The sequence below is a fragment of the Phasianus colchicus genome, chromosome 7, assembly GCF_987193195.1.
Source record: "Phasianus colchicus chromosome 7, bPhaCol1.hap1.1, whole genome shotgun sequence".
In the NCBI taxonomy this organism is placed as follows: Eukaryota; Metazoa; Chordata; class Aves; order Galliformes; family Phasianidae; genus Phasianus; species Phasianus colchicus.
In genome coordinates, this window is record NC_143442.1 from 13,117,823 (window position 1) to 13,189,911 (window position 72,089).

At 39.2% G+C, this 72,089-nt stretch overlaps 1 protein-coding gene and 1 long non-coding RNA gene across 3 annotated transcripts; one reads left to right on the forward strand and one right to left on the reverse strand.

The window, feature by feature from the left end:
* The first annotated feature begins 852 nt into the window (after positions 1-852).
* GYPC (glycophorin C (Gerbich blood group)) lies at positions 853-31,851 on the forward strand. The gene is made up of 3 exons (XM_031590592.2): positions 853-1,060; positions 24,158-24,208; positions 26,591-31,851. Exons 1-3 carry the CDS (start codon positions 1,027-1,029, stop codon positions 26,785-26,787), a joined length of 282 nt encoding a protein of 93 aa, XP_031446452.1. The 5' UTR covers positions 853-1,026; the 3' UTR covers positions 26,788-31,851.
* On the reverse strand, positions 7,596-60,550 carry LOC149917225 (uncharacterized). Of its 2 annotated transcripts, none has more exons than XR_016468186.1 (3): positions 16,892-19,476; positions 11,648-12,525; positions 7,596-9,462 (listed from the first exon to the last, which is right to left on the reverse strand). It is a non-coding gene; the product is annotated as an uncharacterized LOC149917225 (long non-coding RNA). The 2 variants fall into 2 exon arrangements; XR_016468185.1 differs by lacking the exon at positions 7,596-9,462 and adding an exon at positions 60,467-60,550 and having other exon boundaries at positions 11,186-12,525; positions 16,892-16,950.
* Positions 60,551-72,089: the final 11,539 nt, after the last annotated feature.

Here is a 72,089-nt window from a genome sequence, read left to right on the forward strand (position 1 = left end):
ACTTACAATAACTGCAGTATGCAGTAATAGAAAATGTGCGTATACAGGGGATGCACCATAGCACAGAAATAGCTACTGGTACCAATATAAACAGGGGAGCTGGTAGTCTACTCCAAGCTGAAAAACTTGCTGCAGAGTAGGAATAATCAACCCATGCAGACCAATGAAAATATTCTATTTATAAAGAATACTTATCTGTGGATTAAAATACAAATATTGGGACTAGAAGGAAAAAAACATCATCTTTTTTCTGCAGATGACAAACTGAGGCAGAGATGAAGTGCTTTGCCCAAGATGCCACAAGAATCCTGTGTTAGAGCCAGGACTGGAGTTACCCATGTGTCAGCCTGTGTCTTAGTCACACGTTATTGGTGCTGGTGGTTGTGCTCATCCCTGGGGGGCTCTTCATGTTCACCTACGAGTCCACACAGGTCAGAATCTGAATGCAGTTCAGATTCACGCTCTACGCAGATGCAACCCCTCTGACCCAGTAAATGCCATTCTCAACTTTCACCCATTAAAAGGACAGGATCAGACTGTGAGTGTATAGATGCTGCTGGGCAATAAAAATTGGAAGCTCTGATCTTGATCTCACCCAGTGATGGGCATTTTTGGAGGGAACTCACACAGCAGTGAGTTTTGCACTTAAGTAAGGGCTTGGTAGGTGAATCTAATAGGTGCGTCTGAATTTGGCTGAGAATGTAAAGAGCATTTTGTTTCCACTGGTTGCTGGCTTGTAAAAGCAAAGGGATGGAATACATCCAACTTGCAAAACTTGAATACAGTTACTGCTATCTGCAAATGTGTGCCCCTCCCCGCTCATGTGAGCTACACAGGCAAAAGAGAATGACACATGTGCTGTTTCCTTTTCCAGTTGTAAAGGGGTCAGGAGCCAGGAAAGGAGAGCCTGAACAAGAGCCGCATTTTCCTGGGCTCTTCCAGCTGTTCTGCTCAATCCCGCCGTCGGTTCTGAGCAGGGAAGGGAGGCTGTCAACACAAATAAGGCATTTTTCAAAGGCGTAAATTATGAGTTACCAAAACAATACGACATCTCAACCACGTGAGTACCCTTATCCCCCCTCCTTGCAGTAAGAGTGGGTTTACCAATCTGACGCTTAAGGAAAGGATTGTCAAATGTGTTTCATGTGAAAGGGAAAAAGAAAAAAAAAAAAAGAATGCCTGAGACTCATCCTGAAGGAGAAAAGTTGCGATGAAACTGTTTTCCTTTTTAATTCTTTGTGTGTGCGTGCATGCATGTGTGTGAAGAACTGAAACGGCTCTGCAGACTCCAGCTCCTGAATAGAACCAAGCAAATTCAGTAATGTTTCCGTCTAAACCCTGGTTTAAGAAAATGTAAATGTTTTTCCCTCCCTACCCCACCTCCAGGAATGAAAATTGAGCATTTCGAAAGCTTCCTGATGCTTTTCTAAGCTATTAATGGTGCTGCCCAACTTCTGCTTAGAGTCCCAGGCTGTCTGCGTGTAACATGAGACGCAAAGCCACAAACGGACTGTCTATATTTAAAATGTGTTTCTGCTCTGGAAATGTAGAAACGTGGGCTTAAGGACAAGCAAGTTCGCTTCTTAGCAAGGAAGGGTACAGGAGGGCAAGTTCTCTGCTGGCATAACTCCGCATATTTTAGTGAACTTGGAAAGAGAGTTTGGCCTGAACAGTCAAGTGAACACAGATGCTTAACGGCAGCATGCCTGCATTCCTTTTGGGTTAGCATAAAAAAAGAAAGCGGAAGAGAAGGGGATGGATTCTGGTCTGATAAACTGAGGAAAGTTTTCAGCGCTGAAACAGCAGGACACGAACCTCTCCTTCATGATTTTGGTATAATCTTTCCTGTTTTAATTCGAGGCAGTAATTTTGTAATATTTTTAATAAATAAACTGCCAATAGCAGAATTGTTTATCGTTCCATGGTATCAGTAATGAAGACAAAATGTACAGACAGGATTGCTGGGAGCTGCTGGAAATTCAGGCTGTGCTGTCAGAATATTTGGTCTGTATGGAGGCTAATGGCAGTGGTGCTTTCTAAGCTTTGAATGGGACAGGCTGATCCAGCAGAAACAGCACAGCAAGCAGTAGCTCTGGAATCCCAGGCAGCAATTTCTGTTTACCCTTTATTCCTTTCTGCAAGTTCCAACCAACTCTAAAGATTAGATGATAGGTTTATCTTATACATTATTCTATATTATTCAGCACTTTAGGAGATAATGACTTGTTTACTATTGTTTCTGTTACCGTTTGTTTTCTATTATAGACAGGAAAGAAACAGACAGGCTAATTCAAGATTCTGAAACTTTGAGTTTACAAAAGTTTGAATAAATGATTTCCATTGATGCTCTCAGTACATGTGCAGGAGGGTGGTAGTGACTCAGTGAGCTTCATTTTGCTCCTTGTGCAGTATCACCAAGGGCCCAGACCCAAATTTCCAACTCTAGTGACAGACTTGTCCAGCTGGCAAGCCAAGGACCAGTTCAAAACACCAAATAAGTGGTTTCCAATCCAGCTAGAATAAAAATTCAGCCTAAAAAAAACAAACAAACAAACAAAAAAACCTCTCTATTCTTTACTTGCCCTCGTAATTTCTCTTAGTGATTCAGACAGAATGTATCTTATTTCACTTTGTGTCCCTCTGATTATTGTTTTTGGTGTTTTGTTTTGTTTTGTTTATCTGTTTATTTTTTAATTACATGGATCAAATGACAAAGAAAGAATAAAATTAAAGAGAAATCTGTAACATACTCTGGTACAGTAAAACCAGGGCATTGTTTGTATAATGGTTGAAGTTTTGGGGGTCAGGTCTGGGGATGAAGGTCTTATTTGTTAGTAAAATTCCAGTATTTTTTGTAAGTTACAAGACATCAAAAGGCTGGTGTACTACCTGGAGCAGTACAGTATGGATGGCAGATGTTTACCAGAAAGGCAGAGTATTTGGGAAAATACATTTTCTTCAGAACTATAGTGAAAATCTTTGAAATGGGTGTGAAAATTATAAAGAATCACCCAAACCTTTGATTAGACTGAATGTATTAATTATTACTGACTATATTAATTATTCCTAGGTACCTGCAGATGAGACTGCAGAGCAGCTGCCTACTAATGTAAATTAAGCAGGGTTAAGTTACCTAATTGCTTGTGTTCTTTGCTTATCTCCTTGTGTTCACTTGCAGCTGATAAGGGATTTTTATTAATTCTATAAGTACAGTATGATCCTACCAATCCAAGTGGGAGCAGACTGCTGTTTCAGATTTAAACTGTTCACCTCTGCAAAGTCAGCAAATGTATTCTGCTTCTTGATGAGAGTGCCATACCTTATAATGTCAGGGAGCCATGCCTGGCTCCGATATCCCATCACTCTCAGTGTGGTCTCTGTATACTCAATGGAGAGTTGGGTGAGCCAGTTCAATCTGCTGATGTTAGGCAGTGTGTAAAATATTTACTCCATCATTCTTCTGTAATGGACATTTGCATGTGGCTAGAATCCAGGAATACCTAAGGAAAGAAGTCTGATAACAAAGCCAAAAATGGAGCTGGGACCTCAAATTCATTGGCTTGGATTCAATACAATATTGTGTTGTGAATGTATTTACATTTTCTTTCTTCTTTTTCATGTCATTATTGTTGTTATTTTTATTTAGACTAGCCTCACTAAAGTATATCACCATCTAGTGACATATTTGCTTCTTTCAAAACGTGCTGTAAAAAAGTAACTGCCTGACTTATTACAAAATTGGAAGAATTCCACAAGTTGGGCAATCTCTACTCTAACTGCAGCTTTTGCCTTCTTCCTGTTGGACTGCAGTGACTCAGTTCTGAGGCAGTGAGCAACGTGAGGTGAAGTATTCACATAAGCCAGCATCACTGAGTGGAAAGTGCAGTCTGGAGAGGCAGTGAGCTATACAAAGACATTGCTGGGGTTCAAAGGTGTCCATCCCCACAGAGAAGGTGATCAGAGAAGGCAAGACTGAATCTCAAGGGCTGTAAAGTGGTCCTTTGAATGTTCCTGGAGCAATACCGGTACTTTCACGCGTGGCATGTAGAAAGTTCAAATGGTCTTTTAGCCTTTTAATTACATTGTTCACTGCTTTAGAGGCAGATTTGATTTCATCAGCCTCAATCACTTGCCTGTGGCAGTAACTAACAAACAAAAAATAGGGGCTACTGATTACAAAAACACTGGTCTTCACTGGTCAATCTGTGAGTATTTATAAGTGAGGAAACCTGTAGATTATAATAACCTCCCATTTTTAGCACAGAAGGCTCAAAATGTGTTCCACAAAGCATTTATGTAAATTGAACGCCTCTGTCTGTATGTCTTCCACCTCTGTGCATACAAATTGGAAAATTTGGCTATATACTCCAGGGCTTCTCCTCAACATCTCAATGCCTGAGATGGGGATGTGAAAGTCTGCAAATTGGAAGGCTCAGAACACACCTGAAATTTCAGTAATTAACAGCAGAGGTGCTGGCGAATTGCTAAACTGGGTCAGAGGACAGATGTCCATTGAGATAGGAGCTTGCTTTTATAAAATATGGACTTAGCAATTCTGAGATCTGCTTCTCGCAAAACAAAAATTAAAAATGGAGAAATTTTCCAACCAACACTTTACACAATAGGTGTTAAAGATTCAGCTTTGGCTGTTTGTGTTTAAGCCTATTACTAACACAGAATTGTGCCGTGTCTGCATCTCATTGCTGATACTGCTGCACCTTTCTTTCGAGGCTCTCGTGGAACATACACTGTACCCATCACTGTTCAAATGACTGAGTCCAATCAGCAGAGCCTTTTGTAAAACAGGCTTTGGGGACTGCATTCTCTAATGAAAGTCTGTTTGTGTGTCTGCTCTGCAGAGTGCCTGTCTCTATTGTTGAGGAGGGATTAGTATTCCTATAGCATAGAGAAATTCAAGCCAACAGAGAGATCTGATTGTGCGAGGTGCTGTGCAGACACCCTTTCCCCAAAAAGCTGGTAGACTACATAGAGATTTTACAGGTAGTAGAAAAATGACTGCTTTCCGTGGCTAGTCTTGGGTATGGAAAGTCACTGAAAACAGGTAGGAGACAGAAAAAAGAACAGATTCCAACAGATCCAGTGAGCAACAGCTCTCTGCTTCCTACTCTACAATTCTGTAGTACATGGTTGGAAAAAAGATGCAGCTTAGAAGTCATTTAGCAATTGGCACAATTATTTTGTGGCAACCTTATCCATGGCAGTGGGGTTGGAACTGGATGATCTAAAAGGTCCCTTCCAACCTAAACTGTTTTAGGAATCTATAGTTCTACAAAATACAGTGCTTGCCAGAAGGGGGATGTTTGTTGTTTTGTTGTGATGGGTTTTTCAGTTTGATTTGTTTTGTGGGGGAGGAATTTGTTGTTGTTTTTTTTGTTTTGTTCGGTTTTTTTTTTTTGCTTCACATCTGAGTTGTAATAAGAAATGCATGAAAAATTGGGGTCAACACAATACTGCAGTGACAAAGGTACCTGAACACCATAGCTGAGCAGGTACTTGGGCAGCACACAGACCATGCTTTAAACTTATTTCTGAAAGACTTCAGTTCCTAGGTCAAATGAATTTGACAGTTACCCCAGTAATGAGTTCCTGAGAAATCCACCGGCTGCAAAGCATTCTATAAAACTGCTCTGTGAAAGAATAAGAGTGGCATTTGGATAAATCAGTCTGGGTTTGCCAGCAAGTTATGAGCACAAATAGAGAAAAGGACTGTTTTCTCTGCATAATTTATTTCTAACACGTAACTATATCAAGCAACAATCATGCAGCATGATAACAGGCATGTAGCTCATAATTTGTAGCTGAAATCAGATCCATGCTCCTCAATTTCTCCAAGGGTCAGCATGATCTAATTCACACCAGACTCTTCTCTCTCTAATGTTAGCAAAGAAGTCAAATGCACTGTCTTTGTTCTGCTGATCTCTCAGTGCAGATGTACCTTGCACGTATAGTTTCACCAATGAGACATCTGGCTAAGTGATTTCTCTCTTAATTAATCTTCTCATCTGCAAAGAAGACTGCTTTTTCATATCTGCTTCTCTTCTGACATATGTTTCACTGCAGGATTCTTCCTGATGAAGCAGAAAACTTTACTGAAAATCTCAATGGGTTAAACTTGTTCTGCTGTATTTGTTCTTATGCACCTTCCCTTTCCTTCTCTTTTTCCATCCTTGAAAAAAATTCAGTTATTTCATGAGGGTCTACCTCTTTCTTCTTCAGATAAGCCCTGAAATGGAGTTAAGCTTTTTATCAGTAAGTTGCAGGGGGGCTTTTGAACACACCCTGTGACAGCTTCATGTTATCGAGTGATAAATTCCTATTTTCCTGGGGACTGCATGTTTAAAATATCTACTTTGAGGAGGCAGTCCACATGTGTAAAAAGCTTATAGCTCAGCATAATCAAACATCAAGCCTTTATGTATGTGCAGGTGTTTAGACTTGGAAAGACACACTGTTTCAGCAACAGCAAATCTGCAAAGTGGATCTGAATTCTTTTTATACACATATATATCATACACACAGTGTATGCATATATGAAGTTTACATCTGTGTGCAGACTTAGACTTACTTATGTACAGACACCCCTCTCCAGTATTTATGCACTTTTTCGCTAACCAGACTTACGGGTATGGAGAGGTTTATTTCCCTGACTGCATCTCCATTCACAGACCAACACCCACAAGCTTATCTTTTCCTTTTTATATGAAAGACACCTCCAAAAGCAGCAGAAAAATGACCAGATTTTTGAAGGCTTGGCAGAGGCATAAACTCAACAATGAGGAAGAAAGCAAGAAAGAGGTTTAGGCTATATATAAAAAGTTGGAAAATATTTTTTAAAATCCTTTTTCTATGATACAGTAAAGCATCAGTGAAGCAGCCTTATTCAAACTCTCTCTTGTAAACACCAGATTCAGCTCTCTTTCTGCTGACTATTTATACAGCCTGTCAGCTCACAAAGGTGTTGACACGGAATCACTCCATATTTTGAATTTAGGCATCACAGCATTTGCTTGGACACTTGCAAGACTCATGTCTCCATAAGCAAAAATCTAGAGGAAATCAATTAAATTGTATTCTGTATTTCTGTGTCTACCTCAAAATATTATGGGACAAATGAATTTATACCAGAACAGATATCACAAATTTTGTTTCAGATTGACTTCATCCTCTGTGTAGTAAATATTTATTCTCTCTATAAAACAACAACTAAAAAAACCTTGTTTTCTTTGAAAAAACATCTGTTAACCTGAAAACAAGGTGCTTCTCACCTCTTAATTGGATATTTCAATCACTTAATAAAGGATGAAAAAAACAGGTGCTGATGGCCAGCTTTAATTAAACCAGATAATTGATAGGTTAAGCAAATAATTCAGAAATCACTTAACCCCAGTTATTAAAGAGCTTCGTGTATGAAAAGCAAGAAAAGAGAGAAAAGTATTTCTAGTGGATTTAGGAGAACTAGTGTGAAAATGTCATCCTTGAATTCAGAATATTTGGGCAACTTTTCAAAAATTCTCAATTAACTTCAAAATTATACTATTTTTATTTTTCATTTCTATATTCTGAGATCTATGTGGATATATTGCTGAATTCAATTTTGAAGGTTTACTTAATGCATATTAGAGCTAGAAATTTACCAGTTTATTACAAAATCACATTTTCAGTTGAGACTATTATTTCCTGAAACTTTAAAGAAGTCCTTATATAAACAGAATTTGTAATCTAGCAGAGATGTCCTTCTAACTATACGACAGTTCATTCCAGTGTCATGAGCACAGTCCTTCTGATGAACAGTACAGGGAGCAGAAAATTAAGATTCTTAGTGCATCTTTATGCAAGGATGCTCACAGAGAGTGGACTAGTCTCTGCTTGTTATCTTTCTCTCACAGCTGCCCTCTCAGGTTGTCTAGTTCAGATATCCTCTTCCACTCCTACCCCTTCTTCCCCACCTTCATGCTGGTCCCTTTCTCAGCCTACAGGTAAGGGCTCATATCTCAGCAAAGGAGAGACAGTTCAGTTACTAAACATAATTTCCTTGCTTCTTTCAAGGATGTTCCACAGTCCCAGCAGTGGGAAGGAAGAAAGCACAGGCAAGGAAGACATAAATCTTCCTTTGTTAGGCAATGGGCTGAGGCAGTGTTTCCTTTGGGAGTTGTCCCCTCTTCCACCACCATCCTTTTCTCCATCGGTTTCTCTTTGCTCTCCCATCTCCACAACTTGCTATGAAAGAATATCTCCCAGCCTCCAGATCTTTCCTGTCATAGGAATTTTCATTTAGAACCTGGGACTTGTTTTTTACATCCTGGATCCCACGATTGGAAGAGTTTATTATTGTCTGTCTCCCTTCAATGTCCATAATAACATCAGCAGACTTCAATTCTGGGAGTCTCTGTTCCACAAAGATCCAGTTTTCCCTCACTGAACACAGTGGGATTTATTTCTATTTTAAGCAAGGCTGTACTATCAGTAACTAATAGCAATTAAGCCCTTGGTGGAAACAGGGGGATGTGCACAGGATTAGTCTGCAGAAAAACCTGCATAAAGCATTGAGCAGAGCAGACCAGGAAACAAAACTGCCATTCAGTGCCATGATTCTGTTCCTGCTTTCTCTTTGCTTTACAAAAAGAGGAGCTCACAGTTTTCTTGTTCTTTTTCAAAATCTTTTCAAAAGTTTCAATTTTTTTTTTTTTTTAAATGAAGGATGCTTTGCATTCTTGGCCATGTTTCCTGTCATTCATACCACTCCTGCAGTAGTCATGGAGAAGAGTGGAGTGAATATCTTCTACTAACATCAGCATGCCAACACCAGCAAGTCCAGATAGAACAGTACAAAGACAGGGAGAAAAAGGATGAGTAAGTTGCTCTTTTGCAGGTTTTGATCTCCTAACGGAAAGGGACCAACTGTTGATTGCCTTTGATGTTTTTCCCATTCCCAGTGAGAGGTGACTTCTCCTCCATGGCTAGAACTCAAGCAGTGGTTATCTTTAGGGCTATAGATTACTTCTTAAACCAACCCAATTCCAAATGGCAGTCATGCATGGTGGCTTCATGTGGTGAAATGGGAGCTTGCAAAGCCCTCAGAAAGTAGCCAGCTTGCTCATAGCCTGACATAGCCAAATCTTTCCTCTATTTCCAGCTCTCTAGTTGATGTCTCCTTCCTAATCATATTAATAGCAGCTCTTACCATCTTTTCCCTCACATCTTTCCCATTCTTTCTTGATAAAATACATCATTTTTTATTTTGCTTTGTTTAGCCTGTAAATAATAATTCATCTCTTATTCTATCTACTTTGTAAACAAAAATCACCAAAGAATTGCTTGCCGTGTCAGTGCCCTCAACAAGGGGAGCTGAACACATCCATCTTCCATGGGAAGATGGGATTAATCTTCATGGATGGGTCTTCCCTCATTATGTTGCTCATTCTGGACAGAGATGGAGGCCTCCTGAAACACGAAGATAAAATGCAAAAGAAAAAACAACCTTAGAAATCACATCAACTAGTGAAGCATATCAAGTTGGAAGGACTTTAGGGTTTTCTCCTTGAAAATAATTTGCCCCTAAATATATTCATTTCTATTCTATGAGATAGTCTCTAGACAGTGGAGACCAAACCAAACTGGAAATCCTGCAGAGTTCTTAAGTGCATTACAGGTAGCATGTTTCAAAGCCTTCTGCCTGAACATTTAAGCACCATAGAAGAAGAGAAGTAGCAGGTGGTAATATATGTAAACATGACTGCTCTAATCTTTATACTTTCCAACTTGTCAAAGCTAACTTTCCAGCACAATATATGACAAAGTGCAAAAATAAGGGATGCTGTATGCACATGCATACACACATGGGAGAGCATAAAATCCAGGGTCACCAGCCAGCTCTAGATTTTCTTTCAGACACATTTCTGATCTTGTAAATCATTCACAGAAATAAGGACATGGATTTATGAGACTTATGCAGAACCTGGCAAATCTGTTCTTGGAGGGAGAACTGCTTCTGAGGCTGGTGTAATTCTCTGCAGCCTTACTTTTTGGCAAGTAAGTTTCACCCAGGTAAAAGATACAAAATTAGCGACATAGTTTAGTAGGCAATATTGGTGGGTAGGTGGACAATAGGACTAGATGATCTTAGAGGCCTTTTCCAACCTTAATGATTCTGTGATCATACAAAAATGCCATCCATTACAGCTAGTGAACATGCTTCAAATGCAGTTTCATCTACTATCATTACAAATTTCAGTGAAGGCAAAATGATTTATCAGTGGTAAGTCAGAGTTCCTGTGGGAAGCAGAAGTGTAGGCATGTAGTAGTGGGGAGCAAATAAAAATAGACAGATTCTGTATGATCCCACCAAAGAATATTTCCTGTTGATCTAAGTTCTTTGCACATAAAGAAAAGATGTATATGGCTCCTAAGTTCATTCTTCCTCTAGGACCTTTTTTACCAAAGAGGAGTAAACCAACACTCCCACTTTTGGCAGGTAGGAACGCAACCAGGCAGATAAATGCTTTTGCATTTTTCTGAACTTTGCTTTTGCTCCTTAGTAAAAGATTTCCCCTTCTGGAAGCCATTAAAATTCGTGAATCTCAGACAAAGACTTTTCTTCCTCCTCCCACATTCTGTGCAAGATGCTTAATGTCTGCATCCTGGGGACATAACCGTGAACTGGAAGCAGAGCATGAGCCAAGCCCTTCTCTTGCATTACTGCTGCTCTTTGCCTTCACTTGGGATGAATGAATCCTTTCATCTCATCTGCATTTGACTTGTGTCAGAAGGTTCATGGAGCAACAGTGGGGTGACAGAGATGGTGAAACAGTTTTAAAAGTATCATTTCCTAATAAGTCAGGCTTTAAGCGCTGACGGAGAAAGCAGGAGCAGGCACAGGTGCAACAGTTTGACACAATTTTAAGATGAAATGCAGCATAAAACAGTGGACTTTACCCCCTTCACGGCTTGCACTTCCTTTAAGGAAAAGGTCATGTCTCTGCTCCCAGCTGTTCCGAGCCCTCCCCAGGCAGGAAGAATATCCTGTGTCCTGTGTTCTCCAGGGGCCAGCAGTAGAGCAGAGGGAGGAGCATGGCTTCCACTTTCCTGCTCCCACTGTTCTGTTCTTAAGTGATGTGATCCTGAAGCACTGGGAAGACCTCCCTCCCTTCCAAACATGATGCAGCTCACATAGGACCCCAGCAGCTGGTGAAAGTGGCCAGAGGGGGAAATACAAGCTATTCCCTTTGGAGGCCTCAGTGCCTATTTTTGTCAGGTATGAAATTGCAGTCACTGGGGGAGGGGAAGTAAATGTCCTGTGATTAAAGATTGCGTCTATCATTTCTTCCCGAGAGAGGGGTGTATTTTCCTCACTGGATGAGAAATTGGAAAATCGAATAAGTGTTGTTTTCTACCTAAATGATTTCCTTCAAGATAACAACTGGAAGAAGCTCTCAGACCCTAAGGGATGTAACCTCCTGTTCGTGCACACAGCAAGGTTCAGGGCTTGTGAGTGAGTGGCTGAAGGAAGTCTGCCATGGAGATACGGATACATGCTGATACACGGTCCAGCTTAATAAACAATTGTGCTTGCTACTGTGTGGCATATTGAGGTAGCAGCTTGTTATCTGTGGGTAAAAGCATCTCTTACCCCTAAAAGGATATGTACATCTTCTCCCTCACACTGGACGTAACTCTGGATAGAGGGAAGATGTAGAAAGAAATGCAAAATCAGTGCAAAGATATGGCACCACTACTGTGGGTGAGGGTCATATAATCTCTTCAGACTCCCAGGCACACTCCTCTGTCTTTCCTGTTCCCCATCCTTGTTGGGATATTTCTTATCTACCTTCTAGCTAATAGGACTTGGTAACAATTTTTCACTGACATTGCACGATGAAGCCACATTGTGGTCTTACATCACAATGTTTCCCATGGCTCTCTCCATCTGTCTATCTTAAACACCAGCATTAAGAAAAGGAGAACTTCTTTCCCAAGGACACCATCACCTCTGTTAAAGTATCCAGGAAAAGCGATTGCCAAGATCAGTTTGATCCTGATGGCACTGAGGTTTCTCACCTAATCAGACTTCAAATGCTTTTACAGCTCTGCCCATGAACGTAAGAAGCACAGAGCTGATGGGCCATCTTCCCTGTTAGTCATCTGATGGAAAGTAAAAGCACAGGACAGCCATCTAGGGGGTCTGAAACACAGGAAATTCTTGAATCTGAATTAGTATTTCAGTGTTTATAGAGGTGTCCTGGGTTACAAAAGCCTTTGCACTTACCAGAGTTTTTGGTATGAAATACTTTAACCTCCTGCTCAACGCTTGGCAGAATTGAGCCTCACCTCCCCCTCTTCCCTCTCCTTGAATGCGCTCTTTTACCTTGTAATTGAAGGAATTAAATCCCGGGAGACCAGCGCTGCTGAAGGCACGGCTTGTATCAGGGAAAGAGGTATCACCCCACCTTACCCAAATACCAACGACCAGGAGGGTAATTTGGTGGATGCAGAAACAGTCATTCAGGTCTGAGGATCAAAAGGAGAGGAGAGAATCAAAATTGAAAGGCATTGTAAACCTGGGACTGTTTTATTTACCTCTTTAAGAATTCTGTTCCATCTATACAGAGGAAAGAAAAAAAACACAAAAGGGATGTGGGCTCTTCTCTTTGATTTGTAACGGATACACACTTCTGACTGAGCCTTGCTCTGAAGTACAGCATAGCTCCCCCCAAACATAAACTGCAGCTAACACATATATCTCAGGGTGGAACTTGGCTCTTAAACAGAGTTTAATGGGAGTCTGTTCTGGCTGAACTCTACTGATGACTTCATATTTTCCAGGGCTGCGCTGGTGCTGTTGGCTCATTCTTTTTTTTGTTGTTGTTGTTTTCTCTCTCTTTATGATAATAGGTGTTTCAGTGGAATAAATTGACCTTCTGATATTATTCCAAAGAACACTTCTTTGGAGATGATGAAAAGTAGTTTGGGGATGTTATAAAAGGACATTGATAAATTTTCAAGCACTTTCATTGTTGCTGAGAAGGCAAAGATTTTCAGCATATAGCAGCATCAACTGGTGAATAAATCTGGGAACTGGAAAAACAGAGAGGATGAGCAGATGCTGTATCTGGTGATCTTAATGCTGGAACACCAGTTCTATTGTGTTTCTAATATTCATAACATGGATTTATTTAAAAGATTTCACCAGTGGCCCAATTTTGCAGTTGAAATTTGTGGGAGATCTGCCACTAACTTCAAAGGAACCAAAAGCAGCATCACAGAGCATGCTTTTACAAATCATACCTTGCATGTGTGCAGCTCAGTATTTCTCTTTGTGTATTGGAATGATGCCCTGCTTTGCTACAAATGTAAATGGGACAGGAAGGATTGCTGCTCGTGTTAGCTGCTGATTCAGCTATGGCAGAGCAACATCCCTCCAGGCAGGCAGGCAGGAGCAGAGCCACAGAGTCCTTATTTATACAGTATACAGAGGGCCCTTACTTCTATATGTTCTTACACAGAAAATACCATGCCCTCAACATTTGCCAAGCCACTGTATTTCAAAGGAGTCACTTGTCTGCAAAAAACTGGAGTTTTCTGTTAAGAGCAATCTAATGAAGAATTACCCAGCTTTATCCAGCTCTTTTTCCCCTTGTGCTTCTCTCTTAGGGGAACCTGTTCATTTTGAGTACAGATTAATAATGTACTTCACTTGCTTGAAAGCGCATTCCTGCCTTCCTCTCTGTCTACACAAAACCCCTTCTTTACAGAATAACTGACAGTCAGACCACACACTGACTTTGAATCAGTTTGCCAATAAGTAAATACCCCCTGCCTCTTTCTTTTTGGTGGGCCAGTTTTCTGCTGAATCAGCTTGAATGGAAAAGAGTTAGCAGCAAGAATGCACTTTTCAGCTGCAATATAGCAACCATCTCAAATCATAGCAATTCACCCTCAGCTTTCCTACATGTACATTCCATATATTTAGGAAAGGATCAGTCCAAGGGCTTTGCAGTAAGCCAAAAATAAGGTGATTAGAGAAGTGCCTTTGCAAGCATTTGTTGCTATTGAAAAGTACTAGACCATATTTCTTTGCTTAATGACAGACATTAATCCTCCATTGAAATTGCCCGGGCTGTCCAAGTTGAATTTGGCTTTAAAGATTTAAAATATAGTCCAAACTATAAAAATGTAATATTCTGACCAAACAAGGAGCTGAAAAAAAATCTCAGCACTGTCCCTTTGGCTTTTCCTTTGTTATTTAAACCACTAGAGACATTGCCTATAATCTTTGAATCTGCTGCAAAAAAATGGCAATTTTAATTGATGACCATTATATGAACATCATCCAAGTACTTCCACCCACTGCCACTTCTGTTTTCAGTCCAGTTTCCTAATGAAATGAGCCTTATGAGTTCCTGCTGTCTATCTGTCTGCTTAATCATCTGTTCACCCATCTGTCACTTTTCATCAGGAACTTTTGTATCCACTAACCAGTTTCAACCAGATTCGAAAGAAAAGCAGAAACCTCAGAGATCATTATGGCCTCCAAGTTGTATGAAAGTCAACATTTGTCTACAGAGAGTCAATCAGGGATAAGTAACACAACAATGACTCCTTACTAGAAGATGAACATAAATAGGATTATTTTCTATTTAGGAGTGTACTAATATCCAATTTAAGCAAGACAAGTTTGCTTCAGAAAATAGGTATGCAAGATAGTAGGCCTAATGCAGAAACATATATAATGCAGAGACATATATCAAGAGTTGATTGGAGAGAGATCTAGCACTGATGACCAGCACATGTCAAAAGCTTTATGAAAAACCTCTGATTACCTTTAAGAAAGGCTAAGCCGTTGGTGCAAGTTTTGGAAAGGAATGGCTGAACAATGCTAAAAGTAATTAGCTGGGATTTATTTTCCCTAATTATAGACTCCAGAAACCTAGGCCTCTTATTTAAGCTAGTCTTCTATGTTAGCTTCCTAGTTGATGGGAAGAGAAATTCCCATTCCTCCCCCCAGGGTTTATCACACCTCTGCAAGAGCTGAATTGATTTTCCTGCAAGAAGGGATGTCCTCTGTGCAGCATCTGTGAAGACAGCACAGATCACATAGACTCCCTTCCAGGGATCAAACATCTCACCAAGCCAGTTATTATCTTTCCACCTACATGCTACTGACTGTTCACTGTTCATTAAGAGAGAGGAACATTATTAATGAATTTCTAATGAATCTCACAACAGTGTAAGTTCTTCAATGAAAAATATTCTGTATATGGCTCCAGTTCAGGCTTTTTATGCTCAGCTGTTAAAGTCTTCAATATGCTGTTTGTCAAATAATGCTAGATAACTGTCCAAAAACAATAGACAAGCAAGAATATTTTTTCTATCTTTTTTTTTTTTCAACAATTATTGCACAATCTGTCCAGAATTGCTCAAATGACTGATAGATACTAAAGATGTTTTACTAAAATTGCTCAACTCAATTCAGACAGCTTGGATTGATATATATAAATGCTTTTCAGATAATGAAACAGGCCTTTTCTTTTTAAATGCAGCGGATATGCAAAAGAAATCTGCATATTCATTGCAGAATCCTTGGAAAATGGAAGTGTTTTTGCCGTGAGCTATTATTTGCCTTGCAAGTTTCTTAGGTGTTTCAATATGTCTTATTTTCTTTGTTTAATATGCTCAATATTTAAAGCATTTGAAAACTTGTTTCCACTGCAGATATCTCCATTAATAATACTAACCTCATCAGTGTTCCATGAAAGATCTGTGTCCCTAAAGAGCATATGCTAAACATCCTGACATTTCTACTTGCAGTGCTTTGTAAACAGTGCCTTAGGCTAGCACTGGTGTAGGAATTGGATGTAGCTGAATACAATTCATACCAAATAAGCAAGGGGATGCAGTACAGACTGCTCTTGTTTCCAAGAATTATCATCTGTAGAACCACTTTACAACAAACTATTGGTGGTGAGAATGAGACAAAATGGAAGAAACCTGCCCATGTTGGAAAAATTACTGTACTTTTCTAAGGAAGGTAGCTAGGCTCTAGATTCTTCAAATTGTCAGGATAATATCTTTGTACATAACTGCAGGCTTTCACCAGGTTCCAGATGATTTCTAGGTTGTATGACCTGTAATTTAAGCACAAGGTCAAGCCTTTTCATCTCAAAACTAGAAATAGACACTTAGCATCCTTAATAAAGTAATGGCCACATTTCTTTCCTTTCATGTCTGTGTTTCTTAGAACAAGCTTTCTGCTAGCAGCAGAACCAGGGAAACACTCTTACTTTTGGATTTATGTCCCTGTCCCCAGATCCCACCACTGCATACAGTGGCTCACTTCCACAGCATCTCAGACTGGGAATGGAAAGTACATTGCTGCAGCTCCTGTTTACCTACATGCATGACCATTGGAAGGCATGCAGAGACTGCTCAACCAGTTGCTGCTAAACAGAGCTTAGAATTGCTGAGTCCTCACTGTCTTCCTTTCACTGCTGATCTAACCTGATCTTCTTTTTCTCTCCAGCTTACAGTTTTCACAGAAATTGAGGTAAAGTGTTTGTCTTTGCCCGCCCTTCCTTCTAAAGCTGAATAATGGAACCAAGATTACCAAAGGTTGTAAGGACAGATATACAAGCACAAAGGAGGAACAGCTATATCCCTAGAGAAAGGCAGGGCAAAACGATGCCAAATGTATTTGAAGGAAATATTTTTAAAAACAGTTCTGCTTGTCTTAGTTGAGGGGACTAATTTTGGCTAATGTTTGTCTTCAATCACACCACACCCAGAAAAAGTGTGTGTTTCAGATGTAATTTAAATCTTAAGTAGTTGTTAAGGTTATAAAATCAAGCTCAGCAATGTGAAGAAATACAGAAATTACCTTACACTCTCTGCCGACACCATCAAATGTCCTGAGAATCAAGACAGAGGCTGGTAGACCTGTTAGGTACACATTAAAAAACATCCTGGTAAATAATTACACATAATTTAGCAGTCGAACTCTCTTAATACATCATGTAACCATCTACACAAATGAAGAAACTATAAATTCATCTTCTCCTAAAAGACCTCTTAGCCTCTGACTTTCCACTGAAAGGTTCAAATTTTTGTGCTTACCGTTCTAACATGCAAAGTTTAGGTCTGCAATGTGCTTTTCATGGACTGTTTCTCAGCTGTTACAAGCAAAGTATCTGTTACAGGTTGTCAGACAGATTTTCATATATCCATCCTCAGCTACTTTGATTACCTGTGATCATTTGCAATGGTTAATCGATTCCTAGAGATTTCTTTCCATTCAGTGCGTTATTTTGATCTCAGTGAATGAGCAAATGGCTGTTCTGTTTCCATTTTGATTCAGCAAAAATGACTAGAGCTTGAAGTTGTTGACTTTGAAGGAAAGTCAGTCATAAATTATTAGGCAAATTCTCTGGCTATTTAGTGTTTATTTCAAAAGTTTCCTCAAAAACAAATGCTCTGTTCTAATGAGGAATGGGGAGATTGAAGGACACATACTGGAAGACTGTCTGATCATGGACCATAGCTTCTGGATTGATTTTTACCCCATTTGTCACTCCTTCTTTAATGAAGCAATAGCAGATCAATTTATCTTCCCAAGCAAGATGAGCATTTCGAGTGTGAGCCAACTTTCTTGTGGAGGAAAAATCTGCCCCTTCTACAGGGGAAAAAGCCATTTAAATGCTCATACTGGATGTACTGTGTTTAATTGACATTAGAATACGTAGCTGATATTCAGCCACTTTAAGTGAAGGAACTAAATTACTTCTATGTCAGTCTCTAATAAGTGCAAGCAAAACTATGTTTATGTACACATATATGTGGCTCAAACTTAAAGGAGTTTTATCATCTCTTTCTGGAGATGAACAGATATGTTTGACTTGGTTTAAAAAAATCTGTGCTTTGTTTAGACTATGCAGCCCGTTAAGCAAATTTCTTAATTTTCAGCCAAAATTTTTATTTCAAAATGTAGACTATCTGTTCAGTGTTAGGAAAATCCTTACCTTTTGCAAATAAAATAATTTCCCATATTTTATGACCACTTTCACCTTTCTCATTCTTATCATTAAGGATAAGGATCATAACAATACTTTTTTGACAAAATCTCCATCTCTGATTTTCCCCAAATGCCAAGTGAAACTCAGTTTAACAAAAGAAGAAGAAACTATGTCGATGATGCCATTGCCAAAATCAAATGTGAACTGCTGAAATTATGTGGCAATACTAATCTAATTAAACTAATTTAATAATGCCCTTTATTCCTCACTGAATTACACAGTTTGGAAACTTTTGAACAAGCCTTGATTTTAATTGAATAAGACTGGACTTTTCCTTCTCAGAATTAATGACAAAGTACTTAGTTAGCTAGGATAGCAAAGGGATTAGGCATAGTGCATTTTTATATTGTAGATATTTCTATCTGCATTATTTAACTCAAACGTGGCACACAGGCCATTTACTACCCAAAAGATCATGCGGCTGTTGTATCTCACCATTATTATCATTATAATAATTTAGAATATAAATGGCAGCCAAATTATTCTGTCTCTTGTCCAGATTGACAGATGAGAATCTGTTCCTTAATTCTGAAAGAACAGCCTTGATGTGTTTCATTATCTAATGGGAGATGGTGATGGCCTTTTCAGCAGAATGCGTTAAATTGATGGGTTCAGACTGATGACCCTTTGGGATAAGAGATGCCAGCCCTGGCTGGGCACTACACACTTAGTGCAAATATTAAAATAGGTAATTACTTTTTTTTTTTTTTACTCTATGAAAAACTCAATGTGATGCATCTGATATCGTAACACAGGCTAGGGAGCAACTTAAGCAATTAAGTTTTCAGAAGTTTGTTCTCATTTTACACATGCAGCCATAGAGAACTAGTTCTAACTACAGTTTGTAAATTAAATCAATATGCTAAGGTTAATAGATTAATGATTTTCTCAAGAATGCAATGTGTTGGCAAAGCACAAATGGCACAAATGTAAGCCAAAGGGCAAGGCAGACATACAACGCTTTCATAAACAAGGGGAGACATTAAGACTTCATTAGATTTTCAGTACTAAACGTGTGGTAAGTAAAATCTTGCATCAGTAATGGCAATAGACATACTAAGAACTGCCTTTATAGTCAAAAGGAGTGGTCACTGCAGAAGAGCACACAAAGAACAAAAAGAGTCCTCGAGGGAATAAAAGTTAAAATATTTTTTAACATATGTAATATTAAAAGAGAAAAAAAAATGGAAAAATGATTAAGGATTGAACAGTTGCATTAGCTTCCTAGTGGTCTATAGATTCAGAAGCTTAAAATATGTCACTGAATCCAATCAAGCAGTGTACTATCATCTTCAGCAGAAGCAGTGATGAATGGTTTGAATCCCCACTCAAATTCCTTAGATAAAAATGCGGTTTTTAAAAAAAGCCCTTTAAAATTAAGACTTTTTTAAATAACGCAAGATTTGTATGATATATTATGTCAATTGACACAAACAAAAAAAAACCCACAACAGTATAGTAGACTCTTTGTAGCTATCGCTGAGTAAAGTGTGTTTTATTAGTCTCAAGTTACAGTTAAAATTCTTTCAAATCAAATCTATAACATGTGAAAGATCAATCAATAAAGAAGTAAAATCTTTCTCTCAACTCCATTTATATGTGGGCTGAATCATGAACTGGATCTTATTCACTTTGAACATATCTCCTGTTTATTGAAAGTCCACAGGTAGCTTGTATGAATATTTAAGACAAAACCATCAAACATTAAGTAGCTGAATTCCCAAGGTACATTTCAGCCTACAGACTGCTTACTCATTGCTTGCTCTGTAGTCAGTATCTGGGGTGGCTTTGCAAAGAATATGGACACCAAACTCAAGCAGGGTTATTCCTCACCTGTAAGGTGAGCAGCAGTGTGGGCAGAGGTAACGTGAACCTATTGAAGAGGAAGAGTGTGTTTCCTAGTTTGCATGCCTAATAAAGCCCTAAGAAGAGAAGGGCTGCACTAACAAGCTCAGCTCATCATTCCACTGGATTAAATGACTTTCAAGTGTTTCTAATGCAACAAACATGCACATCAAGAGAGAAAGTGGGTTGCTCAAGGAAGCACTTAGAGACCAACTTAAGCATGACTTAGCAGCCAAGACTTCTGAGATTGTAACCATAAGCAGGCAGCAACAGAGCATCATGTTAAGGGTTGGCTTAGGTTTCTATGAATCAGAAGCATAAGCTTATGGGCAGGAAAATCCTGAAAGGCAGGAGCAGCAGCAGTGCTGCTTCAATAGTTTCAAGTGGCTTTGTAAATTATATTGCAAAAGCAGCTTATCACACATAGATATCTGTATACTTATTCAGCTTGACTCATCCACTCCAAAACAGCAGTGTAACTGAACCACAGCTGTAAGGATTCATGTAAGTTGTAAGGCTGTAAGCTCAGGCTTTTCTTTATATATTTGATACTGCAGAGCAGTAAACACTCATCCTACTTTGAAGCTTTATCATAGGAAATAATAGACACTGAGAAGTTTGAGTTAAGGTATATGTTACCCCATCAGGTTGTCCCTCGGATTACACAGTAGAATCAGAATCACAGAATATCCTGAGTTGGAAGGGGCCCACAAGGATCATCAAGTCCAACTGATGTAAAGAAACTGTCACAGCTGCCAGGAGCAGCATATAACAAAATAAGAAGAGTGCTGAACTTCAAACTTCTTCACGGCTGGACTTGCCTTCTTCAAACAAGTGCTCCTCAGCAAAAATCAAATGAGAGCAGTTTGAAATAAAAGAAAAATCAAAATTAAAGTCAAATTTTATTTCAAAATCATGCCTAGAGTAGAAGGTTTACCAAATTTACTGGAATTCACTGGAAAAAACCATCACTGGTTACATTAACATGAAAGCTAGTTGTATTGGGTTTTCACTTTTGAGGGCTTAAGCCAGAGATCTACTTGCAGTATTTTAGACTCAGAAAATTTCCTGGGGCTTTCAGAGGCTGCTGCCTTCTCGGCATGATTTGATTGATGAGAATGAGGCAGGTAGCAATTGTTGTTCTACTGCAAAATCTTATCTGTAAGCTTAGGGACAGAACTGGAATTTGATGAATTTCAGGTCATGGCACAAAAGCATTTTTCCCCTTCATTCTGGCTTTTAGAAACTTGCTTTTCCAACAACAGGCAATTTGATTTCTATGTTCCTTGATTTAGGCAACCCATTCTGATGGCCAGGGTTTTTATGAAAAACAAGTTTTCTCTTGCTCGTTTGATTTTTGCGTGTCATGGTAACCAATGGCACTAAATAACAACACTGTCTAAACACATTTGAGACCAGATTGTAGCTATGGACAAGGGCCAGTATAACAGTGAGAGGAAGTTTTGCAAGGACAGTTTAGCAGTAGATAACAAAATATGTCCTTGAAACAAAGGAAAATAACCAAAACAGGTGCAAAAGCACTTACTGAAACACAGACTTTTGAGTGCTCTGTGTGCTAACAGCAGAATAAAGAAGGAATAAGGTGATCTGGATGGTTTCACCTCTACTCTGGGAAAATGACCTTATTTTCTTTAGTCATTTTTTGTAAAAGGTGATACCGTTAGAATCTTGAATGACACTGATATCTTCCCCCTACCTGGAAATATTATATTGCCATAGAATCACTTAAGACCTTCAAGATCATCAAGTCCAACCTCAACTTAACCGTACTACCCTAATAACCCACCGCTAAATCACGTTTGCTATGTATCACATTCCTATTTCTCATAGAATCAGTAAGGTTGGAAATACCAATAATATCATGTCACCCAGTGCAACATCTACTCTTTTCCTGAACACTTCCAGGGATGGTGACTCCACCACCTCCTTGGGCAGCCTGATCCTGTTTTTCGACAAAGCGAAATCTTAAGGGCTGTGAAACAGGTACTAAGGATAACTGTCTCCCCTTTCTCATCCTTGCTTCATAACTGATTTAGGGAGCAGACCTTGGAAAATTCTGATCACTGATGGCTGCAGCATCCTGGCACTCCAGAAGTTGCAGCAAAACCCAGTCAAGGACAGCTGAGAGGACAGCAAACCCATCCTGTGGTAAAAAGTGAATGCACCAAAGGAAAGTAGGACTCTCACACATACTTGCAGTAAAATGAGAGCTATGCTGAATGAAGCTTTATCAAACTGCTAGTGATTTGCTGAATGGCAGAACATTGTCTGATAAACTGCTAACTACACAATAGTTCAAGATGGGATCAACATTCTTCTGAAAACTTAGTACAGTATTGAAATGAAAACTTTTCTGCAAAGTGATGATACTGTAATCCATTATCAAAAAGTACTTCTGTGCAAAGTACCAGAGATAAGACATCTGCTTGTTATCTGGGCCTGAGAGACACATGTGAGCAACAGAGAAGAGCTGACAGTTACTCACTTAGCTTTTTATAATTAAAGGGATAATGATTTGATCCAGAATTAATGTTTGGCAGCAAGCCGTGTAGCTAGGAAAGTACTTCAGAATTCATACCTTTAAGAATTTTATTGTTGTAGAGGAGCTTGCTTCTTTGGCATGCAGTATATATTTATTGTATTAAGAACTACTCCACAGTTTGACCTTGAAGTAAATAATCCCTTCTGAGGCACGTGGGTTTTCAATGGACATAGAGTTTTTTAATTACACAAGGCATGTCCAGTCCTTCCATCAGCATACAGCCAGAAGAAAATGTGGGAAGAACTTATGTGGGACAGAAAAGGTCGTCTCCTTTCCAGAAAAAGCACTTCACATGATGTGATGGATTTATTGAATCTCATCAATTTGACATGAAACTGGGCATGAGTAAGAAGAAAGCTCCTGAGAAATTTTTCCTTGCAAGTCTGTCACAGATCTAGCAAAAGAGCCAGAGTCAGCCACAGTGCCACCATTGAATTTATGAGAGGATTTGGTATTAGAATTTTTGTTTTCAAGAGAACTTTTCTATCTGTTGTATATACTAATAAGGAAAAATTTAAAAAAACAAACAAACAAACAAAAAAAAAACTGACCTAAATATACTTGCCTTGTTAGGAAACCAATGGCACTTAGAAACACAAAAACAATACAATGATACACAAAGAGTGTCCTGTCATAAAACTAGCATAGACAAACACCAAGAGTTTATCACCTTCCCAGACACACACATAATTCAGGAGTAAATGGGCTGATACCAGTGATGGGAGATAAGGATCTGAAAACAAGGTTGTATGTTGATCAGCTACAGAGATGCTGGTTAGGAAATGCTTATCTATGTGAATTTACATTCACTGAAGGTTTGTATCAGATAAAGAGAGAGAAATTCTCACTGCTTTTTAGAATTTACTTTTCCACTACCCTTTAAAACACTTTGCCTATTCATTAGCTGTTTTGATTGTTTCTAATAAGCGTTATAGTTCAGATTAGAATCTTTCAGCACCTTACAGCTTCTCCATTCAATCTCCTACCCCTTAAAACGATGTGGTCAAATACTTCTCTCTAGGTTTCAATTTGCAAAAATATATTTGTTTGTTTTTCTTTTTTTAAGAATTTATAATCCAGTAAAGGAAGTAATTTGATTTATCAGAACCAAACTCAGACTTACTCCAAATGAGGACTGTGTTTAAAGCCATACATATAACATAAGATTAAAAGTAAATGCTAAAATTAAAAGCAGAATATTGGAGGCAAATAAGTAGTAATTAAAATCAAGAGATCTAATTTGATTTACAAGATCCAGACCACGGACTGAAGAGCCATAAAGACTAAAGTAAATAGGTGCTAACATTTTTTCTTCCCCAAAAAACCTGCCTTTCTGAGACTAATCACAGTACCTGAATGCCCTTAATTTAATCATTCACTGGAGGATGTTACAGGTAAGTGCTCATAATACACAGTAGGTGTTTCCCTGAGGACCACAATAGTTTGCATAATGTGCTAGTTATTTCTTATCCAATGTTATGGTGACAGAAAACAGACAATTCTAATGAGATGTTTTATAAATGTATTTTGCTAACAAGGGATCTTATTTAAGTTCTGAGCTTCAGAGGTTAAAATAATACAGCACTGCTAGAACAGTCACTGATGCTACGTGTGATCCAAGTCCTTTTTCTTTAATTAACTTTCGTATCTTCTCATCTATTTATAGATGGGGACGTTGAGAATTCCTCAGCTGGAGCAGATGTGGCTGTTATTGGAGGTAGGAAGCAGGCTGTACTTAGCAGAACCATTAGAATTAAAACAGCAGGTTGGTTGCTTTCCTGCATTTTGCAAAACTCCTACTTTGCTGACAAGACAACAGGAGCAGCACAATTAGAGTTAATTAGGCCAGTGGGAAATCTACTCCCAGAGGGGCTATTGGCAAAGATAATGAGATAAGATAATGAGCACAAACCATTGAGCTGTACCACCTCCATCTATTCCTCCTTTTAGGACAAAATATCCAAGCACCCAGTAGCAAAGTCAACCTCTGATATTTCTCATCATTCCATGGTCCAAGACTTTCACGCCATACAAAACTGGATTGCTGTCTTTGATTTGAGCAGGCTAACTCATGCCAGCTGACCTTTTATTCTTACAGAACATGCCACAGAGCCCATCCTGGTGTTCCATTAAAAAACCCTCATGCGTTTAAACTAAATACAGTTGTCAGAAGAAACGAGCAAAGCTATGTTCACAGAGCGAACCCTGTCTTTTTACTTTTATTGTGTTTGTTCATTTCATGCTAATGCGCTAATTTAAGTTATTCGCAAGGGGGTATACCAATCATTAGTGCAAATTGGTGAGGCTCTGCTATATTTCCCTCAGGTCCCATCTCACGTACCTTTAATTTCAGCTTTCTATGAACAAGTAGCAGGTAAATTGATTTGTACCTAGTCCCTCAGGCTTATTAATATTGTGCTATATCTAAAGCCTATTAAAACCTCTTGTGTCAAGGGATACCAGCCCGAAAAACTGATGAAATCCCCACCACAACTGAGATATCACTGTAAACCTAAAGTTCCCAGTATGAGCAATTTAATTTCTGCCAGCAATAACTTTGCTTTCCAGAATCAAGCACCATAAAACCTGTGGGATAATGTTGCAGACATGTTTTTTAGGATAGAGTTATTATTTCTATTCACCTTGCTAATGTTCTGTCCAGACCCCCATCTTCATTTCAGTACAGTATCTGAACTTAGTTTATGGATGCTCCTAAATGTAGAGCTTTGGAGACAATCTCTTGACTCATATATTGAATACAGGGAACAAAAGAGAGATACTCTCTACACAGCTGTCATTGCCACTGCGGAATTGTTCTTATTTCCACAGAATGATTCATTTGATCAAACACAGACTTCTATTTCTAGAAGAACAGGAATCATCCCCTCCATATCACTGACTGCAGAAGCAGCCGAATGGGACTAACTCAAATGGAGCCTTCTGTACCATAGATACTTACAATTAGTCAGATGAGTTCCTACCCACTGCATCCTCACAGCAGCTTCACAATCCACATATGGGATTTTCCTAGGAATACCCTATTCTGGTGCTTTTCATTTTCTTTAAATGCTTGGTTTACTCCTTTAATCCCCTTGGTCCTAGAGTCATATGAATATAGAATCAGCTCAGTATCATGCACTTGTACAGAATAGCAGCTATAGAGCTTAGAAGAACATCCAAGTTATATACAAGTGCAAAAAGAAAAAGAAAGAAAGAAAGAAAAAATCAAAATTGAATAAATCAGCTTCATACTATCTTATTTATCTTCAAGATTCCTAAAGGACTGATTTGATCTGAGAGGAGGGTATACAACTTGTAATTTTTTAGCTATGAACTTGTCAGTGGTGCCTTTTTTGTTCTGGACTTCCACCTTTCACTGTAGAAAAGGGAAAAAAGGAAAAGACTCTGCAAAGTAAGGACACAAAGCAAAGCCAGGACATAGGGTGTTCACTGCACAGCCATTCCTGGAGCCTGGAATTACTTTCCTTACCTAGGAATGCTTTCATTCACAGTTCAGTCCCATGTGAGTTTGGGTTACCTGTGGAAATTTTTGCACAGGGATAATAATTAGTCCTAGTCTAGAAGATGTAGAAGTTCTACCCATAATCCCTCCTAGGTGTCACTTTATGTTTATTGCAATAAGATTTTCCTAATTAGAGCACAACATGATGTGACAACTCCCAAACAAAAAGCAGTACTGCAAGCACATTGCTCCTGCTACTTGTTGAATATCTCCAAAGAAATGTTCAGAGCCCTTTACTCCTCCTGTAATTGAGTACACCCAGTGGGGCAGGATCAGGCTGCCCACATATTCCCCTGGATAAATATTACCACTCTGATGGCAGGATTGCTAATTTTTGAATGTAGTTTCAATGAATTCAACAAAATCAAGCTATTGATTTGAAAGAAAGCTATCAAGAATTCGACCTGCATTTCTGCAGTATGTATATCCCATCAGAGTTCTTCAATTTATGCCTTTCAGAAACTTTTCTAATCTCAGCCATTACAATTTGTGAATATCTTATGTTACGCACATTTTTTTTCTGGTCAAGTAACTCAAGTTGTGATGCCTGCCTGTAATATTCTGCTTTTCCTCTAGGTGTGATAGCTGCGGTGGTATTTGTCCTCATTTGCCTTCTGGTTGTGATGGTCCGGTACATGTACAGGCATAAGGGCACCTACCACACCAATGAGGCCAAAGGAACTGAGTTTGCTGAAAGCGCTGATGCTGCTTTGAAAAATGACCCTGCTCTCCAGGAAGCTGTGGATGAGAGTAAAAAGGAGTATTTCATCTGAGAGGCAAGAATTTCCACGGAGACTTCCCCACAGGAATCAATCAGAAATACTACAACAAAAGTGCCAAGAGATGGATAATATTAGGATGCAGGCAAGCATCCTGATTGAAAAGTATCTATTTTGTCGCTGAGTTGTTTCTTTTTCTCTACCCATGAAGAGCTAAATGCCAGATACTTGCCCGTTGATTTTATAAGCAACACAGCTGGTCACAGTTGAAATCAATATCAGATAAGAAGAAACAAAATCTCAGTATCAGTGATACACCATAACCAGATAACGATAGCAAATGTCAAGTCTTGACATTTGGTGAAAATAGCAGATGCCAATGGAAAACATCCTCTCAGAGTTAATGATGCATTCTATGCTGATATTATACAGAACTACCTGAAATTGAATTTCAAATGGTCACAGAACAAACATTAAACTAGATAAAGCTGAAGTAGCTAGAACAAAAATAGCTTTGTAGCCCAGATATCTCCCCCATCCCCTTAAATGTGCAATTTTATTGCCACAGGGGAGTTTGCTTTGTTTGTTTGGGGAGTTTGACTGAGACTTCTTTTTTTTATTTTCTTTTTTTTTTTTTTAATTTTTAGGATTTTATAAATATAAAAGTCCAAGACAATTCAAAGAAATAAAACTGTTGGGAAACATGGAAAATGAAAGAATGAAGGATTTATTTCTAACTTGCTCTGCATAGCAGCTTGAGAACTGCAAAATGTTGGAATTTACTATGTAGAATATAATAGTCAGTAAACTTGCAAATATGATTTCAATTAGTTGGTAGGTTCCCTGCATGCATGCATAAGTAGATAGGTATTAAAAGGTAAAGTATCTTGGCTTGAGCAGGCCTTTTAAAACAACTGAGCTCAGCCAGATTTTTTTTGAATAAGATATTTTTGCCTGGGTATTTATTTATTTATTTTGCATTGGAACATTCTCTTGAATACTTGCCAGCAAGATTTTGCATTTTTGCAGGAAGAGGAATTCAGTTCTGGTGCATATACCGATAAATCATTTACAAATGAAACCACAAGACTGCCAATAGAAAGAAGCTTGTTCAGCTGCATGCCATTGGCTGGTACTGATGTCTCCCTCTGCATGGTCTCTGTACATCCTTTGCATTGTCCTGAGTAAGAGAATTACACTGACTATCAATGCTTTAATATAAATAAATAAATAGAATGGTCGTGGTGGATCACATGAGAAGACCTTATGCCTCAACTAAGAATCAGTGATGAGGAGTTTCTTTAACCCAGCAAGCTGGCTTCTTAATTAAAGCCCAAGATTTGCTCCAGAAATAGAGTAATTGTTCTCTGCACCTGCCCATTCCCAGCTGCACTGGTGCCCTGAACTACTGAAAATAGAGAGGGATAAATATGTGATAACTCCATATTTTTATCTCTTATGTTTATATATATATATATATATATACATACACATATGTAGAGCAATGTATACATAAAGTCACGTACAACTGCTTTCAAGACACTGTTACTGATCACTTGTGCTCACTTCTTGGCACCAAAGCATGAAATTCTCCAGGACTCCAGCATACATTACCAATGTTGACCACAAAAGTGCAAACAGATCTGACAAGAAAAGACTGTGGGGACTCCAGTGGAGAACTGGGATATTTTTGTCTTTTCAATCACAATCTCATTCTTTTCTCAGAAGCTGAAGGAGATGGACTTTGAACTACTCATCAAATCCTAATACCTTAGATCTCAAGTCCCTGTATGTTTGCATTTTAACCAAAGAATATAAAAAACCTGCCACGTTTACTAAATGCATAAGGTATTCTTTTCATAATATACTGTTGCAAAGCCAAGTTGTATTCTGTGGCTAAAGTATAAAATGCATGTAATCCAGAATAGCAGAGAACTAATATTTTGATATTATGCACCTATTTTTTTTTTTCTAAAGATTCCTTACTATTTTCATCTTTTTACTGCTTTTGAAAAAGGAATCTGTTTTTATTTTTTCTGGGACAAGCATTGTATAAATTAACTAATCTTAGCTGTAAAACTCAGTTTGTAAAACTGAAGACCCTCTAGTTCAATGAGAATGTAAATACTGCTTCGAAGGAGGTGCTAAATAGGGTGACAAGCTCTGCTGCATTTATCACATAAGGCATGGAAACACCAAAATCCTCTCCTCAAGCATTAGAAGGACCTATAGAATACTGCCAACCTTTCATCACTTTCTGTCCCCTGTCAGCTACCAAGAACCACCTGATATAGGTTTGGATGTTGAAGAAAATTCACTATAAAGCAACGTATAGAGATCATGGAGAATAAACTCCTTCCTTCCCCAGTCATGAAATTCTGCTTTTGCAAATTGAACCTGCTGATTCTAATTAGACAATGGTGACATACCTGATACAAGACGGGGAAACATAAATTAGTGCCTCCTTTTGGGGGAAGTTAAGTTTATAAATTATGAAATGGATTAAGTCAGACTAAGTGTCCACATTTGAACCACGGGTCAGATTCTCTGGTGATATGATGTGAATTCAGAAGATTTAAGCCAATTCTTACAAGTTCAGTCAACACCAGGCATTTTGTCATTTCTTCCCCTACTGAATACAACTACTAGTCTTTGACTATATGCCTTTTTTAGTAGCTTAATTAAATCTCTTTATCCCATTTTTTCTGTTCATCTGGGCTAACAAACAGTACAGCAACAGCTTCCTAGCAGTAATGAGCCACGCTGAATGTTTGCAGAGCAGTGAATTTGGCAAGAGCTTCAGTTTCAGTTAGTTTATTTTTTAACAGAGTCCTTTTGGGCTCCAGGACTTTGTGTATTTAGAAATGACTCAAGCATGCTGAACATAGAGATGTTTTTTGGAAATTTTCTGCTTATTTCTTTTTTCAGGACAAATTTTGCTCTGTAACAAAGAAACCCATGACTTCTGAATGACTGGCAGAAGTCTAATGGCCTCATCCTGCTTTTTTTTTTTTTTTTTCACTCAAACAGTAACTCTACTGTCTTGAGTCATTCAATTTAGTTGTAAAAAGACGGCATTACAAACTTCCTACTGCTTTAAGGACTAATAATTAGCAAAAAATCCTCCTGCAAGAAACATGCTGTGCTAAAGCAAACACTGTGCACAACACTGAAATGTCTTGGTTGGCAGCCATAGCTTTTCATCAGCAATGATCAATCAGTTTTAACAATTTGCACCCTGAACAGGAGAAAGAAGGAAATACTTTATTTTCCCCTCATGTGCTTTTATCCCATGCTTCTCTACTGCTACATGCAGGCCCAACTGTCCTGTGACTCTCGGGCACCGCATCTCCCCAGCCATGCCTGCTTTTCCCATCTGCAGTCCCTAGGGCTCCCAGGTAGATCTCTCCCTTGCCTTCCCCATGGCATCTGTATGGCAAAAGATAGACTGTTTACTCATTTATTAATTTTTATCAGTGAGTATACTCTGTCCCTCTCTGCCAGTTAAGAACTAATTTTCACAGAAGTCTGACACTTCCCACTCTATGTCAAGCCTGATCAAACCTTTCCAATTTGTCCTGAGTGATTTACAAAGTGATCACATTTGCTTGCTAGTTTGTTAAACGCATTGCTGATAAATTTCTGGAATTCACTAAACAAGGGATCTGGATGGAGATTCCTCAAGCAGCCTGGTTTTGTTCCAGTGCCTTACTTAATTCCTCTTGAAAGGTTGGGGAATCCCACTGTGTACTGGCCACTACCTTCTTCCTGGGGGCCAAAGTGCCATTGCACATGAACGCAATCCTGCAAGGGATTTAAACAGACACTAGTCACAGTAATTGTATATATTTCTTTCTTTTTAGAACAAAAGGACCAAATCATTTTGGGAGACTCTTAATACCATAGGATCCCTTTAGTACTCTCAACATGGATTTTTCTTTTAAATCAAATTTTGGGATCTCTGAGAGAGTTTCACAAGGGGAATATTAAAAAGACTGTTCCCCTTCAGTGGGGAACACAAAGTGCTGCAACACTTACAGTAGAAGAACAGGTAGGATAGTACTGTTAGCCAAGACCATGTGAGGATGTCTCACACAGAGTACAGAAAAAGCTGATACAAGATGTAAATTGGTAAAAAAAGATACAGAGTGAGAAAAGGTAATTAGATGACAGTAGAGATAGACAGCACTTTTTCATCAAACAAAATAGATAGTGCTATTTGGAGAAATCGAAGTGTATTTGCAGAAGGCAACTGATGACAATAAATTTCTTAGAATTATACAAGGTGTTTGAATTCCTTGCATGTGCTAGTCCAGTAAAAAAAAATGCTGGTAAATACACACCAAAAGAGCACCCTTACTAAGGCTATTAAGAGCTGCTTATTCCCTTTTCTAAAATCTCTCAGTAATTCACATAAGAAAGCTTTTGTGTTTGGAAAACGTAAAAGCTTCACAGCAGCACTTCATAAAGGAGAGAACACTAAAGAACGTCTGAACAAGCAATGAAAACACATCCAAGGTTTGGAAACACAGCCAGCTGTAAAGGAAGCTAGTGATAGCAAAGAAAAACATACATCCAACTGTATAACAAAGAAATGAAATGTTTATAGAAGTAGTGGTCTTTGCCTAGTTCAAGGTAGTGAAATTATCAGGGACAGAAAATAAGGAATCCTTATTCTATGTGACAGTTCCCTGTGTGATTGGGACTCCTACCAAATTCAGTGGGACAAGAATTTCACTGACTGTATCTATTCTTCTTGCAAGAAAATTGTATACCCATGTCAAGAAAGTAACACTCTAACGCAAGGTAGAAATCCACATGAGAGTCAATCTTTCAGCATAATTTCATTTCTTTTCACAGCCTTTTTCTGTTGTTTCGATCTGTACGTATGGTTGAAAGCGTCTGGTATGTTGTATTAAAGTATCTGAATTGCAGCATTGCTATGACAAGAGAGAACACAACATTCAAAGCTTACTGCTGATTGTATGTTAAAGCTGACTATAATTGTATTTTTCAAAGCCATTAATACAGTGCTGGTGTAAATTACTTTGAATTGGAAAAAAAAAAAAAAACTTAAATATAAAGGAACAAATAACTTCATAATTAAAGTTGTAATTTTCAGCATTTAAGAGACTGTTCTTCTATTTTTGTTATCTTTGAAAATATCCTGAACTTTCAGAATCACCAATTATGTTGTTTTCTTGGGATGTAAGTCAAAAAGGATAAGTAGGCTAGAATTGTTCTCAATAGAGCATGCAAACACTGAAAGATATACTAGTAGAGTTTGCTTGTGAAAAAGCAGGAGAATCTTTTAGTAGATAGATGAGGAGTCAAACTTGGAGTATGAAATCAAACAATAATTCTCTCTGAAAGAGCATTACCCTATGGATGTCAGCATGCAGCTGAACACTGGTCTATTATCTAAGATAGCGTTTGTAAAAACTCCAGGAAGGCTCATAAACACCTAATGGATATTTACTGAAGGATGGCCTGTCTTCCATCCAACTGCTACCATGTGTGAACATTTCTGCTTTTCTTCATTCTTTCCATACAGTTTCAGTTTTATCTTAGTACATCCCCAGTGAAAAAAACAATCAGATGTGATGCCTAGTACATTGTAATTTTTCTTCTGCCACTGCTTTTTTCAAAGACCATTATTGGTAATGGGAAAAAAGAAAAAAAAAAGGGGGGGGGGGGAAGAAAACTTACTCTTGTACAATATGTGATTTGGTCAAAATGATGCCTGAAAATGGTCACATCGTGAAGGGAACCAAAAGGACAGGGTAAATTTTAATATCCATAAGCAGAGAAGCTGAGGTAAGAACAAATCTTTGAGCCTTTCACATGCCTCAGGACTTAAATGTGCAGGGCTGTTTGGGGGCCAGCAGTAGCCAAATGCTTCATTAATATTGTTCTTGCTGGGATGATAAGTAGAGGGATGGAATAAGTAGAGGGATACTGAATAACAACCACTGTATATTCCATGACTAGCCAGCAGATTATAGAAATTTGACCTTGACTTCAAAATACATCTAACTGTGGGATTTGGTGCCATTAGAAGTGCTACAGCAATCAAAATCTGTGAACTAGTAATGTTAACAGTGGCACTGAATGGTAAGTAATTCCATGGAGATTGGCCATTGGCTGTTTGCCAAGAAAGTGTGTTGGGACAAAATTCATCCTTTAAGGCTAATCAGTAGTTGACAAGCTTAAAGAAGAAACAAAGTACAAAGTAGAGGAAAAAAAATACTAAAAAAAGGAAACAACAAGAGTGTGTGACACCACACAGCAGCATCTTACATGCATGATTTGCTTAACATCTGTGCTGAACCTAGAGTCTTAGTACTGGATGTTCTGATTAGAGTGAGGAAAAAAAGAGTCACTGCAGCAATGAACCTGTTTTCCAGAAAGGACTTTGATTAACAATATCAGCTTTAAAATAAAATAAAATAAAATTTTATATATATATATATATATATATATATATATATACATGAAAATCCAAAGTTTCTACAGTCAGTCTTTTTAGGAGTGCATGCAGAGAGGTTTTCTAATTTTTGAGGTTTGGCTAGTGACCAGGAAGAGCTGAGTGGTCACCCAGCTTCTAGCATCTTTGAAAGTAAGCATCTAATCTCCCAGGAGATCAACTAGCAGATTCAATTGAAAACTCTTCTTACTGTGATATATGGATATGCTGATAAAATGCAACTCAACACCACATTCTCAGAGACTGAGAACAATCATTTTTATCCATTCTAACACCTAATGGAGTGATCAATAGCATTTTAATAAAGCCTGCTATAAGTCATATTTAACTCAAATAAGATTTTGTATTGTATTTCGATTAAATTACACTTTCTTCCATTCCTTACTGTCAAATTCTGCTTTCCTTTTCATTCATAAAATTTTGTTTCACAAAAGCATGTGTGACCCTGAGAACGCCCTATGCCTTTTCCAATATTCCTGTAATGTTATGCATAAATAGAGCCTTGTGTTCAAAAATCCTTCTGTAACACTGAAATATCTCCATTCCCTTCGGCTCAACAGCAGCACAGCTTACCTGCCAGAACAGAAGTGGAGAGATTATTACATCTCTCAGTTTACTGGTAAGGGGATAAAGACCACTGTTCCATGAAGGGAGCACAGGACTCTCTAAGTCTTTCTTCTTGCATGACATGAGTGATGCTTCTGGCACTGGGATGTAAGAAAGCAGAATGAAAAATGAAAGGCATAGCAAAGAATCAGGAACAAGATGATTCCCCTGAACAGTGAGGTGCTGAACACATGCCAAAAGTTAAGCCGCAAGAATCAGTCATAGAGACTCCTGCCCAGCCCCCAAAGAATTATTTTTCTTAGTCTTCTCATTCAATATCTTACCTCCCTCCTTTCCCCTGAAAAACATCTGGCAGCTGTTTTTAAGTTTAACCAGATCTCTCATCTCTGCCGTTCCACTGACTGCAGTGAAAAATGAATTACAGGCCCAACCACCAGAGCAAATAGTTCAGGTTCAGATTACTTTAAACCTTATCTGACCTACCAAGTCAGCACAATCACTGTCCCACCCAGCCGTACACAAGTTTTGAAAACCTGTCTAGATTTCTCATTTTGCCCCAGCCTCCCAAGTCCTGTTTTTGTCCTCCCATCCTTTAAGATGGGGAACATTCTTATTACATCCTGGATGACCTTTACAGAGATCTGCTTTTGATTAGGGTGCAGGGATTGTTGTATTTTTGGCATCCAATACCAAAGACAGTTTTGCCAAGCCCAAAAAACAGCGATGTTTCAGTAAGGAAGATAAGGCACAGTCCTGAAGTGAAGGTCACATTCTCAAAGAAAGTCAGCCTGCCTTCCTACCCAAAGTAGGGAGACAGTGCAGATATAGAAGAAATCTTTAGCACAATACCATTATATAAGTTTTATATAAACAAATTCTTGGCCAAAGTTGAATTGTTTTTGGGAAAAAAAAAACAAATAAAATCTTCTAACTCTTTGTAATTATCTCCTCCCTGTAATCAAGGGTAAATAAATTCTCAGTCTGAGGAAAAATCATTTCTAATTAAACAGGTGAATAAGAGGTTATTATTCAAGAGAACAATTTATCTTCCTACAGTTCTATGCTGTATATAGTAAATTTTTCACAAAGTACTATTTTTATTCCATCTTCCCTTTGCAGTAGCATTTGTGGAATGTGTTTGTGTCATTTTATCTAATAATCATTTTTCTTGTGCAGTATCTTCCCAGGTCTTGCCCTCTCTTTTTACATGCAGTGGGTTAAGGCGGAGCTGGGAAAATACATATAATCACTCATTTCCTTCCTCTGCCTTGCTTTGAGTCCAGGCAGGAGTTCACACCTTCGAAGGGCTCTGTTTCATTTTATTGCTATTATTATGGAAAATTAAACCTCTGAGAAAATGCCACACAGTTTCCTAAAATTATGTATTTAATATATATTTATAGATATCTGTAGTCACTATTGACAGCATCTGAAAGAGCATATCTTTGTTTTTTATTTACTACCTATCTGGGGACATTTTCCAGCATTGCTTCCATACATTATTGCTGTGAAGGTCATTTTAAGATGGTACTTCTAAACTCCTCCTAAGCTCTCTAACAGTGTTCTTCCAGAAAGTATCTTCTATCGAGGTAAGGCTGCATAGGGATGCACTAAAGTCATGGCATATTCTGTGGCTACTGAAGATTTCAAGGAATTTAATTTCATTTCAGTTGGTAATCAAAGTTGACTTGGGATATCCTCTTCGATTTCCACACTAAGGTTTGCAAGAACAACAGAAAACCCTTTGGATTCTACAAGTAAGCCAAAAACCTTAGGTATCTCAGAGAAAGCTCAATTATTCCTAACAGAAACACTTTGTAATCTATCATCTTCTTCAAATGTTAAGGTTCTACAGTTATATGTGCTGGTAACTTAAAGCTGTTGGCCACAAGAAAGCTAGAAGTTTGATCACTAGAGCTAAAAGCAGAAGTTTCTTCAGATTTAGTTAAGCCAGTGAAAGTTTTCAGCTGAGACTGGTGCCTCTCTCAGATGCTGTATGTCAGGAACATAGTCAGTATATAGGTATAAGCATGCAGTGGGATAGCATATAAAAAATACAAGTGTCTTCCAGTAAGCCTCTATGCACCACAGCGCAGTATTTATTCAGTGAGTATCCATTTTAAATAACCTATAGCAAAAATAAATTTTAGTACTCTCTGCCCTGACAAGAAGCTGACATGAATATTTTTTCCTGCTACAGCATTTCAGCAGAGGTTCCCTTCAATGGTATAATGTCTAACAGACAGCGCAGGAGCACCATGAGCCCTCTGAGTTAAGGAACAGAAAAACAATCAGTTCCCAAGAAGAGCAGGAACGTTCACCTATTTCAATCTATTCACTTAGTAAAGCCCCTCAAACTAGAAATTATGAATTTCTGAGAAATATAAAGAATGTTTAAAATAGCCATTTGCAACATATTAACAATTTAAATAGTTAAGTCTTAGCTTATTTTTTCTAAGGTTTTATAGATCACAAAGGAACAAGTGCACCTAATAAAAATATTTCTCACGTGAAAAATCCCCTCAGTTAAAAACAAGTGGCATGCAGTGTCAGTACTGAAAAACTCAGGAGATGAAACTTCTTGCCAAGAGGAAAAAAAATATTAAAGGTATCAGTTGGTAAACACTTGAAGCCACAAGATATACTGACTTTAAAGAAAATTGGGGTTGTTGAGATTTCTCATGTTCTGCTAATTAAGACACTTGAATGGGGAACAAGAACTGACAGCCAGCCCAACGTGAGTTTTCCAGGATGAATTGGCCAGAATGGCATTCCCAGACAAAAAAGCCATCAAGGTTTATGAGGAGCTGGGAAAGCAGGAGTGAAGAACTCTATTTGTCATTATGAGGAAGACTACTGAGTGTCCAGGTTTGAAGTGAGACCCAATTAAGTGTACATTTTTCTTTTCCTTTTCCTTCTTTTCCTCTTTTTTTTCCTCTTTTTTTCTCAACAGCAACACAGCTTAGCTGATGAAATTCCTGATAGGAGTAAAATAAAACGATCCTTCCAAAGATATATAGCCTTCTGCTCCAGAACTGTTGGCATGCAGAACATTATGCTCACTTGTCTCATCAGTCTAAGATTATGTAGAAGGAAAGCATCAGCTTTTTTGAGCGCACCTGGTCAATGACCTTTTCCAATGCAACAACGGATAATAAGAAAGAGACAAGGACCTAGTCTGGTCAGTTGTACTAATTGATATTGAAAGAGATGGAACATAGGCATGTTGACTCAAGTAATGTTGTCTAAGTAAGGATTTCTGGATTGGTATGGTAAGAAGTAAAGAAAAGAAAACAGTAGGCAAAATGTTGAGACACAGCTGCATCCCCCAGCCTGGTCAGATACCCTGGGTCCCTTGGAAAGAGGCTGGGCCCCAGTGGTCAGATGAGAAGCAGACCTGGGATTGAGCAGCTGGAGGAGTCAGCCATGCTTGTCACTTCCCTTAGCAGTCAGTGGGTGCTGTGGCAGCACTCTGAGCAACATAACCTGTCTGCACAATACCTCATTAAAACAACCTTGCAAACCACAGCATTTCATGTTAAAGCTAGCAGGACAAGATACTAGTACAAATAATTTTTCTTAAAGTCTTTTGCTAAGCACATACGTAGAATATTAAGCTTTGCATTGGTATGCCTCAACCTCACAGAGAAAAAGATAAAGGAATGATTTGTATACTTAGGTATGTCCTAGTTTTGGATGTATCCTTTTGACAGGGATACCAGCAAACGTTTCACTTTTATTCACAGAATAGGACAGCTATCTAGAGTCTGACCACCCATATTTGCACTGTTTGCTGTGGCTGTGTTTCAGAGCAGCTGCTCCCTCCCACCACTACCACCAGCAGCTCTGTTGCCTCACATCTCTCAGATCTGCATGCAACCTCAGTAATCTCTGCATCAACATCTGCCTGAAGCTTGCAAGGGCCATTCGCTACAGTCAAAATAATTCCATGAGGGTCTTATCACCTCTGACTGAACCAGGGAAAATGGACTTTGAAATTACTTCAGAAATGGCTGAAAGGCTACAGATGCTGAGCATAACTTGAAAAAGCAGCTGGATCACATGCTGTGAGACCAGGACACCCTGTGGGCTAGAAATGCTATGTTGGTGGGCAAACACATAAACACACAGACTGGGGAAGGCAGATGAGTTCTCTATTCCTATTTTGGGAGCTGTGGAAAATGCGTCCATCTATCCTAGCACCTGTGCTATGTAAATACAACAAGATTTATAGAATCATTTGGGTTGGAAGGGACCCTTATTGTCACCTATTTCAACTCCCCTCCAGCGAACAGACACCTACAGCTCCATCAAGTTCTCAGAGCCCCTCCAGCCTGACCCTGAGTCTCTCCAGGGATGGGGATCCACAGGCTCTCTGGGCAACCTGTGCCAGTGCTTCACCAACCTTATCGTAAAAAACTTCTTCCTTATATCCACTCTAAATCTCCTGGTTTTTGTTTGAAAGCATTTCTCCTTGTCTCATCACAATAGACCTTGCTAAAGTCTGTCCCCTTCTTTATTATAGCTTCCCATTCTTGTGATTCAAGAGCTGCCTGGCTCCAAAGACTGGTTGAATTAACCTGGTACCTATTTCTGGTTGTTCAAACCCATTTAATGTACAGGAGAAAAATCTCTTCTGACAGATGAGTCAGACAGAAGCAGGAATTGACGACGGTCACTCACTATGACTGTCTAGCTGTGGATCTCACAAATATTTTATCACTACACAGCACAGAAATCCTCTCCTTGGAATTCTCTGCATTTGTGTACTGACAGGCAAAGCCTGAGCAGAACTGCCCAGAAACTTTTGTTGGTGCTGGATCCAGGACTTCCGCTCAGCCCACAGGCAGCTGATACCAATTAATACAGATCTCCTGACAGCAGCATCACTACTTTGACTTAAAAGAGAACTGAGTAATGCACATTGGTCACAAAAATATGCAGTATCTGAGATCTGAATAAATAGTTCAGAATCCAAGACTTAATACTGGGTATATTTTTCATTAAGTTGCCGGCAAAAATTCATACAGCAACAGGTAAATTGGAAAATTAAAATGACCTGGAAAACAACAAAAAACAACAGAGGGATCTTATCCTTTCTAAGTGATGTTGGCAGACTCTTAATTTTGCAGAACTGATGGCTTTTGTTTTATCTCCCCAGCACAGCTAATCTGACAAAGTGCTACTGTAATTATGAGCCAAGGCAAACTTGCGTACATTCAAGGGGGAGTATTTTTTTAACAGGAAAAAAAAATGAAGAGATCCGTTATTATGCATTAATGACTTCATTAAACAAATTTCTCAGGACTTTAGGAAGGGGGTTGATATGATGGGCAAGAATTATCTTCTTCAAACATCTGGGAGCAGAGCACAGCTGGCTCACTATTGGAGCTTGGCACTCAGTTTGCTATGAGACATACTCAAGTACATAAGAGAGGCTCTTATAAAGCTGAATCATTTGGGCAATTAACACTCAAAGCAATTTTCACACAAGCCCTTGATATATGAAATTTGAGTTTTACATAAGTGACAGGCAAGATTCTGTATGCAGACAGCTCCAGCATTGCTGTAGCACTTCAAGGTTTATGAAGGGGAAAATGCTTTCCATGATGGAAGGTACTTTAAATAAGTTTTTCAGCTCATTTAAAAAAGAAGACTTACTAACAATGTTTTGCAGTTATGGGCCTGTCCACAGTGAGTTAACTCACAGGAATATTCAGACTGAGGGCAAAAAAATTTAAAGTTCTACATTTTAATGTCTTAAAGGACTAAAAAAAAACTTCTGATTTTCACCTTTTGCACAAGATCTAGGTGTAACCTGGAGAGCCTGTCCTAAGAAAATACCATATTAAGACATTAGAACAAATTTATTCTCAGAAGTGGTCAAGCATTGGCACAGGCTGCCCAGGGAGGTGGTGGAGTCACTGTCCCTGGAGTCCGTGGAGATGTGGTGCTGAGGGAATGGAGTAATGGTTTGACTTGATGATCTTATTGGCCTTTCCAACCTAAATGATTACTTGAAAATACAGAGTTTTGCTCTCATTTTCTGCAGTCAGCAGCATCTTAAATAAAGGCAATAAATCAGAACAGAAAGAATATGGATTTCATACATGTAATTACTTTCAGTGACTACTGAAACGTCATCGATTAAAAAAACCTGAACTATGAAAGAGCCAACGATATTAAAACTGCTTGTTAATGTTAAAAGGCCACATACAATATAGTTCACTGACTCAGAATTCCCAGAGATCTGGGAATTGACTGCTGGATCTATGATTAGAATGGCTAATCCTTTTCATTTGGCAGCCATAAATTATAGGCAAGTAAAGATGGTAAGACATATAGCTAGTCACAGACAAGAAGGCTAGGAACGGAAAATAGAGTTTGTTCTACCATCATCCATAATGCAAGCACTTTTCAGAGTAATTACATCACTCTAAAATCTAAAGCATAACAGGAAGAACAAGTTTCTCCTCCCACCTGTCTGTGAATTGAGAGGAAAAGCTCACTGTTCACAAAAGTAGTTTTATTGATTTTTTAATATTAGGTTTATTCTTCACATTTTTAATTAAGTGCAGGACTGAATGAAATAGAAAACAGAATACACTGAATTCTGCTACTCCCTTGGTTCTGCAAGGAACTGATTTCAGATACTCTTTGAAAGGGACTGCTGTGATTTAAAGCAATGAAGTTTATTTAGAAAACCAAGTTACATAGAGTATACACTGTCCACCACTATGCTGTTAGACAATCAGCTGCTTTAGATAAGGCTACTCAATTTCTACAGAGATAACTGAGAACAAAATCAGCCTGAAGACCCCTCAGTTGATTAAAGTTTCTGAAGTCAGAGTTGAACCTATCCATAGAAGCAGCCTTTCTATCAGTTCCACAGTAAGAAATAAATGGTCAGATCCTTCAGACTTAAAAAAAAATTGAACAGAGATGCCTTTAAGAGGTAGACCTATGCATTTGAGGTATCTCAGAAAGCCTGTATTTACTTCCCATGAAGGTCAATAACAAAGACTTTATTTATGTATTGCTACTAAGCCTGACAACAGCACTTCACCATTAAATGTCTCAAACTCATTTCAGCCTGAACCCAGTACCAAAGCTATTTTAGACTTCAGTGACCAGGAGCATTCTATCAATGACTTCAGCTTCCCAGCATACACTGCTTCTTGACACTGAGTCAGTCTCTGCACCCCAGGCTTCATTCTCAAAAATGTTGCTATTATCCAGGAAGTATGAATCCCACCAGTTATCTGTGGTTTGCAATCTAATACAGCAGCTCGGGGTAGTTAACTTTCTGTACTGCCTTCCACTAAGAAGCTAACCCTCTCCTATTCAGTAAATAACCACAGCTGGGGAGAAGCTTTTATATTTTATTTTTTCAGTTGGTCTAATTTGGCTAAAGGAGTGCAAAAGAGAGTGTTTTTCACTTGAGTTTCAGAATAACTTTGTACCAAAGATGAAACACAGAGAAAAGTCTGAAGGAGGAAAAACTGCAGTGAAAAATGCAATGATATTCAGTGAAGGGAACCTAAATATAACTTCTCTGAATTAGGGTAGTGGATCAATATTTCTGTATGGTGCTATATGGCTTTTCTGCATAAGACTGATTTTTCTGGAAGAGCATGGTGCTTAGAGAAGGTGTAATTTCCTTCTCCCTCTTCCTGTCTCCTCACATACCTCATCCAGTATGGATACTTCTCAGGGAGATCTCATAGAAAAGAATAATACAATAATTAAGGTTGGAAGATCATCTAGTCCAACTCTGCCTCATCCATCTCCTCAATGGAGAGAGCTGTGCTGTGAGAGCCAGCTGTGCTCATTAAGACATGAGAAACACCCAGCGCAGCTCACACACTCTGGCCTTCATAGGAAGGAACACAGCACCTCATCACCATACTTTCCTGTTACCATCCCATCTTACCTGTAGCCAGATCTATTTATTTTTTTTTTTGTAATTAGAACAGCTGCTTACCACCAGTCAATACTGAGTCTGATTCCCTATGTAGCGAGATTCTCCATCAGCTTACTTTGTCTCCAGTTGGTTGAGGGCAATAAATCTTTCATCTTCCTCATACTAACATCCCACTAAACTCTAGAAGAAATTAGATGACTCCACTACTGTAGAGTATGTGTGTAACGTGTGTAAGAAGGTAAATGTTACCTAAAAAAGGTCTACTGGGTTAGAGCTCCAGTTCTTACCAGCAAAAACAAAGGAAGAATATAAAAAAAGAGAATTATGGTGAAATTTCTCTGGAATACAAAATCATAGAATCATCTGAGTTGGAAATAACCCTTAAAGGCCATCTGGTCCAACTCCTCTGCATGAACAGGGATACCTACAGCTCCATCAGGTACTCAGAGCCCAGTCCAGCTTGACCTTGAGTATCTGCAAGAACGAAGCATCTGGCATTGCCTCTCTTAGCAACTTGTTTCAGTGCCTCATCATCCTTACTGTAAAAAACTTCCTTATACCCAATCTACATTTCCCCATTCAGTTTGAAGCCATTTTCCCTTGTCCTACCACAACACAGCTTGCTAAAGAGTCTGTTTCCTTTCTTCTTATAGCCCCTCTTTAGATACTGAAAGGCTGCTCTCATGTCTCCCCAGAAAACACTGTAAGGCTTTTTCTTCCATTACCTTGTAAGGTAATGTTTTGAAATCACATAATTCTTGTGTCTGAGACTCCTTGCTGAAGCAAGGAGTTCCACAGCTTAACAGTGAATTTAATAAAGTAGGTCCTTTGTTCTGAATTTACCCCTGATGGTTTCCCAGCACAGTCTGCTAGCTTTTGCATCAGAACAGATGATAAACATTAATTTCCACTTAATTTCTCAGAGGTCTTCATACTATTTGGAAGCCCATTGCACCATCTGAGTTGTTTGAGAGTGCTCCAGTGATGTGCCCTGTCCTGTAGGAGGGAAGCTGTAGCAGCACTTTCAAATAATATGAGAGTAAATTAGCTGGAAAGTAACACTCTCTAGATTTTTCTTATTGTTCTCAGTTTCTGTTAAATCACTCTTTTAAAAGCTTGACGCTTTTGCTCTGCATAATACAGTCAGCAAGACACTGTCTTTGTGGCAGCAGCTTTGTTCGATAAGAAACCATTTTGCAATCCTGGACTACTATGCAAGAGACAGGATTTTAATCTTCTTGTTATTATAGACCACTAGAGGGTTTTTAGAACTGGCTTCATGTGTAACTTTGATATTAAAAAAAATAGATATTTGGCTTTCACTCTGTGAAAAGCTATTCTCCTCTTCAGATAATGAATTGTTGTGTCAGAGCTCATTGGACAGAACTAGGATAATTTGCCAGGCAAAGACCTGATAGATACCTAACTGACTTGAGCCCAAAGTTTTTTGTATCCTAGGTGAACTTGTTTATGGAATCCAGACAAATTGGTGGCAAAAATCTTTGCTAACACAAAGCAGCTGCAAGCTGGAGAAAGGATAAATTCTAGTCATGGAGGTGGCATATTTCACACTAGCTGACAGCATTGGAACTTTGACAGAATGTTTCACCTACATGTCACTCTCCAGTTTCTTTTCAAAATCATAATGCTATTCTTTACCAAGGTTAAACAGGACTTTCCTCATCTTTCTGTGAAATATGAAACAGATCTACATTAGAGTTCACAGCACTACAAGCCTGGATAGCAGAGTTCCTATTCCACCTTCCTATGGCGTATATATAGGTGATCTAAAGGTAAATACAGAATTGTTCCTCAGAGAGGAATATGATGAATAATGGTCAGTAAGGACAATTACAGATTTTGCTTTGAAAATTTTGCCCATCTGAAGTGCATCTTAGCCAAAGGAAACAAAGTATTATTGATCTAAATTAGATACCAAGTGAGGAACAGAATCCTATTAACCAGTGAGTAATATTTATCGTTCATAACAAAGGAACAACTCTCAATGTACTTTGAAAGGGTGATAAAATGGGTGAACAAACTTATTCCTTGATGAGGCAAGCACCGAAGAGAAGGAGAGCAATAACTTTAGTTTCCTGCCTGGCAATACTCACCTGATGCTGGCACACTTCCTTCATACTGGAATGGCATGTCCAGTTCTGATGTTGACATTTTAAAGAGGATGTTGAAAAACTACAGGGAGGAGACACAAACACAGCCCAAGGGATGGAGAAAAATATTTACAGAGAGACAATTTGATCTTATCTCAAAGAAGACTTGAGACAGCCATGATTAGAGCATTAGTAGCCTTCCCAGGGGGAAAATAAGATACACAAAATGTCCCTTTAATCTTGCAGAGAAAACTTAACAGCCAATTTATGTAAACTGAAATTGAGCAAATACATATTAAACATTTTTAAATGAGTATGATTAACCACTGACATACACTGAAACAGAGCATAACAAGTTTTTGTTCTTTGTATCTGTACTAATATTAGAAGAAGCCAAGGCTTTCATCAGCAAAACTAGAATCTTTCTCATTTACCTTAATACAGGCTGAAAGAATCACACTTAAATGGCTTCAGGTCAAGACTAGCTATGTTTCCTGCAGTGAGATGTAAACCAAAGGACAGCACAAGCTCTTGGTCTCCACCCATGAGTAACAATGTGAGACAATGTTGAACAGCATAGACTTTTTCATCCTAAGTCATATTTTAACTATCAGGTCTACAAATCCACACAACTTTGTTTGCAAAACGCATCTTGAATACTCATACTTGCCCAAAGCAAACTTGCTTGCAAAAATCATTTACCTGCATAGAGGGCAAGTACTGCAATAGGTAATAAAAACAGCATTACAACTGTGCCTCATGCATGAATGAAGCTGGTAGATACTGCCTCCTGGAAATAACAGTGCAGGAGTCATATCAGCTGCTCAGGTACTGTTTAACCTGCAGGCACTGTTGTTTGTGTTGCTTTACATGAAAATGCGTTAGTGTTATCGTTGACTCCAGCAGATATAGCACTGCTAATTATCCCATCATGTAGTCACTTTGCAGTGATATAAATAGCCTTGTTTGTGTCATTTTACATTATCCAGGAGGGAAACTCCAAAGCCTGGATAGGGCATAGAAGTTGTCTAAAAAGAAAAGCAGGTCACTTTCAAGACAGATGCTGCACATTTTTCCCCATACACTTCTGGTGCTGCTGTTTGCTTGAATCAAGTCACATAGAAGGAAAATGGGAATGCTTAATAAAATGATGAAAGAGATGAATTAATGAAATCCTGCTGCTGAGAATTCACTCAAACCAGACATGCCAAGGTTGATGTGGATGATATTTCCTTCAGTGTCTCCTAGATTCTATACTTCACGCTTCCCTCCTCCAGCTAACACTGTTACTTGCATCTCTTTTACTCTCTGCAATGGTTCATGTTTCCTTTTTGCCAGCTTAAGTAGCTTATTCTAGAATCTTGGCTTGTTTAATGATTGATGACGCTCACCCTTGAGATCCACCTCACATCTGTGAAACACTGCTGTACTTGAGCTGAACCATTTCAAGCAAGAGGTACAGAAGAACATGTTTTGGACACTGAAGAAATGATGATGTTCAAGCAAAGGGCTGTGCAGTGTCTGTGGATGAAGGAATAACATGAACAATAAGAAGGGAAGGGACAGACTCTTTAGCAACGTCTGTTGTGATGAGACAAGGAGAAATGCTTTCAAACAAAAAACAGGAGATTTAGAGTGGATATAAGGAAGAAGGTTTTTTTTTTTGTTTTGGTTTTTTTTTTGTTTTTTTTTTTTACAATTAGGATGTTGAGGCACTGGCACAGGTTGTCCAGGGAGCTGGATGCCCCATCCCTGGAGAGACTCAAGGTCAGGCTGGAGGGGCTCCAAGCACCTGACGGTGCTTTAGGTGTCCCTGTTCATTGAAGGGGAGTTGGACCAGATGGCCTTCAAGGGCTACTTCCAACTAAAATGATTCAGTGAATACAATTTCTACAGCCTTGAACATCAAGTGCTTCTCCCCTAGATTTGTGCTGCAGTCACAAAAATTTTGCGTCATAAATACTTTAAGGTGAGGAATTGATTTGCAAGTTCCAAAGCAACCATAGGATATTATTTTCTGAGCAAACATCTCTAAAATGAATGTTGTAAATTTCATGCATTCCTTGAGATGACACTCAGCCACCTGCATGTCTCACAGCAGAAGCAAAGTTTTAAACAACTTGCATACAGTTGTCCAGGGAATTTTTCACACACATCTCAGGCTCTATTTGCTATGCAAATTGAATAGTAGCATACCCAAAATAAGTTATTTGTCTCTGTCTGTCTATTTGCAAATCAAACAATGTAAATTAATACGCAGCATAAAACAGGGCCCCCACAGCTAAGTACATAGATTTACAATTTATAAGTCAGCAACCCCTCTCTATTACTGCTTCATAACTCCATTTGCCCAATGAAATTATCCAACTCACACACCTCCAGCAAAAGTTGTTTTTCTTCTGCCAGTCCTTCTAACACCACCATTAGTAAGTATGCCATGCCTCTATGGGCCAGTTACAGAGACCATTGAAAGCAGTAGGAAACCGCTCATTAGTTTCAGCTGGTTATGGAGTAGCCAGGAAAGAAATAGCATATTACATGCATTGCTCTTTGGAGACTTTCTTCATGCCAAGTTAATCAAGGTATAATTGTGAAGAATTCAGAAGTGGCTTGATGGAAGTGAATGTGAGTCCTGCAAAGTCTGGACAGCTGAACCCCAAGAGCTCAGGATGCTGCTAGTAGTGCACGTATCAACATTTTTCTAAAGACAAATTCACAGCGTCTGTCAGCATAACTAGTTGTGATAGACCAGACAGTAGTTAATGCTCTCCACCTCCACTCTTTTTACCCCTAGCAACAATGCAGTGATGATCATCTCCATAGGTTTTCTGATTATTATTATTATTTTTTTTAAGACAACTGGAAATCCTATTCACTGAATATTTCTCCTTTAAAAATGAATTGTGTTTTCTTTGGAAAAGAATTGAAATTGATCCATTTTGATGAAGAAAGGAAAAAGTTGAAATGGTCTACTTTGATGTGCTGTGACAAAACATTTTCCGTTCCATCAACATTTTGTTTGCAGACCATTTAAAAAAATAAATAAATAAAATTGAAGTCATTGCTAATGCTTTGAAATGATAATTGTGATTTTTTTTGCTCATCAATTCATTATCATAATTGTTGCTATCAACGCATTTCCAGATTTTGCTCCTATTGCTTTGTTTGTGCACTGAAAATATGACAAGATTATGCTTTTCTCCCCACCCCCTGCCCATTTTCACAGGGTTAGGAGAACTGTATTTTCACCCTTCATGTTAGCAGCTCATCACTGACACCTTCTGTTATTCTCTTTATGTTCACACAAGCTGCTGTATTTTAAAATTCTTTAACCAAGCAGCTTTTCTACACATCCCAGATCAATCTCGTTTAGAGGAATAGTGCAACTGTTCCTTTTCCTGAATGAAATGCTCAATGCTGCACCGTTAACTCTGCTAAATTTGCACCATGCCTCTGACACAAAGCACTCTAAGCATTTTGCAGCCCCAAACTTAGTATTTGCTGGGCTGGGAATGCAGCCTGATGGGCAATACATGGCAAATGCTCAGACACACTTCCTTTGTGAAGCACAACACTATTAGGAACCTACATACTAGGACTTCTGTATAGGTAAGTGAAGAAAGGATTTCTGTACTTCACTTCGGTGCCTCTATGGGAATTTCTGTTCTGCATGAATACAAACAGAAGGACAGAAGCTGTGGTGATTTTTGCAGCCACCACTCTTCACATAGCACAGTATCATTCTTATTCATCTCTGGGTTTCTGAACATTAGAGTGAATTATTACTCTTAGCACTGCGCATATTGAGTCTAAATAGCTGAAGGATGATAGAAAAATATAAGCCGTGTGTATCAACACAACCTGATTTTAGGTTTGCAAACCTTGGGAACAGCTGCATTTGAAACCATACCTAGTTGAAAATTATTTCAACACCACTCCTGATACCTAACCACATGGTTTGGTCAAGGACAGCAATATTCCTGCCACTTCTTATGCAAAAAGCACTGGTGATCAACAGGATACTTGATACAATCAATACACATGAGCTACTCTGTAGTACACACCTGCAAAGAGCTGGATTTTGGGAAGACCCAGGAGGTCCTCTTACTCCTTCTTTTTAACAGGATTTGGAAAGAAGAATAAAAGGAGTGAGCTTTCAACCACCTCCAGCCTAAATCAGCGTTTTCCCTATTGCTGCTGGGAACTCATGTTGAGACAGGTCATTGAAAGATCTGTAAATGCAAAGATGAAAGCAATCGAACCTCTTGAGGGAAACGCAGAGAGGATAAAGCTGGAGGTAGCAGCAGGATGCCACATGGTGGGAGGGGAAATCTGGAAAGAAACCCTGAGATTTGTTCTTCCTTGCCTGGCAGGGCTGGCGTTGTTCTTGCCTCCCTTAAGAAGGCTTGCTGTGTCTGTAATGCGGTTGTTATCGGTTGAAGACTAATTATCTTTCACAGAAAAACAGAGATGCTGGGAGAGGGTGAAATTTTAACAAAGTGAAACCTAGCAGAGAGATATAACAGGGCCTCTCCCCATCCTATCTAAATGGGCATACTGGAAGAAACCCTCCTGTTCTACCAGAGAAGAGAGCTGCTACCAACCTATCTTGTGAATAACTATGTGCTAACTCTTCTTGTTAAGTAAGTAGCTCTCTTTGCTCACAACTTCTGAGCACAAAAACAAAACAAAAATCCCAAATGCCAATTTTTGCCTGGGTCCATAAAAAGGGGAGGGAGAAAAGGAAAGGAGGGACACAAAAATGTGGTACTTGTGGAGAGTAACAATTCTTGTTTGTTACACTCCATCTTCTCATCTAGCGCAGGTCGTAGCATGATTCCAAATCCAGCACTGCACTGCGGTAGCATCTATGTAATCTTCATGATGCACATCTCTGCAGGCATAGAAGTTGCTGCTGTTGAATTCTGCAAGCTACTTTATCCTTCATTTGCTCTGCATTAGAATTGGATATATCCAGCTAAAACTGAAAAGTTTAGCAATTTGGCAATATTAGCCACTTATAACTACAATACGTGGGCACAAGTCAGTATTGGGAACTCTGAAAATTGTGCCACTATTTCTTTGAACTACTCTCTCAGCTGCAATTAATAAGGCCTGTAAGTCTGGCAGGCAAAATCTGCCAAACACAGGGAGAATATACCCTTAGCTCTTTGATCTATAACATTCATTAGTACCCTGCACGTTCCCAAGAAATTGTTCCTTTGATTTTCATCTGGTTTTGTTTAAATGTGTTTGAGTTCATGGGATGTTTTGATTGTCTTTCCAATGTCTTTACACGCAAACTCTCTGCTATAAAGCTGCCATCTGTGTCTGAAATATACACCAAGCGTGCTGAGGCTTCCCTCCCTGGAGAGTTCCTGTTCACTATGAAACTCTGAATAAAATTCATATTGGTGTTTCAAAGCCAAATAATAAAAAGAAAAAAAGGAAAAGAAAAAAGAAAACACCTTTTGTAAGAGCGAGACAGCCAGATTTAAACATCTTTACCAGCATTATGTCATTCAAGCACTGTTCTCACTATTGTCGTAGTTAGACCCTACTATTCAACCTCGGATTACACTACAAATATTGGGAAGCTTGTGCTACATGTGAAATTTACACCCTCCAGTCCTAAAAAAGCATAGGGGATGATTTGGCCTGTACGATAAAATGATGACAATAAACAATGAATAAAACTCAAAGGCACCACTTAGTAAATAATAACAATCATTTTCAGTGGCTGTAATTACTGTTCTTTCATTGTCACTGATCTAACCCTATTCCAATATTATTGCTTCAGAGTTGAGTAGAGTAGAAGTAATTCAGATGAAAGGCACCTTTAAAAGTAGAAGGTTTAACTGCAATGTCACAAATCTAGTCTGTCCTCTGAAGATACCTGAGGACTTTCTGGAAGATGAGGCTGATCACTAGATGAGGCTTATCACCAGTTTGGGCAGCAAAGCTTTGATCACAGATTCTGGTAGGTCCAACAGCTGCTCAAGGGAGTATAGGGCATCCTGAGCTTTCCAGCATCCTTAGCAGGACACATACACCTAAACCTAGAAGATGACCCTATCAAACTACTGGAAAGACTTTACATTAACCTGAACAGGCAGTGTTCACATGTGCAATGTGGGCAAAGGCTCATGAGCTGATTCAGCCCTCTGCTTTGATCTACAAGCTGGGACACTCGTGGAGTCCTCTTCCCATCAGCAATTTATATTATAATAATACTCCGAATCCCATTCAGAAGCCAGCTGCCATCTTCTGCGATCTCCATTATAAGAAAAAACAAATTGGCTCCAATGTGGATTTCTTTCTATCCCCTACCAGAAAACCTGCTTAGTTAGGGCTACCTCTGGTCACAGGCAGTAATAAGTGTGCTAAAGGCAGTCCCTGCACCCAGAAGCTCCCAAAGGCTTTTATTATAGATTAATAGGCAGCAATGTTGTGAAGCAACTTGCTTCTCTCTTCTGATGATGGATGAAATGGAAGGTTCAGCTTCCACTAAAGAAAGTGTAGTACACAATGCAGCCTTCAAGAGCTACACTGGAAGGATTTTCTGATACACTTATTGGGGCCTGCTGCAAAGTGCTACATCAAGCAACTCATTCACTACTAAAAGCAGCAATATGCTGTATCAGACCTACAGATCTCAGGCATTATGCTTGGTCAAAGTCCCTGACACTTGTGTTCTTTAAGAATACAGCTGCTGTTGTCATGACACAGCAGTTACTCACAGTTATCTGAGTTGCTTGCAGAATGAGAACAAATGCCCAGGACTTGGAAGACATGCCATCATTATTTTGCTTGTAACACAGAGCAAGAAGATACAGCAGGAGGAACTGCAGAAGACTCCACAGTAGGCTTTGATAGAATAAAATGTAGGTAAGGATCCGCCCAAAGGGAGAGGATTTCTCAGAAGGGATCTCTGAGAGATACCACTGAAACTTGGTATATCATCTACTACAGCTGTTTCATCACACTGAACCTTGTGTGACCCAGAGCAGAAAGAACACTTTTCTTCCTCTGAGCTGTATAATGACACTGAGATAGAATTAGGGAAAGAAGCTGGGAGTCTTCAGTTTTAAGGCCTTCCTATTCTAGTGGTAGGTAACCATTTATCATAACTGAAACAGAGGAGTCCTTCCACTTTAAATGATGTTACAGCTTTCGTGTAAAGAGTTGTTTATTTCTATTGCCTCCAAGGTGCCAGGCCATAAAAAAAAAAAAAAAAGATTGTTTCCCTTGCTGAAAACAGCATCTGTTGCTGCGATCAAATTCTGCATACCATCCTCTTGATAAAATGGGACACAGCTGAAGATTCAAAGCTTGCTGATATAGAGAGAAAATTTTCCACTGACTTTTTCCAGGGCTGGCTAAGGCCTTCGTTCAACTAGCCTATGAATGTTCAGTATTAAATGTTTCTTTTTTATAGGGTTATTAGTGTGTAGGTCTGATGTTAGCAGGACACTGGAAAGCACTTTTACTGCTAGCCCTCCGTTTGAACTGATGGGCAGTTTGGCACATTATGGTCCATTATTTTTGACTGAGACTCTAAACTACCCCGTAAAAATGTTGTCTTTGTTGTTAGTTTGCTATCCTGAGTGTTGCCATAAACAGAGATTCTTGTCATCCAGGAGACAAGAATGGCAATTTCTGATGTCCCAATGAACCCTTGGCTCCTCCCATGCTGCAGGAGAGTGCCTGAGCTGGGATCAAAGGGATTTAAACATTAGTCTGATTTGGAAATGGGGGCGTACAATCTTTTTGGAGGTACTTATCCACTGAATTGCAGCACTTCCACGTGTGGAAGGATGACCCAAAAAGAGTCCAACTACATTTTCCCTAATCTTCACATAAAGCCCGTTAAAGCTTTTAACGTGCTTTATAAACCAGTGAGCAGGAGATTCCCTCCAGGCTGATAAGCACAGCATTTACCAACCCTGTTTAGTCAGTGCTTCTCTAAGGAAAATGGTGGTGTTGTGCCAGTAGCAGCACCAGAGGGAGAGCAACCTATGCTTCCCAACAGCTTTCCAGCAGCTTTCCAATGACTATATTACATAACACTGTGTAGCTTTACCAATCTATGCTAAACAGAGAAATAAGGAAAACTTTAGAGAATGGCACTAAGCATCCCTGCTATACACAATTTTGACATCTGTCTGGGTGTATGATAACGTGCTATCTTGGAGTCTGCAACTGGCATCACTACAGAGAGGATCACACCCCTAGCTTCCCTCTTCCAGACATTTATGATGGCCAGGTGCAGGGCTTTTTGGTGACAAATTAGAAAAAGCATGAAGGCTTCCTCAGACAGGAGCATATCAACAATATACAGAGCTTCACTGTTTAGTCATATCTTTTTTCCTTTAAAATCAGAGAGGATTTCAAAAATGCCTACTCTATACTTTTGTAAATCTCACCTCTACAGCATTACAGTAAATAAATAATTGTACTTTTTTTTAAAATCTCCTGTTTGAGAATGGCAGGTGTTTATCCGTGACACTAACAACCAGCTTCAAATAAATACAACCCTACAATATTCCTGCAAAAATTGGCAAGAGCTGCTAAAGTTTCAGGAATAGTGAATCCTATGGTGGGGTAAAGGAGCAGACTAGATGATTAGATCATAGAATTTTTTTGAGTTGGAAGGGACCCTTAGAGGTCATCTGGTCCAATTCCCTGCAATGAACAGGAACACCTACAGCTCCATCAGGTTGCTCAGAGCCCGATTCAGCCTGACCTTGAGTGTCTCCAAGGACAGGACTTCCAGATAATTGCAAATACATCATATCCCACCAGCCCTGCTGAGCCTGTAGGATCAAGTGGTCATGTTATCGTGGCTTGAGTTCAGTGTTTGTGAACTCTCACTGTTCTCTTAAGGAGGGAGCATTTTGAAGATACCGTATACTCTTTCCTTTCTCTTACATCACCAGAAAGCAATGCCTGATGTTGGCTTTTCTTGCAGAGTTAGTTGTGCTTACCACTGCAAGCAAGTGAAAGAAGCAGGTACCTTTGGCAATTGATTTTAAACACCCAGGGATTAAAAGAAAAATCAATTAAGGTTAAAATATCTGAAAAATCAAAAATCAAGCTCATACTTATTCTTAATGAATCCTTCTACCATCCTTTTAATTCAAAAGAGTTCCTTAGGTTGAAAAGTTCATTATCAGTAAATGCTTCTCTTTGGGAAAAAAAAAAAAAACAAAAAACAGGAAAGAAAAAAAGGAAAGAATGGAAGAAAAGACAAGTAAAGTGCTGAGTGCTAGCAAGTTTAATTGGCCAAGATTAAACATGCTTTTACTGAAATAACAACTATCCAAGAGGGAGAGAAGGAAACAAAACTTTTTGCCTATGAGGTCTGCTTAATGCACTGAAATGCAGTAACTTACATCTTTCAACTCCTGCACTACAATTTTTTTTTTTCTCCTCAGTGTGGGACACCCTTCCTGATTCTCTTTGTGCTTGGTTATTGCTTTGGGTTTCTTTCCAAGCCAAGGATGAATTAGTCCCTAAATGGAAAGCTATAAATTGTTAGAGTGAAATGATATTTGGCACAAAACTTCATAATAGAGAAAACTGTATGAAAATACAGAATGCTGAGTCCATCCCAGTGTTACTACATTGACTAGTTGCATTTGTAACTAGCTATGAATCACGGTCAAAGTGAAGACAAACTGGAATCTCTCTGAGTTTATTTAACACTTCTAAAAGTCTCCACAAACAGTACTTCTTCATGGCAGGAACACACCTGAAGATAACACAGAGGCAACCCTTATCCCTAAACAAAGGATAGGGATCCTCCAGTTTCAGCTGAGTGGGGAAACCTGAATTGGCCTTGCTCACAATAAATATGCAGACACCATTGAGATGCCACAGAGATATCATCAATCAGCATGTCTAAGTTTAAAACAAAATCAAACAAAACAACAAAACCACCTTGGAAAATAATCAAGCTGTAACTGCTGTAGGTAAGGTAAATCAAGGCACTTCCCTGCCTGCAGATCCCTAACACTTTCTCTTTAATAAATGTGCTTGTCTTTACCCAGAAACATATCCCCTTTTATATCTTCGTCACTACTTATTTTACTATCTATAACATGGGGGATTTTGGACTTCTGAAAATATACTTTCATGTTGCTTTTGAAATCTTCATTTGTTCAAGGGAATGTAGGGAAGAGAATTAATTCAACTCAGGCCCACATTATTTCTGCTTGGTGCCATAATCTCTCACATACTAGTTAACAAGGGATGGAGCACACAGCAAAGGGAACAAACTCATGGGACAGTGCAGTATTCCAGTCATCAGCACACACTTCCTCAACTGCAGACATTTTCCAGCTGGATTTATTCACAACAATCCTCTTAGCTCCATCTGGAAATGACTGGTGACTCCAGCTGTGCCACCGTGACTCTAGGAAGCTCCTGCAGGCAAATTAAAACAGGAAGAGAGTGATGGTCACTTGATTCTCCACACACTGACCCCAGCACCTGCCTCTAGCTTCTTCCCTTGCTGAGCTTCAACATTAGCTAATGTGTTCTTGATTGCTGCTGCACTTAAGCAAATGAACTAAGGGAAAGTTGTTAAATTCAGAGTAAATAGTTAATTAAACACTTCATTTTTTTCTGATGTTTAGAAAAGGAAAAAATAAGCCAAAATGTTACACCATTCCCCAGCTATTTCCACCTCTCACACATTTTCTTTCTATCAGCATGGCAGTGGCTCTGCTAATGACTTGGCCTTTCATAACATAGACTTAATGGCTCAATAAACACCACTGTGTGACAAATAGGTTCAGTTAGTTTCACAACCTCACCCCAACTGTTTACAAAATATTTTGTTGGCATTTTAGGGCTCTATTTTATGGACTGCTCACATCTGTAAGGTCAAAACCTTCTACAAATTGTGCCAGGAATTGCTGTGTTTCAGAATTCATTCACCTTTAGTTTTTAGAGCCTTTAAACTGTAAGGTTCCCTAATTAAGTAAGAAGTTTTTTGATTAAAAATTTTGTCCCATGTTCCAGAAGCATATTAACCCCTTGGAGAGAATTGGGCTTCTGTATAGAAGAAACTGGACTTGTAGAAAAATCTATTCCCATAGGTTCTAACAAAGTTGATTTCAGACCTTCAGGTGCTGTGGATAGCAGCATTTCAGGACAGTTCACAGAATCATTAAGATTGGAAAAGACTTCTAGATCATCTAAGTCAAACCATCTACCTACCACCAACATTCTCATTAACTCACATCCCTGAGTACCACATCTACACAGTTCTTGAACACCTCCGTTCTTGAACACCTCCAGGGATGAAGAGTCCTCCACCTCCCCCAAGCAGCCTGTGCCAATGCATCTACACTCTTCCTGAGGATAATTTTTTCCTTCTATCCAACCTGAAATCTGCACAGTTTAAGCTGTGAAGGAGCCATTCAGGAAGCAGGAAACTCAAGAGCAAGAGGACAAAGGGTCCAAGAATAGATAGAGGTTGACCAGTTCAAAACCACATTAACATCCTTTCTCAGGAATGTGCTCTGATAATTCCTCTTTATCTATCCTCAACTTTCAGAGGGCGTCCAACTCAGTTGGAACATTGCTTCTGGGCAAAAATTATGCTTTTAGTCAGAAACCAATTTGGTTTTGCATACCTTGAAGAAAAGAGTCTGGTGAGTGATATCGCAAAGTTTGAAAAAAAAAACAAAAATTAAAAAAAGAGACTAAAACAAATTAAAGTTAGTTTTCCTGAAGATGCTCTTCAGTATTTACATAATAGGTTTGTATTTCAAAAAAGAAAATTTTGCAGACCATTGAACCACAACACAGCAACTAAGTGAGTTTGCTACTAAATCATTCAAAACAAGAGTTATTTAGCTCTTAGAAGAAGCAAAACATACTGTTGCATAAGGCTCTGAAAGGACTATTAAAGTTTCTGTGCCTCATTAAAACAAAGCCCCAAAATAATCCCTTAGTAAGTACATTGAGAAACCATAAACTGTAATGAAGCTATGAATATTTATTATATATTTATTATAGCACAACTACAGCAAGTAAGAAGTGGCTTAGTCCTAATAGTCTATAATGCTACTGGGTGGATAATCTGAATATTCCAAAATTGCGAATTTACCAGAGCTAAATTACAGAAAGCTGTTGTTCAAGGAATGCAGCTACAAAAATGAGCAGATACAAACCTCCCCATTGCGCTAGACCAAAGGACCTGCTCTTACGGCCTTCTGCTTCCATTACAGGTCAGCAGCGAATAGGAAGGGTCAGCAGTATTGTAAGTCACTAACCATCCTCTACTAATTCAGTCTTGTAAGAGAACAGTCCAGAACCCTCTCCCCTTACCCTCCTCAGGTCCTACTCTTATCCATATATTCAGACTGTGTCATCCCTATGCTTGTGGTGTGCTGTATACAGACTCAGCCCAAATTTAAAAACAGCATTAGTGGTGTTTCCCAATGTTGTCTCATTACTTTCCTCAATTTCCAACAGACATTTTTGATTTTCTGATCGTAACTGACATTTCTTTATTAAGGTTTGGCTGATGTTTTTGACCTCTGCCAACCACAGTAATATTGTTTCCAGAGAAATCTACAATGACTAATTTAGAACCGATACGGCATGGATAGCAGGAGCTATTCTTCCTCTTGTGCACTGCTTCACACCTAGCAACACTGAATTTCATTAACCATTTTATTACTCAGCCTCTCTGTATCATCCATCTGTAACAATTTACCTGCACCATCAGCTTCAGGACTGTCAAATCTAAATAAATTTGTGTTAACACAAACTCTGTCACTTCACTACGCCCTCCTTTCCCCGTATCATTCATGAATATTCTGAACAGCTCCAGTTCCATGGTATCTTTCATTCTTCTGCATTGCACTGCACTTTTAGTAGTGGTCATTGTAAACCAATCGTGTTGAATAAACCACTATTTATTTATAAAATTTTCTGTCTTATCTCACAATGATGCTATGCCTTGCTCAAGCACATTTGTTTTACATAGATCTACATTTTACCAAAGCAACCTTCTGAAAATCTAGGCATATTTTAACAGCCCAAGGAATCCTTTCCAACTGGTGCTTTGACTGCTCTGGTGAGCTATGATCTGCATGACTTTGTCCTCCACTGACATTTCAGTTTGGGACCTTTTTCTTTCCAGATTCATTCCCCGTATGAGAATGTCCCAATTTCCCCCAGAGTAAGCATAAAGATAGATAGCTCATTTAGCTTTCCTGTTAGTGTCTTCACTGGGTGCTTACGAATATTCTACAGTTTAAAGGTCACTAATAACTCTCCATATGAGTAGAACTGAGAACTATATCCACATCTTATTGCTTCCCAGGGGTGTCACACCGTCAATCTATCTGCATATTTATAACTTGACCAGGCCAACTCTTCACTCAATATAAAAGTTCAGATCTGTAAAATGCTCTTGACCTTGATGCCACAGTGACTGAAGTTTCATTTAGTCACATCAGGCTGTTTGTTTCTGCACCATTTAAGCATTTCAGCACTTTTCTCCCCACTTTTATCTTATAATTCTTGTTAGAAGACCTGTTCTTTCTGAAAAGAATCAAAAGGCAAAGCTTCCATCTGGCATAACCAAGACAGAATGAAGTTCTAGTTGCCATTATGTTGATGAAAAGAGTAACAAAGACTTTTTAAGTCTACTCTGTACCTATGCCCACCCTACTTCTTCCATAGTTCAACATCACTGGTAGCACAGATCTCTTCTGTGCAGATCCCTTTCACGATGGGACCAACATCTCCAGACGTGATGGGGCAAGGCAATGACATACAGTTGCTTAGTTCCCAGATCTCATTTTTTCTTCTTTTTATGCAAAAATCATACCCTTTCTGTGAATGGGAATGCAGTTCCTAAATTGATCTGGGGCAAACTGACACAATTCTCCTAATGTCAGATTCTAACAAACACTGGTTAAAAAGGGGGCCCAATTAAAATAAGACACAGTCTGCTTCTCTAGGTTTCAAGTTATTAATTCAAAGTAAACCTGCACACACAAGCTGCTCTTCACTGGAGAAAATAATCTTGGAGCACAGTATTTCAGTTTTACCTTTCCCAAGTCAAATTTCCTTAACACTGGTATTTGAAATTCACCAGAATCTTTTAAAATTAATAAAGGAAAATCTTCCATCTCCTGCTTAAGAATAATAAAGATTTAGGGGTATTTTTTTCTTGGTGTTTAAAAAGATGCATATTTCTTTCCTATTCCCTTAAGGACTACACAAATTGTCTTGATCTAAATAATATAACCTTCTTGCTAACATTAATTAATCCTCCATTACAGGCACACGTTTTCCCACAGAGCATTTCTCCTTCCCTCTGGCAATGCAGTCAACCAAAGAAAGAATAGAAAAATCAGCTCCTTTGTACAAATGTGTGTGAATGTGCACACACAGGGGCACCCCCATGAGATTATCTAGGAGAACCAGCATGGCCACTGGAGATCTGCCCCTTTTCTTCTCCAAAAGAAGCTGTCTGCTGCCCACTGAGGATTCTGCAAGACTGATTGTGATGTAAAACGTTAGGATTGCTCTAGTTGGCAGAAGGGCTACAATTGACAGCATGTAGCTACACATATTTAGCAGTAAAAATGATCAAATTCTTTATGATACGTGACCAGTGCAAAAGAATTTACTTGTGCTTCATTTCTGTCTATTCTCCACTATCAGCAAGTGAGCAGACTACAAATTTTTGAAAAGTAACTGCTATTCAAACATTTTGTGGCACGCTTTCATTTTTTTGGTGCTGACATACATTGCTGAGACTGATGATTTGTCCAAATTTGCCTGCCCAGGGAGGTGGTGGAGTCGCCATCCCTGGCAGTGTTCAAGAGGCATCTGGATGATGATCTACGAGATATGGTTTAGAGACTTGTGACAGCAATAGTAATGGGAGGATGGTTGGACTAGATGATCTTGCAGGTCGTTTCTGATTCTATGATTCACCTGTGTTAAGTTTTCCACATTTTGGCATGTACCACTGGGAAGCTTAGGGGAAAAAAATGTTTTTTGCAGTTAGCATGTTACTGCACGTCATCTAAATTACGCTAGTTAACTATGTAGGCATTAATATCTCACAAAACGTATGGTAAAAGGCAGCTTCAGCCAATTCCTTTTCACCTTGTGTCAAAAGAAAGCAGAACACAGGCTACCTGGTGAATTCGAGCAGAGGGACTCCAGCTAGCTCTGCTGCTGAAAGAAATATTCACGGAGCCATGACCTTGAGTGGCATTGCCACAGCAGCCTACAGCAATTCAATTGCATGCTAAGCAAGCACAACGCTGACTTACTGCTTGGAATTAAAAACAAAACAACAAAAAAAACCCAGTTAATTGTTTTCATCTAGCTTTGTGCGCTGAACTGGCCCAACAAAAAGTCCAAAAAAAAACTTGAAGTTAACAGCTGTATTGGAGTTATAGGACTCTTTTGATTTTCTTTTTCCCTGTTGCACCTTGAACTTAATCTGGTCCCAAAAGTTTTCAGACAAATCCATCTTTTTTTTTTCTTTCTTTAAAAGGTCTATTTCATGTCTCTGACAGTGCTGCTCTATCATAAGTGAAACCACAACACTACTGTAACAGTAAGCAATAATAGAAACTAATGTGCTAACCCTTTGGCATAACCTGGGCACATCATGTTGCAACAGAATAGTATCTCTATGCCAGGACATGTAAAGAAATCCAGTCATTACCATTAATTACACTATTTTAGTAAGCTATTTAATGTTACAATAAAACAGATTATGACAGGTCAGGCTTCGTATTAAAGCTCAAATTCCATTAAAAAGGATCTGAAGAAAAACTCTCCACAGCCCAAGGCCAAGGCAGTTCTGCTAAAGCCAGCAGACTCCCTACCCTGACCTCATCTTCCAGAGAACATCATGGATGCTAGGGACAGGTCTACTCGCAAGTAGCCACGTCACTCCCACTACCATTAAACTTACCACTTCCCCAAGGTGCCTTCACAGCTGCATCCTGCACACCTGCCACCCTTTTTCCATCCAACATCACTCTTCATCTCTTCCTTAAGTAACTCTTGCCAACCATAAGGATTGAAATGGCACCTCTGTTAATTAATCTCAGCAAAAAAATACTTCAATACTAAAAGTAGAACACTATTCAGATGTTACAAACAGATTCTCTCACCTCTTTTCTAAAGAAATAAAACATTTATAAAAGAATTACATTATAAAATACTAGGTAACTTCAGCTCAACCTCCTTCCTTGCTTCATGCACATACGATATTCCTTTATAATTTGGCCATGCTCTACATTAACATCACCAAGAATTTGAGAAGGTATGAGAAAAAATGGGCAGCATGAAAACGCTGCCATAATATCAAGAGATGTTTCTCAGACAGTACATGACTACTTTCCAAGAGTGATAAAAGAGTCTAGAAGGGAAAAAAAAGCCAATTTCAGAAGGGCTTATTTTTTTTTTAAAAAAAACCTCCATTCTACTTGCATTTAGCTAAGAAGCACATTAATATTAACTACCTTGGAAGATACTTCTTAATAAAGATGGAAAGCAATTAGGGTGTGTACAGTCAACAAAGTACAGTTGAAAAGAGTACCACAGTGAGATAGACAAAGGAACAAACAGAGAAGAAATGCTCACCTGCATCTGAAGATTTAGGCTTGCAATGAAAAGCACTACAAAAGAGAGATCTTCAGAAAGAAATCTTTCCCCAGTGCTAGCCAGCCATTAAATGAGGTCTAAGAGAGGTGCAGCCAGGTTCCACCCCTTCACCTGTGCTCCCAGGGCTGACCCAGTCCTTGCCTCAGGTGATCAATCAGTGGTTCAGGCCATGACTCAACAGTTCCTATACAGAGTGTAACAGGAGAAGCCAAAGCACTGAATATCTGGTCTCCCTCCATGACTTTGGCCCCACTAAAATCTGACTGACTCACTGAACCAAAGAGGTCTGAGCACGTAGCTGAGGTGCCCTAATGAGGGCCATGAGGTGCATGGCTCCCGGTCGTATCCCTGGACTAACAGTACTGCTTCACCTCATAGTGATTAGGTGAAGTAAGATGTCATTAAGATTATGAAACATTCACATATTTTAGCATAGAAAGTAAATCATAAATAGGAATGAAAAGGACCTTGAAAAATCCTCCGTTCCATTATTTAAAACAGATAGATAAATACAACTTCTGCTCCTTCTCCCTCCATCCATCTTGTCTTTCCTTCATCTTCTCCTTTTCTCTCTTTCTTTTTAACTCTGTAAATGGTTTCTTTAACCCCCTAAAGCAGCTAGGAGTATGTTCTTACTGTAAAGTACTACTGCTACTAGGAAGAAAGCTGATTGTAATAAATAAAGAGGCTGAAAACTGCCACAGATGAAATAAAATGCAACACATGCGTCATTAAATATTGAACGAAATTCAGGCTGCATAGCCTGCCTCAATCTGTTTTTACTCATGGTAAATGATGGGTTTATGTAATTTCTAACATCCTGATGGATGATATGAAGTCAGCTGTTTTGTTGAGGAAGACAGAGTGGAAACTGTGCCTTTTACTTTTCTTATTAAAAGGCCAATTCTGTGCAGTGCTGAGGGGTCAGGATGGCTCACTACATTTCTGGTTGGACTCTCAGTTCCTCCAGTGTTAATAAAAGCTTCAATGTTTTGGAGTAGTTTGGTTCAGTCAGTATGTAAAAGATCCCCAAACATAAGCTTAAGAATTGATTACACTTGTCTAGTTTTAATGAAAATGAACAATGTGTGTGGGAGCAGTTTTATAATTACCAGGGCACTGAAATTGAAAATAGAGGAGACGTTCCCCAAACCTCTGAAATACCATTTCCCTTCAGCCACGTTCATCACCACATGTGGTGACTGAAGGCAGACATGCTCTGCTAAAGAAACACTGTTCTGCTGCAAGGGAGAGAAAATAAAAATTAACCTCTGATCCACAAAGGCTCTGGAGCTGCTGGCAATTAAGATATTATTTAATAAGATGCAATGCTTTGAATCAATAAAATGAAGGGTTGGCGGACTTTCTCTGCCACACTATTCCTTTCACCACTCTCAGATTCAGGCATGGCTGCCACCTGAGGAGGTTAGAGAGCTGTAATTAAATTAATAAAGCATTGCCTGTGTACTAGAGAGAAAGGCAGAGAGAGAAGTGATTGCCGGTAATTGCTGGACATACTGCTGACATATATATATTATCATTCCTTCTGCACTTGAGACTGGAAATTTTTTGCTACTCTTGTGTTTGATGGGGTCTTCAGCTGGAGATCACAAGCCATGCCATAGTTTTACGTCAGAAGCTAAAAGAGTTTGAGATGACATAAAAAAGTTACAGCTTCCCACAAAAAAAAAAAAAAAAAAAAAAAAATTGACAGCTGACTGATTTTTCTGACATAAATTGCCATTTTTGAGAACATTAAAAACAAAAGAACAAGTTTATTAATGGCTGGAACCACTTCCTTTAAGAAATGGAATATCTCTAAAATAGTTTTGTTTCAAGTATCCTTAGTTTGTTGCTTGATAACTTGAGGACACCTTGTCTTCTGAGATGCTCCATCAGGGGCTGATATTTAAACAGCATGTGTTCTGACTGGCTTCTTGGTAGTCGTTTTGATTCTTCCTTCCTGAAATCTGTACTCTTACTTCCAAATCCTCAGAGATTGCTGTCGCCCACTCCAGAGGCATTTTCTATCTACATACCCTTGAGCTTTGCATAGCCCCACAACTAGTTACCACCATTATCTATACATTTTCACCAGCAATAAACAAGAACCTGCATACTGCGCTTACAAAATTCTGCACCAGTACATGTTTCACAGCATCATTACTAAAATGCTAAGGCTCACATCCACTATTTGGTCTCCATAAACATCCAGCAAGCATTGGCCAGTGGGTGCCATTTCTTTCACGTAGAGAAATCCAATTATACACCTTTGCTTCATATGCACTTCCACATCAGAAACTGTTCTGTCAGACTTCCCCTCTGCTGCCATCACACAGCAACAACGTGTAATGGGAAGAACCTCTGCTGCCACAACACAAACATTTGTCCCTAATGTTATGGGCCAATATAATAAATAGGAGGCATTACTTTTGGATCAGACCTCATATTTTTCACAGCAATGACCTGCACCTTTTCATTTAAGCACATTCTGTGGCTTATGCAGGACACAGCCCCAAGTTGAGGTAGGACAAAAAAATATGGTCTTTCTAGATGAGCAGTGTGTTAATGTCTCTTTGGATAGAGCCCAGCTCTCCCCACAGACCTCAGTGATGCACTGTGTTTAGGGCATTTCAAACATGAGAGTTTTAGATGTAGGGATTTGGTTCCGCTTATCAGAAAAAGAAAAGCCACCTGCAAGATTTGGATCTATATCCCCATAATGGCTTTTTGAACTTCCTCAAAAGTGTTTTTATCTGGTGTGTTTGATTCAGGCTCACCTACTTTTGCTTATCAAGGTTGGTTTCTTTCCTGTTTAGTACATACGTTTCACAGTTTGAACTCTCAGCTTTGCTTTCAAAAGCTGTAGGGTGAATTACAACTCCTAAGTAAAACATGAAACAGTGAAGGAGTCTGTTTCTGATTTTGCTAAAACTTTCCTAGAAAGTGAACCTTAAGATGGCAGCAGTCTCTCCAATCAAGCAAATGGCTGTCAGTCTGGATGTGTAGCAAAAGGCAAGAACTGTCTGTTCTGGGTGTAGAAGAGGTAGAGAGAGAAGATTGCTGCTGTAGACAACTCAGATTTGTTTTCTCAGTAGGACAATCCCAATGACCCATCTGAGAGGAATCCAATTTTTTTGCTTCCCAACCTTGAACAACATACAGCTGCATCAGACATGAAAGATAAGCTCCAGCAGGTAAAACCTTACTCAGGCTTTTGCCTTGGGAACTTGCAATTTTCTGTTCTGGAACTGCCTTCCCCAGAAGCTGGTATTAGCAGGAAGACACTTATTTTTCACTCTTCTGGTAAAATGACAGCAGGCCATTTCTATGCCTTGCAGCTTTTCAGCTCTCATGTAGACAGATATCCACGCTGGGAAAAGCAGGGATTGTGGAAGACCAACCTTAGCAATTCCTTTATCAGATTGCTATCCATTAACTGGGTTAGTGTGCCCTCTCTATCCATCTCTCCCTCTGTTGTTGAGGTAATACAGCCTTCTGGAAGGAAACAGCAATGCATATTCATGGAACTGCTTGTGATGAATGCCATAGTCAACTCTGCTTTGAGGTTTTGTTAGCAGTGGGGATTTTTTTCTGCCTTTACAAACCCCATGTAACCCCAAATTTAGATTAAGAAAAAGTATTTGACTTGCCCTTGATTTAGTGAAGAGTAGAGCACAGCTCACTTGAGCGGTCGCACCACGACTTTTTCTGCCTGTGGTTCTGAGAAAGAAACTCTTTGAGTCTATTACACAGTTGAGTAAACAAAAGGAAGAGCTGCGGCAGAGCTTGAATATGAAGCCCTGTGGTTGAGGGAGAACAGAAGGAAAAGGATGCACCTAAAGTCTTTACATCTGCGATAATTTCAGATAACCTGCAACTGCTATTGTCCTGACTGAAAGTTTTTGTTTGTTTATTTGTTTTTTTGCACACAAGAGGGTACTGATCCCTTTGGCCTGTTGATAGGACAAGAGGGAATGGCTTCAAATCATGCCAGGGGAGATTCAGGTTGAATATTAGGAAAACCTCTTGTCTGAAATAGCGGTTGAGCACTGGCACAGGCTGCCCAGGGAGCTGGTGGAGTCACCATCCCTGGAGATGTTCAAGAACCACGGAGATGTTTTAGTGGCAATACGTGTGGTACCTGGACAGTTGGTCCAGATGGTTTTAAAAGTCATTTTCAACCTTAATGATTCTGAGTCTACGATTATTTGGGAAGGCAGAGCTTACTGCACCATGGTGACAAGATTTGATATCTCACGAAGTGGCACAGATCTATATAAAGTTCAGGTGGAAAACATCAGAATCCCTAGAAGCCCAGCTGTTTCCAAATAACTCCTGTCTGAAAGAACACGACAGCATTGGAGAAAAACACTTGTGCAGACAAGGAATACAGTGCCCAACATCCGAGAACATATCAGTGGGAGGGAAGGATTCTCAGCAAAACCCTGATCTGAATCAGAAGCCAAATTTTGAAACATTTTGAGAAGCTTCCTCACAGTGCCCTGGGGACTCTATCCCCAGTATTCAGGCTCAGACCCATTACTGAGGAAAGACTCACACCAGGGCCCCAGCACCTCTGCCTGCATCCTCTCACAGGCTATATAGGCTGTCCATGCACTGCAACAGTCAGCATTCAGAGTTAAAGGCTGTGCCTTGAAGCTGACAAAAAGGTGACCAGTGAAGCTCTATCATCACTACCCAGGAGAACGGCAGGTGTTTCCAGGGTAAGACTCTCATTTCTGGGCTGAAGCAGATATTTGTGTGGGCTTTGGTAATTCTCTGGGGCAAAACACAGAGAATTACCACAGAAGGGATTCAGAGGAAACTGGAAAGTATATAACTTTGACATCTTTATTTTTTCCTCAATCCTTGCTCAGGTTAAAATCCTGGTGGATTTCCTCAGTTATTTCAGTAGGGCAAAAATGCAGCCACTGCATTTAACAAAGAATAGTGTGTAGGTGATGCTTTAATGTTAGAGAAGCATGCAAGCTATTGGGTATGCCACTCCTTTACCAGCCCTAACACAGATGCAGCAAAGGTCTAGCTGTGACCACTGGTTAGAAACAATGCCCCCAGGTTAGCCTAAATGCCTTCATTAGTTAGGTACCTGAAGAGAAAGGGACACTGGTACCTAACAGGAATAAAAATGCTGTTAACAAAAGAAAAGAGATTACAAAAGCTGAGAAAGAGAGACAAGCAGAGAGCATCTGGGAAACAGATAGAGGTTAGCAGAGGGCAAGGTGAGGAGCATTTTGTTACAAGACAGAAAAATCAACATAATTGCTGCGTTTTCGTTGCATTTGTGCGGCTAGGTATCAGCACACTTTTGACCCTGCCTGAGCAGCATGCAAGCATGGACAAAGCCTTTGCCAGGAGAAGAACCTGCCCTGCCCCAGCTCTGCTGGAAGCACTGCGCACATCTTTCACGTGACTTCGAGCTGATCTGCATTTCACTCAAAACTTTGCAGCACGTTCCCCTGCTGTTAAATTTCAGCCTTAGGGCAACACATTCGGGGTGAATGGCAGCTCCTCACTCTGCTTGCTCTCTTCCGCAGAGGGTGTTTGTTTTGAGTGCTCACTACATCTGGCTTTCTTGTTTGTGCCTCTAGTTTGAGTAATTGCCTTAAATCTGAATTTCAAGGCTGACACCTTGCCTGACCTTTTTCTGCTCACTTCTTTTCAGTGTATTACATCCAGCCTTCCTACTTTTTGTTTAATTAGAAACTACATAAGTCTAATGACTCACTTCTCAATCAAATTTGTTTCCCAAAAACAATATTCGTTCATGCATGCATGTTTACGTATTGCAGGACTTAACTTTTGGTTTTCGGTACTCCATAGCACGCATTTACATTACAAAGATTTCTGAGAAATGATAAAAATAGGTGCCCTTAAGTAAAAAAGCATGCCCCATAAAAACACTGCTGCATTTTCTGGCTTCCTCATCAGCATGTGAGATGCTCATTCTTTTTCACCCTCCAGCTGCTACTACCAAGGCAGACTGTCCTGACAAAGGCAGTGATCTGCTATCCAGGTGCATACACACATGTACAGATGCAGCAGGTTTAATTGCTGTTTGCTTTGCAATTTAAGCCTCTTTAATTTTCCATTTGTTAAATGAGGAACACGTAACATTTACGTAATTAATGTGCTCAAATAGTTCAGCAATTAAGCTCACCAGCTTGGTATCTATCTCTGAGGCCACCTCAGCATAGCCTCCCTGCCTTCTCCAGCCTGGAGTCCTCCTCTTCCCTTGCAGTGCATAATAACTTTCTCCAAAAAGAGCACATTGAACTTTCTCTCACACCTATCTGTCCAGCTGCTTTTTACCTGAACTCTCTGATCCCATCATCTAATTATTCCTTCTCCCACTGCTCTCTCACTCTGCCCCCTGCCTCCTTGCCACAGTCCCATCACCTCCTCCCACATCCATTCATTCTTTAGTTCAGCCATCACCACTCTGCCCTGCTTAGAAGGCTGCTCTCCATCCACACGGTCTTTTGTTCTCTGATACCATCTTGATGAGCCTGCTGATCTTTATGTCCCTTCCAACCTAGAACATTCTACGAAGACTACAATGTTACTGAACGCCCAACACAAGAGTTATGAAGATAATTATGCTCATCTAAGAAAAAGGTTAGAGATTCTACAAAAAAATATGAATCTAAAATTCTTGCTACTGTTATTATTATTATTATTATTAACTACTGTTAATAATATATATTTTTTAAGTTGCCAGATTGGAAAAGATCTGCAAAATATGTTTTATCTCAATGCGTTGCTTCTAGTTATCCAGAAAATAGTATTAAAGACAAACAGCTCTCTTCCTGGTCCTAAATCTGTATTATTTGTTAATAGTGTATGTATCAACTGAGTACTGCATACAGATGTGGAGTCCTCACGTAGGAGAGATATGGACCTGTTGGAACGTGTACAGAGAAGGGCCACAAAAATGATTCACGGATTGGAAAACCTCTCTTATGAGGATGGTCTGAGTAAGCTGGCTCTGTTCAGCCTGGAGGAGAGAAGGCTCTGGAGAGACCTGAGAGCAGCATTTCAGTATCTAAAGGGGCTCTGTAAGAAAGAAGGGGATAGATTCTTTTGGGATAGAGTCTGTTGGGATTTGACAAGGGAAAATGGCTTCAAACTAAAAGAGATGTGCCCAGAGATGTTGTGGAAGTCCTGTCCCTGGAGACACTCAAGGTCAGGCTGGTGGGGCTGTGAGCACCTGATGGAGCTGTAGGTGTCCCTGTTTATTGCAGTGAGTTGGACCAGATGGCCTTTACAAGCTCCTTCCAACTTAAATGATTCTATGATTCTATGTCTGACAAAAGCTCCAGAACAAACAACTGACTATTCACAGATATCTGCCTGGTATTGAGATTTGTCTATATGTTAATGACAAGGTTGCTTGAAGAAGATCACCTAGCAAACAGGCACATTAGGACTTACATCATTATGTCAGGCGTTTATATCAGTTAATAGTTAAAATACTTGCACAAAAACTGTACCAGCTTGATAACTGTAAGTGGCTGGATGCAAAAAAGATATTTTTAACTTCAGCTGTTGTGAACTTCCTGTATACTTATAAAAATAAAATGTTCCTTTCACACTTGAAGTAATTCGTACTGATTTTTTTGTCTGTCAGTTTGCTGGATTTTTTTCTTATTGAACCAAAATGAATCATGACTGTTTCTTGGCTGGCAACACTGAGAGTCTTTATGTTTCATAATGCAATAAGAAATTTTGCTAGGATGCATTCGTTATTGGTTTTTTTTCTTCCTTATTTTTTCCCCCTGAAGTCATCAATTTCTCACCCTTAAGAAAGCACTGCCATAACACTTCGTTTTCATTGTGTACTTCCAGCTCTGGGCTTTGCTCAGTTCTGTTAGCAGAACTCAGAGCCTGCCCTACCTCCAGATATCTCACAGAGCCATCTACCGGTGCAAGAACACAAATTTTACCTTTTCCAAGTTTTTTTTGCTCTGATAAAGCCCCTCCTGTCCCTCTCTGTTCAGGCTGGTCTAGGAATGCATGAGGTGGAGGGGTGTTGCTACGGGGCTTCTCCCTCAATCATTTTCACTTTCTGCAGACCAAGAAATAATTTTATAGGTACATATGTCATAAATTCATTTATGTAAGCAATATACTGTTGATTAAAAAAAAAAAACAGCTTATGCACGTTAATCATCTGAGTTGATTTGCTGTGAGAAGTACCTAGTTGCTTTGCTGCAGTAAATTAAAACAGAGGTATGTGAGTTCTCACCATTTATATTCATGGTGAATCACTTGAAAAATGAATATACCAAATAAAATGCCCTGGGTCCTGAACTGACTGCCTTCTGATGTTCAAAAAACAGCTCCGCATCGTATACGTCCTTGAAATTTCCTCATGCTTTAATTTCAAGCACGAATATGTGTAGCTGTAATAATTGATCTCTCCTGCATTTTTCTCACAGAAAGCAAAGCATACTCAGTCTGGTATCTGCACAGCGATCCATGCCAAAGGGTTAGCCTGGTATTATCCATGCTTTTGTCCTAAGTTTTTTGCTGATGGAGAAAATGAGACACTGCTGGTGAAACACCTAATGACCACTTGTGTCTATAGCACACCTTGGAGTAACAATCATTGCACACCTCCATAATTTTTCTCATTGGATTAATCAGATGATGGCATATATTTTCATGTATAGTAATAGCGTGTAGACATTTTCAAGGAACATCATGACATTGATTTGCATATTTTCTCCTCACGCTGTCAATAAAGGATCTCTATGGCTTTGCAGACAGTTAATTTGATCACTTCTTTATCAGTTCTCAATGTCTCAGTGTTTATAAACATGTTGTTTTTTAAGCTGACCCCAGGTGTGGCAAATAGAGTTGTTACTTATGAGGATTTCTCAGAGCTCAATGATCAAAATTACACCGAGGACGTAGAAAAATAGTTTTAACATCTCTGCAAAAACAGCACATGCAGAATGAGAAGCCAAATATAATCCTGCCCTGTGATCAGCCAATGTTAGTTTTGACAGTGTGATGCCAGCACAGCTATCCATTTATCTGTTTGTGTGCCGTATGTTTAGAGCAGAATGTAACTTAGCTTTGCAAATGGAATGGGAATAAATTATTCTAATTGCCATTAAAAGGTTTCTATTCAAATATCAGCTTCCACCAGCTGTTACCCAGCAATGGGTCCATGGGTGGTGCAAAGGCAGGTGCTGTAGATGCATAAACAAGTGATCCATGAATGGAAGCTGTGAGAGAAGAAAGTCCTACAGAGTTAAACTAAAGAGATTTTCTCTTTTGTAGGATGCTGTGCAGTTTCACTTAGGTTAAATTTATCACTTCCAGAAAATAAAATACAAAACTTTAGTTATTGTTCCCTTTGGGAACCTCAGGGTTCTTGGTTCCTATTTTTCTGTAAGTGGTACCCACGATGATTTCTCTCACTCTCTTTCTTTCAAACAGAGTGCATTTTCAGATGGCAACCAGATATTAGGAAAGGCTTTTAAAATGTGTGCTATGGAGGCTACAGTACTGCTTCAGTGTAACAGTATAACCTTGGTTCATCTGCCCCTGAGTGCTCCAAAACTTTCTATTATCCAAAACACAGCCTTGTCCCCCAATATCTATTAATTATGCTGACAGTTCCTTTGAATATGTGAAACCTCTGCTATCCAGGCTTATTCAGCTTTCCCTATGGCATCTGGATAATCAGTGTTCTACTGTATTTCATTATTTTTCATAATGCTTTCTCCTTTTCAGAGACTAGAGGCAGTCCCTCTTTCTTTTTCCTTTGCAGTATGCTTTACTCTAGCCCAACAAATGGATATGGCCAGATGGGAAATATGACCTCTGTGTCCCAAATGTTACTTCATACTGTTTTGTAATGCCAGCACTATGGATGTGGCTACAGAATACATAGTCAACATATTCAGCAAGAGAAATATGGGATTTTTCTGTTCAGTTTAAATCAGAAAGGACAGAAGGGTGGAAAAGAAAAATTCTGATGATCTAGAAATGCAAAACAATCAATACAAGCCATGTTGCCATTCCTGAATGCCCTATTCTTCCAGCAGTGACTGTCAGCAATGTGACAGTAGTATACAGAAATTTGTATGCTAATTCGCACAGTTCCTGTTGGAAGGTAAAGAACTTCTCTTCCATCACACAGGGAGTAACTGCAGTGTGTTTTGTAGTGCTTGGTGGCAGTTTATGTACAGCTGGATGCATAGCTCTGTCTCCCAGCACCAAGTGCCAAGACTGGCCACAAGATTGACCCAATTTACTGGGAAGAAGTACTGCCATGAAGTTCCATGATTAACTAGTATGAAGCCTATTGTGTAAAACCAGCTGTAAGCTTCCAAATGCTCTCCTTTTGTCTTCAATTAAAGCATCATAATGAGTAAAATGTCAACAAATAGGGGATTTACTACAGAAGGGTAAACTTTCCCTAAGTGATCCAAGATTATCTGAATTACATGATCACTATTTTGTTGAGGGTTCATGATTTGAAGCTTAAAAATGGTTTAAAAGGACAGGGCAGCACACCCCTGAGGTGGTTCTCCCTGCAAATAGGGGGCTCAGAGTCCTCCTGAGCCTGAGCTTGTTTCTTTTTGCATAAAAACACTTGCAGATTTTTATTCCTAGAATTTATTAATAATCTCTTCTTGAACTTCTCTGTTTGAATGCATCCTGAGTTCAAAAGTTTAATTGTGCACAGTGTGGGGAATGAAGTGTATCTTTTCATTTGCTTTCTGTCCATCACTTCACAGTTTCCTGGGCTACCTCCTCATTTCCTGTATTGTGCAAAACTGTAATAGTTCTCTATTCATATTCTCCATGCAAGTCAGGATTTTACTGATCTTTGTCAAGGCATCATGAGGTCAAGGCCCACAAGCAGCAGTTGAGCTATAAACTAAATAAAGGGAAGAGAGTTATGTGTGTAGAGCCCACTCCTGAATTTACTGCAGAGTGAAAGAAAAATCAGATATCAAGCAAATAGAAATGAAGAGAACAACAGCAACTAGGAAAATGAACAGCAAAGAAAAAGGTAGCCTAGTGCTGCTAAGATAGACATATTATGATTGAACTGGACCAGACCAAAGGTTCTCACTGCCCAGTGGTTTACCCTGGTCTCATCAGTGTTTAATAACAATAACTGGGATGAAGACACAGCTATTAAAATGGCCACACTAGCTTTAGATAAGAAATTAAGGATTGCCAGTGAAGGACTACAATAAAGCAAGTCACTCATGCCAGCAACCTACACGTGGAATTAGAGTAACATAAAATTAACAAAATAATCATTAAGGTGGAAAATTCCACTAGGATCATCTAGTTCAAACATCAACCCATTCCCTCTAACCACATCCCTCAGTGCCACATCTTCATGTTTCTTGAACACTGCCAGGGATGGTGACTCCACTGCCTCCCTGTGCAGCATTTCTAGTGCCTAACCACCCTTTCTGAGAAGAAACTGACCGTAGTTAACAACGGTTATGGAAAAAGAAAGCAAGATAGAGGTGTCTATGGGGCCTTACTTGGTGCAGCAGAATGAATGAGAAGGGGTGGAATAGATAAAACAGAGTACATTTGT

Excerpts from the sequence above, each read along its gene's own strand:
- GYPC (XM_031590592.2), top strand. The coding sequence starts at position 1,027 with ATGAGTTACCAAAACAATACGACATCTCAACCAC. Across the intron at positions 1,061-24,157 it reads CAATACGACATCTCAACCAC|ATGGGGACGTTGAGAATTCC; the intron begins GTGAGTACCCTT and ends ATCTATTTATAG. Across the intron at positions 24,209-26,590 it reads AGATGTGGCTGTTATTGGAG|GTGTGATAGCTGCGGTGGTA; the intron begins GTAGGAAGCAGG and ends CTTTTCCTCTAG.